Below are 72089 nucleotides of genomic sequence, written 5' to 3'. Positions count from 1 at the left end.
TTGTAAATGGACAAAATGATTGCACCTGTCTCACAGACTTGTGAGGATTGAATGAGATTGCACATGGCAGTTAGAACAAAGTATGTTCTAACAAATGTTAGCTATTGTTATTATTGGCAGAAATGGGGATTGTAGGACTTTGCTAAAGACTGGAAAATTCCATCATAAAACTGAGAGCTCTCCAGATAATCTGGGTTACAGAAAATCTTGCAGCCTGCCGAGTGGGTGCTACATTTCTACTTATTAGGGCGTGCAAGAGATTTGTGGAACACAACAAAACTGTTTAGCCAAATTGCTGAAGTCACGTTCACTGAGATGCAAAGGTTGGCTATAGGCTTAGTCCACCTCATGTAGTGTCTAAAAATATTCTTTGATGTGGTTTATGAGGGTGCTAGTTTGGTTTCAGTTCTGACCCCTGTGACTTGAAATAAAAATTTACACAAAGCACAAGGCCGGTCATTAGATCTGCTGATGGTGCTATTTTCTTAAAACTGGGAAGGAAGGATGCAGGAGTTTAGGAAAAAAGAATCGCTATCATTTCTTCCTTGACTTTGGAAGAAAGCAAAGCAACATAGAGAAATAAGCATCCAAAGATAAAGAAATCCTAAATGAAAATGAAATTAAAATAGGAAGTAAAAAAATTTTTTTTTTTTTTTTTTTTTTGGCTGGCAGTTTAAATTTTACCTCAAATGTTCTGCCCACATTCTATTCTTGGACAGTAAACTTGACAGTTGGGAAATTCACAGCTAGCCCAGTGGTTGATGTCTCAGCTGAGTGCAGTAGAAAAATTCTCTGATAACTGGATTCTCATTAGCATTTATTTCTTCTTGTGATCCTCTTTAGACAGAGTCTTTTATCTGGCAATGTTGAGACTCTCCTTAATATGATTTTCCTCACCTTGCTTTCTCATACTTTTCAGTTTTCCTCTTCCCAAGCCCTATGTGCCAGTGATTCTTCCTCAGAAATTATTGTTCCTCTTATTTACACTGAAATGTTCTACCTAGGTACTTTAAAAAAATTTTTTTTCACTGCCAGGAATATCTAGCCCTTCTGCCTCATCTTGCAACATCCAAATATAAACAGTCCCACAGATGTCACTTCCTCCCTGGAGCCTTTCACATACCACCTCCTGATCCTCCCCCAGCGGAAAGGAATAGCTGCTGTCCCCAGAACTCCTTTGAGTGATTAAACCCAACTAGTTCTATGGCATTGACCTATTTCGTATGTGTCTTAAATTCTTTAGTTTGTCTACTCTCCCTCACTACAGTATTAAGCAATCTGAGATTAAGGTTCATGCTTTATTTAAGAATATTCCATTCACCTAAGCAGCACCTAAATTATACTTACTGTGTAAGGTAGTGGGCAAAGTAAGAGAAATGAACACAGTATCATGTGTACAAAGGCTCAGGCCCCTTTAAATCCCAGATCCTTCCATTGTATACAAATGTCAAGAGCTACAGAATAACAGAGATTTTATGATTGAGGGGAAATGCATCTCTTACAGATTTTGTTAACATACATAAGGACAAACTAATATTGTATTTCGATTTCGATTTTCCATTTATAGTTTTTCTTTATTCAGAAACAGACTGGGAAGTTGTATGGCATGCTTCATAATTTCTGTCTTAATTTGTTTCATCATCTTGATAATAAGAGGTAAATCTATTCAGTACAGAAAATCCGGTCACTTCTCTCCAGCTCTGCTTGTCTGAGCCACCACCGTCTTAATGGAACACTGCAGGCATGTCCTACTGGTCTCCCAGCTTCCACCATTGCCTGCCTATGCTCTATTCTTAGCACAGCAGCTAGAGTGATTTCTGCCTCAGTGAATCAGATCATGTCACACTGCTCAGGTCCCAGCAATGGCTCTTTGTTTCACTCTAAGTAAAGCCAAAGTCCTGCTCATGCTTTCAAGGTTCTTCATGATTTCTCGGGTCCTATTTCCCCCTTTGACCTAATTTCCTGCTACTCTCCCTTCACTGCTCCATCCACATCCCCTTCCTGGGTCTTTCCCTAACATGTGATGCTCATGCCTACTTAGACATTTGGAGCTGGCTGTTCCTCTGCTTTCAAATTCTTTTCCCCAAATATACGAATGGTTTGCCTCCCTACTCCTTCAAGTCTTTGTTCTTCCCAGCAGTCTCGATGCCCCCTCCCCGGTATTATTTTATTCCATGGTGCATGTAACCTGTCACTTTTTTCATGCACTATATAATTTATTTAGTAATATTTTATTGTTTCTTGTCTCTATCTCCCCACTAATTCTAGTAAGCTCCATGAGGGCAGGAACCTTTTATATTCACTGATATATCCCAAATGTCTGCAACTGTGCTTGATACACAGGAGATCCTCTACATTGTATTCAGTGAACAGGAGAATGCTTATAATGCACCAGGCACTGCTAATCACCATAACCCCCATTTTAATTTGAGAGGCCTGAGGTTCATAGGGTTAAAATGCCCAAGGTCACATGATTAGTCAGGGGGCATAACTAGGATGCGAATCAAGATGCTGTAACTGCAGATTCTGCCCTATCACTCTTCATAGCTGGGCTGGGTCTCAGCTTCTTCCACATTTATTTTAATCGTTATTATATCGTCCCTGCTTTTAAGAGTCAAAAAGCCCTACAAAATTAGTGATGAAAAACTATTTCCTATTCCCGCACCCTCCACTTCTCCTTCCCTAGAAGAAAACACTTCAGCTGAGTTTTGGTTTTGATATTTTCCCCCATATTTCTTTCTTTCTTTTATTTTCCCAAATAAAATTATTTATTTGAGAGAGAAAGAGAGCACACATAGTGGAGAAGGGGCAGAGGGAGAGAGAGAAAGAATCTCAGGCAGACTTCCCTGCTGAGCTGGGGGCCCTGAGATCATGACCAGAGCCAAAATTAAGAGTCAGACACTTAACTGACTGAGCAACCCAGACACCCCTCCCCCATATATCTGAATAAAATGCTACTATTTTCATTCCTTGATTTCTATTCTCCAGTTTTGTACATTATCTGTTGACTTCCCACATTCGAAGGTGAGGATATTAGCCCTCTTTCTTCCCTTTCCTACACACACACGCACACACGCACACACACACACACACACACACACACACACACACTCCCTGCTGGCATCCTTCCTTCCTATCACCCTGACCTTCCAATAGTAGTTCTATTACATTTTTGGTTAGATCAATAAAAGTGTTTGTATTGTTATTATCTCTGTACTTTATTTTTTGATTTTTTAAGATTATTTATTTGAGAGAGAAAGAGAGAGAGTAAGAGAGAGCAGCAGAGAGAGAGGGAGAAGCAGGCTCCCCACTGAGCAGAGAACCCAATGCAGGGCTTGATCCCAGGACCTGGGGATCATGACTTGAGCCGAAGGCAGAGGCTTCACCGACTGAGCCCCCCAGGTTCCCCACTGTACTTTATTAATAGATGAGTGATGTGCATATGCTATTTTTTTTCTGCACTGCATACTTTCTATATTCCCTGGAGTTCTCTTGCTTTAAATTTGCTTATTTATTATAATATTTATTACTCTTGATGCCTAAGGCCTTCACTGTGTTTCTAAAATTTTTTGAGTCCTCTAATACCTGAAAAATACCTGTATTCTGCCTGACACTTGAATGATGGGTTGGCTGCTTATAGAAATTTAGGGTGGAAATAATTTTCCTTCAGAGTTTTGAAAGCATTACTCCATTAATTTCTAGTTTTCAGTTGCTTTTGTGTCGCTGGAAGCTATTTTACTTTCTGATTCCTGCTCTGCCTTTTATTTTTAATTTAATTTTATTTTTTCCTTTAAATTTTTTTATTGTTATGTTAATCACCATACATTACATCATTAGTTTTTGATGTAGTGTTCAATGGTTCATTGTTTGTGCATAACACCCAGTGCTCCATGCAGAACATGCCCTCTTTAATACCCATCACCAGGCTAACCCATCCCCCCACCCCCCTCCCCTCTAGAACCCTCAGTTTGTTTTTCAGAGTCCATCATCTCTCATGGATCGTCTCCCCCTCCGATTTACCCCCCTTCATTCTTCCCCTCCTGCTATCTTTTTTTTTCTTAACATATATTGCATTATTTGTTTCAGAGGTACATATCTGTGATTCAACAGTCTTGCACAACTCACAGCACTCACCATAGCACATACCCTCCCCAATGTCTGTCACCCAGCCACCCCATCCCTCCCACTCCGCCCCTACTCCAGCAACCCTCAGTTTGTTTCCTGAGATTAAGAATTCCTCATATCACTGATGTCATATAATACATGTCTTTCTCCGATTGACTTATTTCACTCAGCATAACATCCTCCAGTTCCATCCACGTCGTTGCAAGTGGCAAGATTGCATTCCTTTTGATGGCTGCATAATATTCTATTGTGTATATATACCACATCTTCTTTATCCATTCATCTGTTGAGGGACATCTTGGCTCTTTCCACAGTTTGGCTATTGTGGACATTGCTGCTATAAACATCAGGGTGCACGTACCCCTTCGGATCCCTACATTTGTATCTTTGTGGTAAATACCCAGTAGTGCAATTGCTGGATCGTATGGTAGCTCTATTTTCAACTTTTTGAGGAACCTCCATACTGTTTTCCAGAGTGGTTGCACCAGCTTGCATTCCCACCAACAGTGTAGGAGGGTTCCCCCTTCTCCGCATCCCCGCCAACATCTGTCATTTCCTGACTTGATAATTGTAGCCATTCTGACTGGCGTAAGGTGGTATCTCATTGAGGTTTTGATTTGGATTTCCCTGATGCCGAGCGATGTTGAGCACTTTTTCATGCATCTGTTGGCCATTTGGATGTCTCCTTTGGAAAAATGTCTGTTCATGTCTTCTGCCCATTTCTTGATTGGATTATTTGTTCTTTGGGTGTTGAGTTTGATGAGTTCTTTATAGATTTTGGATACTAGCCCTTTATCTGATATGTCATTTGCAAATATTTTCTCCCATTCTGTCGGTTGTCTTTTGGTTTTGTGGACTGTTTCTTTTGCTGTGCAAAAGCTTTTTATCTTGATGAAATCCCAATAGTTCATCTTGCCCTTGCTTCCCTTGCCTTTGGCGATGTTTCTAGGAAGAAGTTGCTGCGGCTGAGGTCGAAGAGGTTGCTGCCTGTGTTCTCCTTTAGGATTTTGATGGACTCCTGTCTCACATTTAGGTCTTTCAACCATTTGGAGTCTATTTTTGTGTGTGGTGTAAGGAAATGGTCCAGTTTCATTCTTCTGTATGTGGCTTTCCAATTTTCCCAACACCATTTGTTGAAGAGACTGTCTTTTTTCCATTGGACATTCTTTCCTGCTTTGTCAAAGATGAGTTGACCATAGAGTTAAGGGTCCATTTCTGGGCGCTCTATTCTGTTCCATTGATCTATGTGTCTGTTTTTGTGCCAGTACCATACTCTCTTGATGATAACAGCTTTGTAATAGAGCTGGAAGTTCGGAATTGTGATGCCACCAGCTTTGCTTTTCTTTTTCAACATTCCTCTGGCTATTCGGGGTCTTTTCTTGTTCCATACAAATTTTAGGATTATTTGTTCCATTTCTTTGAAAACAGTGGATGGTATTTTGATGGGGATTGCATTGAATGTGTAGATTGCTCTAGGTAGCACTGACATCTTCACAATGTTGGTTCTTCCAATCCATGAGCATGGAACGTTTTTCCATTTCTTTGTGTCTTCCTCAATTTCTTTCATGAGTATTTTATAGTTTTCTGAGTACAGATCCTTTGCCTCTTTGGTTATATTTATTCCTAGGTATCTTATGGTTTTGGGTGCAATTGTAAATGGGATCGACTCCTTAATTTCTCTCTCTTCTGTCTTGTTGTTGGTGTATAGGAATTCCACTGATTTCTGTGCATTGATTTTATATCCTGCCACTTTACTGAATTCCTGTATGAGTTCTAGCAGTTTTGGGGTGGAGTCTTTTGGGTTTTCCACATAAGGTATCATATCATCTGCAAAGAGTGAGAGTTTGACTTTCTTCTTTGCCAATTTGGATGCCTTTGATTTCTTTTTGTTGTCTGATTGCTGTGGCTAGGACTTCTAATACTATGTTGAATAGCAGTGGTGATAGTGGACATCCCTGCCGCGTTCCTGACCTTAGGGGGCAAGGTCTCAGTTTTTACCCATTGAGAATGATATTCACTGTAGATTTTTCATAGATGGCTTATGGTATTGAGGTATGTACCCTCTATCCCTGTACTCTGAAGAGTTTTGATCAAGAAAGGATGCTGTACTTTGTCAAATGCTTTTTCTGCATCTATGGAGAGGATCCTATGATTCTTGTTCTTTCTTTTGTTAATGTATTGTATCACGTTGATTGAAATGCGGATGTTGAACCAGCCTTGCAGCCCAGGGATAAATCCCACTTGGTCATGGTGAATAATCCTTTTAATGTACTGTTGGATCCTATTGGCTAGTATTTTGGTGAGAATTTTGCATCCATGTTCATCAAGGATATTGGTCTGTAATTCTCCTTTTTTGATGGGGTCTTTGTCTGGTTTTGGGATCAAGGTAATGGTGGCCTCATAAAATGAGTTTGGAAGTTTTTCTTCCATTTTTATTTTTTGGAACAGTTTCAGAAGAATAGGTATTAATTCTTCTTTAAATGTTTGGTAGAATTCCCCGGGAAGCCATCTCGCCCTGGGCTTTTGTTTGTTGGGAGATTTTTGATGACTGCTTCAATTTCCTTAGTGGTTATAGGTCTGTTCAGGTTTTCTATTTCTTCCTGGTTCAATTTTGGTAGTTGATACATCTCTAGGAATGCACCCATTTCTTCCAGGTTATCTAATTTGCTGGCATAGAGTTGCTCCTAATATGTTCTTAGAATTGTTTGTATTTCTTTGGTGTTGGTTGTGATCTCTTCTCTTTCATTCATGATTTTGTTGATTTGGGTCATTTCTCTTTTCTTTTTGATAAGTCTGGCCAGGGGTTTATCAATCTTGTTAATTCTTTCAAAGAACCAGCTCCTAGTTTCATTGATCTGTTCCTCTGTTCTTTTGGTTTCTATTCCATTGATTTCTGCTCTGATCTTTCTTATTTCTCTTCTCCTGCTGGGTTTAGGCTTTATTTGCTGTTCTTTCTCTAGCCTCTTTAGGTGTAGGGTTAGGTTGTGTAATTGAGACCTTTCTTGTTTCTTGAGAAAGGCTTGTAGTGCTATATACTTTCCTCTCAGGACTGCCTTTGCTGCATCCCAAAGATTTTGAACAGTTGTGTTTTCATTTTCATTGGTTTCCATGAATTTTTTTTAATTCTTCTTTAATTTCCTGGTTGACCCATTCATTCTTTAGTAGGATGCTCTTTAGCCTCCATGTATTTGAGTTCTTTCTGATTTCCTCTTGTGATTGAGTTCTAGTTTCAAAGCATTGTGGTCTGAAAATATGCAGGGAATAATCCCAATCTTTTGGTACCGGTTGAGACCTGATTTGTGACCTAGGATGTGATCTATTCTGGAGAATGTTCCATGGGCAGTAGAGAGGAATGTGTATTCTGTTGCTTTGGGATGGAATGTTCTGAATATGTCTGTGAAGTCCATTTGGTCCAGTGTGTCATTTAAAGTCTTTATTTCTTTGTTGATCTTTTGCTTAGATAATCTGTCCATTTCAGTCAGGGGGATGTTAAAGTCCCCCACTATTATTGTATTGTTGTCAATGTGTTTCTTCGCTTTTGTTACTAATTGCCTCTTATAATTGGCTGCTCCCATGTTAGGGGCATAGATATTTACAATTGTTAGATCTTCTTGTTGGATACACCCTTTAAGTAGGATATAGTGTCCTTCCTCATCTTTTATTACAGTCTTTGCTTTAAAATCTAATTCGTCTGATATAAGGATTGCCACCCCAGCTTTCTTTTGGTGTCCATTAGCATGGTAAATGGTTTTCCACCCCCTCACTTTCAATCTGGGGGTGTCTTTGGGTCCAAAATGAGTGTCTTGCAGACAGCATATCGTTGGATCTTGTTTTTTTTTTTAAATAGCCAAATAAGTTTATTAAAATATATTTTTTATACATAAAACTTAAAAATATTTCAGGATTATGTACCTTAAACTTACAGTTTCATCCTCCAGGTAGGAATTACAAAACAGAACAGCATGTATTAAGAATCGGTTATTTGTATTCTTGACTATATTTATGCACACTACATAAAATTCAGTTTTGTCTAAGAACTGGCAACTTACAAAATAGTAATGTCAAATCTAAAATGTGTGTATATGTTCCAATTTTTATCTATAAATGATTCTTAGACATAAATTAGTCCTAATTGAATAAAAATCTTGGCTTAAAGTTTTGGTAGCATGACAGCACGAGCTCTGAAAAGACATTGTCTCCCATATACTGGCTGTACGGCCTTGGGCAAATCACTTTTCGTTCTGTTTCCTTATCTACAGAGAGTAGAAGTTAATACCTACTTCAGAAATGTGACGTTAAGAGCTTGGCACAAATAGTTAACAAATTTCAGTGCTTACTCATATACGTATTCAAAAAGTATGTGGCATTTTTGTATTGTAACTAATAAACTTCAGTCTAAAGTTAATATGTTGTATTTATATTTCAATACCTTAATTATTTAGCTCCCCCCACCACCTCTATTAATACCCTCCAAATGTTCTTTGCCCACACGATTGTTAACTGTGCTAAATATATATTCTGATTCTGGTCATATATTTGACTTGATACAGCCAGCCATCTTTGTGGTAAGATATTCTCAGCAGATAAGCCTTTAGGAGCATTTTAGAACTACAGCCATATTATTTAATTATAATTTATATGTAGTATAGAACCAGGAGCATTCCCTAAAATGACCTGAAAAGTCTCTGAACTAGATCGGGTTCCTAGGGAATGGATCTAAGAGCAACAGCCAATTTGGAATTCTGGAAAACAAATGACCTTTTACTTAGTTTTCATGGACAAAAGGGCCAAAAGTCCTACCACAAGCACCACAATTCCAGTCCCTGTTAACAATAAGGAAACTAATCAAAGGGATTTGACTTAAGAGCTACACAGGCTCCCATTTAAGCAAAATTCAAGAAAGTTAAATTATTGGTACTTTGATAATAACCTAAGCAAATGGCAGAAAAGCCCATTTTTGAGACAAATAGAGTTAACATGATGCACCTAAATCAAATGATGGATTATAGCAACAATATACCATGCTGGTAAAATGTTTTGAATTTTTAATCCAAGAACCGATTTGACTGGCAAAACTAAAAGCACTAACCAAAAAGTCAAACTTAAACAAACTACAGAATAAAATAAGACCATTATTTGAAAAAGTCACTGGTCCCTAACAAAATATTTACAAAAGCAATAGCTTTGTCAGGAATGAATGTTGATAAACATTTTAGGGCTCTTAAATCTATCTTAAAATGTATAAATGCGTCAGGTATGTTTGATCAAAAATATCCTTAATGTAAGCAATCCCTTATCACTTTTAGACTTTGCTACTTGAATTTAAAACCTCTACTCACCATCCTTATTTGGCCAAAGGCTTTCAAGCCACATCAAAATAAAGGCCTATACACTCTCAGGATTTTGCCATCTTTTAATCTAAAAACTATACATAAAGAACTGCAACACTAACCACTGCAGTAATAGAATGCTAAAAGACAAAAAAAAAAAAATGCTAAAAGATAGTATTGGTACAGGAATGTTTCAATGCCACAGCGATAAAGTAAATGGGATAATGTATTAAATCGAGTGAACTAGACACTCTGGTTTAGACAACTTATGTATCATTTCTAACTTTGACAGACTTCCATCATCTAAGAAGCATGGATGGTTTAACATATTTCTATATATTTGTTGTAACTCTGATAGTTCAGTTGGCTATTTTGTTTATCCATTCTACCCTATTTCTCCCTTTAGCAATGGTTTAGTCTGCTGTACAGAATGCCTATTTAAACAATTCAGATTTGAATTTTCAACGAGAAACTATTTTCCACCTGAATTCCTTCAATAAATGTAAAGTGTGACAGCACATTCTTTAAATCATGCAGATTGTTAGACAAACTTTGATAAACAGATAGAGAGACTTCAGAAAAACATTGAAGTGATTTCATTTAAAAAGGTCATTATGTGTTGGTTAAAAAAGAGGATCAACATCAGTATCACTGAAATTAAAGTAACTGTAACAATGTTTAAAATCTTAAAAAATTCAACTTCTTTTTCATCTTTATCAGGCCAGGAACATGGCATCCTCTTTGAAGAAATTTTCATTTCAGGAATGAGAAGTTTCTTAACTTGTCCAATTTCTGTTCTGCTCCAATCTTCTTTCAATATTTGGCTTACTCAAGGATAAATTTCAACAGGTTGAACCTCAGGAAGGGGTCTTTGTTTCAAAATCTGCACGTGTTGGTGGATATCATCAACTTTTTCAAGAAATTTAAGTGGAGACTCTTCCTGTAAAGATGATGTCAGTGTCATTAATTCAAATTGCTGCTCTCTTATTTCTTTCATTCTTTCAATTTGTGGAGTATATTCCTGATTAATCAGATTGCTAACATCACAGAGAGCAGCTAGGAAAACTTTTTTTTTCTGTTCTAATGTATCACTAAGCTCCTTAAAATACTGTTGAACAACTTCCTTATCACTTTGGACCATTTTTTCTGAATGAGATTTCTGTTCTTCCAGCTTTTCAAGAAGACAAGTAAGATCTGTCCAGTGTGTGTCAGTTAACTGTTCAAGCAGTTTTTGAGGCGTGTCCTTTTCTTTCAGATAAGCACTTTGAAGATCATCTATGGGATGGCCATGATGTTGACCTATGGTAAGGCAGTGACCACAAACTAGTTTTTTTAATCTAGGAGACAGTAAACATTTAATGGTTGTCTGTAATGTTCAGGACAGGTGACAATATCTGGATAGTCTTCTTGCTGGTACTTTTCAAAATAGCCCTTAATGCAAAATTAACAGGTAAAGATTCAATACCAGTTGGAGCAATTTCAATAATACTTCTGCAGTTAGGGCATTTGAGTGGAATTTGTAAAGGTCTCCATATATAAAAGTTCCCAGATGCTTGAAGAACGTTTTCCAAACAATTTCTACAAAATGTATGAGAGCACGGTAGTACACAAGGATCTTCAAAAATACTGTAACAAATGGGACATGTTAACTTGTCATCAGAATTGTGCATTTCCTACTTTGCTGATCTTCTGGCTTAGTGATTGAATATACTTGATCTTCTCCAACTTTTTCAGTTTCTTTTATTCGTATTCGCGGGAAGTTGGAGACCAACCTACTCCAACAGACCAGAACAGCTCTACGGCCTCCAGACTCCACGTCCCCGAGATGCTTGGCGTCCCCGCCCTCCTCCGATGGGTCTTCTTTTTAATCCAATCTGATAGCCTATGTCTTTTGATTGGGGCATTTAGCCCATTTACATTCAGGGTAACTATTGAAAGATATGAATTTAGTGCCATTGTATTCCCTGTAAGGTGACTGTTACTGTATATTGTCTGTGTTCCTTTCTGGTCTATGCTGCTTTTAGGCTCTCTCTTTGCTTAGAGGACCCCTTTCAATATTTCTTGTAGGGCTGGTTTCGTGTTTGCAAATTCCTTTAGTTTTTGTTTGTCCTGGAAGCTTTTTATCTCTCCTTCTATTTTCAGTGACAGCCTAGCTGGATATAGTATTCTTGGCTGCATATTTTTCTCGTTTAATGCTCTGAAGATATCATGCCTGTCCTTTCTGGCCTGCCAGGTCTCTGTGGATAGGTCTGTTGCCAATCTAATGTTTCTACCATTATAGGTTACATATCTCTTCTCCCAAGCTGCTTTCAAGATTTTCTCTTTGTCTCTGAGACACGTAAGTTTTACTATTAGATGTCGGGGTGTTGACCTATTTTTATTGATTTTGAGAGGGGTTCTCTGTGCCTCCTGGATTTTGATGCCTGTTTCCTTCCCCACATTAGGGAAGTTCTCTGCTATAACTTGCTCTAATATACCTTCTGCCCCCCTCTCTCTCTTTCTTCTTCTTCTGGGATCCCAATTATTCTAATGTTGTTTTGTCTTATCGTATCGCTTATCTCTCGAATTCTGCCCTCGTGATCCTGTAGTTGTTTCTCTCTCCTTTTCTCAGCTTCTTTATTTTCCATCATTTGGTCTTCTATATTGCTGATTCTCTCTTCTGCTTCATTTATCCTAGCAGTTAGTGCCCCCATTTTTGACTGCACCTCATTAATAGCCTTTTTGACTTCAACTTGGTTAGATTTTAGTTCTTTATTTCTCCAGAAAGGGTTTCTCTAATAACTTCCATGCTTTTTTCAAGCCCAGCTAGTATCTTTAAAATCATGATTCTGAACTCTAGGTCTGACATCGCACTAATGTCTGTATTGAGTAAATCCCTGGTAGACAGTACTACCTCTTGTTCTTTTTGTTGAGGTGATGTTTTCGTCTTGTCATTTTGTCCAGAGGAGAATAGATGAATGAGAGAACAAAATGCTAACAGGTTAACAACGTCCCCAGAAAATATACTCTAAACAAATCAGAAAGACCTGAAACCAGGGGAAAAGAAAGGGAAAGAAAAAAGAAAGAGAGAGAGAAAAAAAGAAAAAGATAAAAACAACAAAAACAGAACAAAATAAAAAAACAGAGTATGATCAAATATGATCAGGCTGGTGCATAGATCAGTGCCACACACTAGATTTTGGGTGTATTTTGGTCTGTTAGAAGAAAGTGCCTCCTAAAATTTTAAAGAAAGACTTATATATATATACAAAATAAGGGTTGATACAATGAAGGGATGGAATATGACTGTAAAAATGAAAATTATAAAAAACTTTAAAAAAGGAATTGATTGGAAGGTGTGTGAAAAAATAAAGAGGATTTAAAAAAAGGAAAGAAAGAAAGAAAAAAAGGGGAGAGAATGTGATCAGGCAGGAGACTAGAACAAAGCCATACACTAGAGATTTAGGGTATATTTTGATCTGTTAGAAGAAACTGTATCTCAAAATTTTAAAGGGAGAACAACTTATATATATATGCCAAAAATAAGGGTAACTACTATTAAGGGATAGAATATGACTCTAAAAATGAAAAATAAAAATGTTTTTTTAAAAAAAGGGATTTATAAGATGTTGGTTGAAAAAGGGAAAAAGAAAAATTAAAAAAAACAGTTAAAAAAATTAACTTTGAAAGACTAATGAATCATGTTAAAAAAAAGCCATGAATCTATGTGCAGTATTCCCCTAGTCCTGGAGTTCTCCCATTCTCTTTGATTGGTAAACTTGGTCTTGGTTGACTGTTCGTGCTGATCTTCTGGGGGAGGGGCCTGTTGCCGTGGTTCCCAAATGTCTTTGCTGGAGGCGGAATTGCCCTGCCCTTGCCGGTCCGGGCTAAGTAATCTGCTCGGGTTTGCTCTTGGGAGCTCTTGTTCCCTGCAAGCTTTCCGTACAGCGTTGGAGGAGAGAGTGAAAATGGCGGCCTCCCAATCTCTGCCTGGGAGGAGCCGAGAATTCAGGGCCCCGCTCCTCAGTGCGCCCCCAGAGAAAAGCAGTCAATCACTCCTGTCTCCCGGTCTCCGGCCACACTCCATGCTCACCCAGCCTGTGACCGAGCATTTCTATCTCTGGCACCCGACCCGGTGTGGAGTCTCCAAACCCAGGAGATCCCTGCAGTGCGCTCCCGTGCTGCTCCTCCTGGGGGAGGAAGGGGAGTCTCCCCAGATTTGCCGCTTGTTGGGTCCCTGCTGGAGGAGCAGTGGCCCAACTGTCACTGATCACAGTTTATGGCAACCCTGAGCTGAGAGCTTGCTCCTCAGCTCTGTCTCTGCAGCCGGCTTCCCCACTCCGATACCTGGGAGCTCTGCTGCACTCAGGCACCCCTGGTCTTTCTGTGACCCCGAGGGTCCTGAGACCACACTGTCCCAGCGAGGGTTCCACCCCCCGCTTAGCCACTGGAGTGACGTCCCTCAGCGGAGCCGGCTTCTAAAAGTTCTGATTTTGTGCTCCGCGGCTCTATCACTTGCCAGAAGTGGCTGACGGAGTCCCCTTCCCCTGCCGTCTATCCTCTCGAATATCGCCTCAGATTGACTTCTCCACATGTCCTACCTTCCAGAAAGTGGTCGCTTTTCTGTTCAGAGTTGTTGCTATTCTTTTCTTCGATCTCCTGTTGAGTTCATAGGTGTTCAGAATGGTTTGATCCCTATCCAGCTGAATTCCTGAGACCAGACGAAATCCAGGTCTCCTACTCCTCCGCCATCTTGCTCCGCCCCCCTGCTCTCCCCTTTATACCCAGGGCTCTGAAATTTCTCAGCCACATGCTTGGGTGTGGCTCTATTTTCATCCATCATGCTGAACACTCAGACCCTTGTTATTCAGTTCTAGGACATTCTCTCAAAGTTTCAAATTGATTTCCTATTTTCTTTGTCCTTTTCTTTAGGAAACTTGGTATTTAAATTTTTAGAACTAGTACTCCAATTGTCTTTTTTCCTTGTATTTTCTGTCCTTTTTTTTCTTTCCTTTTGCTCTGCTTTCTAAAAGATTTCTCCAACACTATCGCCTAATCTTTCTTAATTAATTAATTTATTTTTTAATTTTAATTTTTAAAAAATTTATTGTCTAATCTTTAAGCTGAGCTTTTAATTTCCACTCTGGCCAGAACACATATTCTTCTACTTACCTGGGAAGGAAGTTTAGACTATTTTTCTGGAAAAAGTAGATGGTTGGCTTTCTGAAGGAAGTGCTTGGATTTTAGCTCTAATGTGGAAATGTAGCAGGTATACAATGAAATATAAGGAGAAAGCTGCCCACAACAGCAAGACCAAGGCCAAGTAAATGTAACTGGAACTATAAGTCAGAGCAGGTCTAGGAATAAGCTTACCTAGAAGGCATGTCTACTTGAGATACTCAACTGGACCTTCCTCAGTTTCTTCTGATTGATTATTACATTGGATCCAGATTCTGGGGGAAGGTTCAGCCTAGAAATAGGGTTAAGTGGCCTTAGCTTTGAGTAGAGAAAGTTGCAGGCACTGGGAGCCTGGAGGATCATTAAGATATTAAATTTCTCTGAAATGGACATAACCACTCAGAATGCTCCTCTCCGCTCCTCTCCACACCCCCCACCCAAGTCTTAGAGGCACCAGTGGAATTGCTGTTAAATAATTGTGATATATTTTTCCCAGTTGCTTCAAGTTTTGTCCCCCACCCCTCCTATATTTCTAGTAAAACATAGCAGCTCACTAAAATGATGGAGTTCAGCTGCCAATAAAATGGAACAGGTCTGTAGACCCCAAGAAAGTAGCTAGTAAATATTTACATGTGCAACTGAATCTTCTAAGTGTCATGTGCCCTTGATCTTTGTGGAATGCTAGAACTTTTTGCTAACAGTTTAGTATGTTATGTAGATGTGAAAGCAGGCAGATGTTTGGTTCCTAAGAAGGAGCCTTGCTTCTGGGCCTCCTGCCAGTTATGGCTGATGGGTTGTGTCTCAGCCCTGATTTTAGTCCCATGGCTGACTCTTTTTTGTTTTTTGGGTTTTGTTGTTGTTGTCATTGTTGTTGTTGTTGTTCTGTTTTATCTTTAAAGCTCTAGAGATTTGGATTGGTTCTTTTCCTCCTAGGACTGGCTGCTGAGTAAGATGGTATCTTCCCATCTCCCTGCGATGTTGTCAGCAAAAATAAGCACACAGGTTCTTTCTATTTAAGGGTTTTCCTGCTATCCCTTCTTGTCTTGGGGAGCAACCTACAGAGCCAGTTGGTAATAAGCTCAGTGGCTCATTTATAGTTACAACACTAATAAGCACCATGTGGATTCATGTTTGCTCAGTAAATGAAAGTATTTATAAAATTCAGAATTGTTATGATATCTAAAGATTTTCCCCAGAGGCTTCCTCCAGTTGTCTCTTTCATCTTTCCTTAAAATCTCTTTGACTTAAGCCCCTTGAAAAATGGATTTTTTCCCTGGTTTCTATCTTCTTGTCCTTTTAGGTTTGTTGGTAACACTTTCTCTAGGGCAGTGCTTCTCAGACTTGAGTGTGGAAAGAATTCCCTTGAAGAGCTGGTAGAATCGCCGCCTCCTGGGCCCCACTCCCCACTGATCCAAAGTTAGAGGGTCTGGGATGATACTGATGCTGTTGGGCCAAAGTCCACACTTTGGATTGCACTGGTCTAGAATGTTAAGAACCTGGGTTCTAATGTTGGATAGACTTGGGCTCCTTCACCAATTGTCTAAGCTACTGTTTGGGCCCAATCTTCCCAAAGTCCTTATGGTCCCAGTGCAGCCTGTTTGTGGTACAACTTTCTCTCCAACAGTACAGGCAGACCTTTGATTCCCTTAATGAAGGGAAGGGAAGAAAACTACTTGTTATGGAGGATAGAGTCTGTGCAGGCACTGAGCTAGGGACAGTCCTGCATTTACTTCACTGAACGTTTGCAACAACAATGGCAGCAGGACAGCTGGTCTCATTTCATAGAGAAGTTCAATAACTTACCCAGTGTTGTCAAGCTAGTAATCAGGGAAGCAAAATGTAAGGCGCTGTATTTATAACCACAAGGTACTACCCTCCTGCTCCAAAACCACTTGCCTTGGGATGAACCTCCCTAAAAGGTTCTCATTCAACTCAGAGGAACACCTCCCACAAGACCAATGACTGATGTGTCCTGAAAATACTGAACAACTAACTTGTTATTCAGACAGAGAGCTCTGCCTGCCTCCTAAGAGTCTCTGTGATTCACTCTGCTGTCCTTCTCCCCTCTGCCAGTGCTCTGGAGAATTATAGAGCAGCAGTGCCAGACATAGCTCATTACAAAAAAACGGTTATAGGCAATTTCCACCAACAAGATTTTCTGATAGGCCTGCAAGAGAAATTAGACTAAATCTAAGAAAAATCAGGAGATAGGTCTAATGAAATGTGCTCTAGTTTACTTTTTCCTAGTAATTTTGTCTCTATTTCCTTTATATTAGATGATCCTTCGAGGGTGAATTTGTATTCATTTATAAAATATAAGTGCATATAATTGCTGTTATTATTTTGGTAAAAGATTAATATTCAAATAAGTATAAGAGATTATTACAACTCTTTAAGTCTGGTATGAGTTATGATTCACTTTGGGCTTAGCTGTGTCCTGAAATAGTAGGCAGTGGACTGCCAGTGTCCAGGAATTGAGTGTGGGGCAGTGGGTTGGCCTTCTGTTTCCCAACTTCTTTAGCTGCCAGGACGTCTTTTTGATTCAGGTAGATAGATCATAGTCTTCACAGTATTCTCTGCTTCAGTTATTGCAAGGGGCCTGAAGAAGATGCTATTTGATCTTCTCATTTTTTTTCCATCCCTTCCAAGTCCTCTCCTTGCCCCTGAGTCAAGTGTAAATTTCATCATAAATTATTGCCTCCTCATGGAGTGAGGTGAGTGACTTCTCTTCACTAGGTCTTACTATTGTTATCTATAAGGTGAGGGAGTTGTACTGAGCTATTTCTAAGATTTAAAGTTCCCTGAAACTAAAATTGCTATAGAGAAATTTAAATTTCATTTTGAATAAGCTTTTCATTTAAACTGTAACAACTTTTTGGTAAATGCCTAAAAGAATTTTTCTTAGACTTACTGACAGCTCATCAACTTCAAAATCAACTTAAAAAAAAGAAAGCCTTTAGGTAGTTAACTGAAGCCGGTCCTTTAATTATTAAGTGTTTAGGCAGTATAATGGAATGATGGACAAATTGATTCTTATATTTCTCACTTAAAAAGCATTGCTTTTAGGATGTGAAAACTTTGCCATTTGCCAGTGGTGAGAAAAAAAAATTTCAAGCCATTTCTTCAAATCAAAATCTAAAGTGCAAGGGAGTCAGACCACAGGACAACTTAGTGGCTCAGCTGGGCCTTCAGGAACCACGTCCTGAAGAGAGAATCTACAGATGAAGACAAAAGGAGCTCCGAATTTGGGGTAGAAAAGACCGGGAAAAGGAAGAAGAAACCACATGTCTGATTTCTATCTCTCCATGAGATCCGATAAGCTCTTAGGACTTTTCCTTTTTCTAGGCCATTCCCAACATGGGCATTAAGTAAATGATTGTTATTTGGAAAGGTGCTTCCGGGGCCTACTTGAATATGGTGGGCAGATGGGGGCACCCTTGACGCTGGGGACCAGATAGCGTTACTGTGAACTTGCCAGCATTCTGTTCTGTAACCTGCATCCTGGTGGTGGACAAAGGGATCCAATCTGCAGGGAAAACCCACTAGTATCTCATTCACTTTAATGGCTGAAAAAAGGGTTAGATGCTCTCTAGTGTGAGTCTCCAAATATTTCACATATCATTTAGATACAGGTGACTGCCACAAGAGTTTCTTGAGGAGCCAGCTTGGTTTCGATCGGAGCCCCTACCTTGGTTCTAACTTAACATTTCTGGGAGAAGACTGAGGTTTGGATTAGAAACAGTGGAAACTTGGCAGAATCCGGGAATGTGCTTGTCAAGAATGGCAGAATGTGCTCAGGTGTTAGGTTTGTATGAGATCCAGAAGGCAGGGTTTTTGATCAGTGGACATTCCACAGGGAGCATTTGATGTTATTTTAAGAAGGGCCAGAAATTCAAAGCCAAGTTAGTGTACAGATGGGGAAGTACAACTCCAAGTCCATGGAATGAAAGCAGAGAAGGACACAGAAATTAGTCAAAGATCACTGACAGTAAAAGGAGGAGGAAAGCAAAGGAGATTCACCCAAAGGTTTGTGCTCTCTCAGTTGGATTATATTGACCAGCCAACGCATCTGGCAGCTCTGGAAAACTACCTCTGGGGGGGGTATTTTTTTTAAAGATTTTATTTTTTTGTTTGACAAAGAGAGAGAGAATGAGAGAGAGAGAGAGAGAGAGAGAGAAAGAGCACAAACCGAGGGAGCGGCAGGCAGAGGGAGAGGGAGAGGCAGACTCCCTGCTGAGCTGGGAGCCTGATGCGGGACTCGATCCCAGGACCCTGGGATCATGACATGAGCTGAAGGCAGACACTTAACCAACTGAGCCACCCAGGTGCCTGGGAGGGTATTTTTGAAAAAAGCTTTATGGATATAACCTGCCATACATGTCACTTATTTAAAATGTATAATTTAATGATTTTTGTTATAGTCACAGAATTGTGCAACCATCACCACAATCTAAGTTGAGAATATTTTCATCATCTGGAAAAGAAACCCCATACCCATCAGCAGTGACTTACTGCTACTCCTCCCATCCTCCATCCCCCGGCCCTTGGCAATCACTAATCTACTTTTTGTCTCTATGGATTTGCCTATCCTGAACATTTCATATAAATGGAACTATATCATCTTTTGTGACTGGCTTCTTTCACTGATAGGGTCACTGAAATTCTGTTTTCTCTGCAGAATTTACTTTGCTACTAAAACTATTGTGCATATATGTGTGTGTTTTTATTACTGAATAAAGACTACTTTTCCCACTTATACAGTATGTATATATATTGACATGTCCTGGTTAAGAAAATGTTATGGTGGATTGTTAGACTGATCTCCAGTTTAAAAGCCGTGCTCGGTGGGAGGCCTGCTTCTCCCTCTCCCACTCCCCCTGCTTGTGTTCCTGCTCTCACTCTCTCTCTGTCAAATAAATAAATAAAATCTTTAAAAAAAAATAAATAAAAATAAAAAATAAAGTTTTCAAAGAAATTACAGTGAATTTAAGTTTAGAGTGAATTTGTTCTTCCTTTAATGGTTCATGCCATGTAGAGCCTCAATATCATTATGATTGAACATACATGCCATTATTGAGTATCATAGATATATAAGAGGTATGTGATTAATCTAAGATATACTTACCCCATGACCTACTCTAAAAGATAGAAAAGCAACAACAATTAATAAGACACAACAAAAATAAAACCCCAAGTCTCTGATATGCATTTGTTTATTTATTTTGTCTCTTTCTTTACGGAGGTAAAATATAGAAAAAAAATTCCAGTTATCTGAATTTTTGGTTGTTTGAATTCTGGAGAGAGGCATTATACTAATTCAGGGAAAAGGAATCTGAAAATAATTTGTAAAAAAAAATAGATAAAAACATTGGCCTTTCTATCAGCTGGATCTTTGGGTGTGTATTTTTTAGTTGGATGAATACTATTTCCTGTTTCTTGCAGCCATCTGTCTCCTCAAGCAGAAATCATATCTGAAGTTGAATCTTTTTTTTCTTTTAGAAATGTACAGAGAAGGGACAGTCAGACTAGGAATTATGCTTCAGAAAAATTATTCAGCATGTTGAGAAACATGGCTTAACTCATGCCAATTAATATATGTTCAAGAAAACAAATATATAGTCAAACAAAATGAATCTTGTTCTGGCAAAAAATGGTTACTTTATACATTAAAGCAATTTAATGAATTTCTAGCTACAGGAAACAGTAGCATAAAAAAAGTAAAATATCAGGATAGTGATGGGCATTAACACCCAAATGATCCTGAGATGTGGCTTGGTACCAGAATGTATAAAAGAGAAGATGTAAATAGCAAGACCGTCATTGTCCCACGGCATCAATCTCATCCATATAAGCCATAACTTTCTTGGTAAGCCTTTCATGCCTTTACATCCTTGAGAGATAAATCATACCTTTGTTGTTAACAAGAGCAGCTTGAGTCCTGTGGCTAAGGGGTCAGCCTGTAGGAAACATTGTTGATATTGTTAACAAGAGCAGTTTGAGTCCTGTGACTAAGGGGTCAGCCTCTAGGACTATCATTTCCTGAAGGAGAAGAATGGTTTATGTGGTCAATCTTTTTTCCTATATATACATTTGTTAAAATGCTGCCTGTTCGTGCATTTTGCAAATCATTCCCGTGAGAATTACTTAAAGGGGCATTTTGGGTTTTTCTGCAGATTCTCACCATGAATGCTTGCATTTGATCATATTTTACTGACAAATGCCTAGGGTGAGCTGATGGACATGGAGGAAAAATAAGAACAAGTTCAGAATGGGTCAAGAATGACAACCCCATCTGGAATATAGTGTTTTTTAATCTCATTAGCTAAATTTCCTAAAAGAGTTTTTAGTTCTTTTATGAAAAATGCTTATAATCCAGCTGCCATTGTTCAGGATGGAATCTTTCCTTTTTTAATTGAAGATTTAGCTGTGTAGCATCTCTTGCAATTTCAGTGATGCTGAAACAGAAAGTGCCTTCCCTGAATCTTTTCCAATTCTTAATCAATCCACTGTTTTCTCGATCTACTTTGTTCACAGTACCATATATACAGGTCAGCTGCCAGATGCTGACTTGCCCAGGGTCCTGAGAACATACACTCTCTTGCTTTGATCGCTCTTTATTAACTGTTTGTACAACTTCAAACTTGAGTTTCATGAACCTTCTCTTTCCTGTCTCTATGATGCCCTTTTTTCCACCTCCTCCCTCGCCCACCATTCTTGTCCTTCACACTGACTGCTTATCTAGCTGGAATTTATTTCTCTTTCTCTTCCACTTGTCCTGTGGGAAAGCTCAAGGCAAGGCTCCCTTAAACATTTATGAACTTAGTTTATGCCCTTGAGTCCATATGGATAATTTGAGCTTGACCCCATCATGTGTCTTTTAAATAAGATTTGCTCTGAGTGCTTTAGTATCGAGCATGTAACATATTCTTCAGGTTGTAGGGCTATGAATTATCCTCAAGTTGCAGAACAAAGACATGACGTAAATACCACCCTTTCCATGTTCAGAGTCTTATGGGAAAAAGAGTCAGGATGTTTTAGGTGAAGCCTATATCCCAAATTTTACAGTGAATGTGATTTTGATTATAATCCACATCATCATTACTATTACTATTCTCACCACTCCTCACTCTTCAACCCAGAGAATAGGAAGGGAGAAAAAAGTGAAAGAAAAGGAAAAGCAAGGGGAAATAGTTTGGGGTGTTTGCTACTGAAATACTATATGAACTCTAGTTTGGGGTTTAATCAATAACTCTTAAGACACCTGTGCCTTTAGTATTGTACGTCTGATTCTATATTTCTAGGGATACACTATGTTTACTTGGTCACACGTCTTGGTTTTCTCTACAACTGCTGATACTTATTTTCTTGGAATATGTACTGATTTTTGTGACTGATCACAGTGTATCTTGGCAGTGGTAGAAAGCTCTTTGTTATGGACTTACTATTTTTTTTTTTAACAGTTCAGGCAATGAAGAATGAGTCTTTAATACTGCTAAGCACTTTAGGGGTGGGGTGGGAAGTAAAGAGGGTGGTTAATAAAAGGCCAGCTATCTCTAGCCTTGCAGAGCGCAGAGGCGAGAAAGGGGAAAAGTTTCCTATTTCATAGAGAAATTTTGGACAGAGTTTGAACAGGGAATAAGCAAAAATACCCAAAAGTAATTTTATAGCCAACTTCCCATGTCTTCATGTCTGCAGGATAACTTAAAATCTTTTCATTATATTTCCCTTGCAATTTAATTTGCTGATGTTCCAAGAGAAATAAGAGGAGGGGTGGGAAAATTCCTTTTTATGGTTGGAATACACAGAGTTTATTGTGCCTTTTAAAATTGCAGTCCATTTACACAATAGCGATACCTATTACGATATTGTTTGATGTCTTTATCTGGGTGAATGAAACATGAATGTCACAAGCAGAATTTCTGGGTGTGCATGTGATGGTGCATCCAGCAAAGAATTCTGCCCTCAGTACACTGCCAGAAAGGCATAGTCCAGTGGCATAACTCCCCAAGTCAGGCTTACGTTTCCTGCCACTTCACCGCCCCAAGACACAGAGTAAGATAGCAGCGGGCAGAGAGAATTGAAAGTCAGTTGTCCGGGCTTTTGGAAGTGAGTGCATAGGGACAGCCTAAAAGCTGCAAAGTGGCACCTTCTCATCTGCATGCCACCCTCATCTCCTGTTGTCCCTATATTCTGGCATCTCTTCTGCTCCCCCCAAATAGGATTGTAATGGACAGGATGCCCTTGGGTATGTTTTCCCCTGCATCCTAGGATGAGACTCCCAGGTCTGCCCTAACACCCAGAATCCACACTGATGGTGACCATGTTTTTCTAAGGACAAATCAGTACTCAAACTGTGACAGATGAAAATGTGCTTGTTGGCAGCCAAAGATGGGAACGAGGCCATATAGAAACAGGATTAAATGAAAATCTACCTTTTGACTGTGAGATTCCCCTGACTTCATTCCCTGGCCTGTTCCCAGGACACTGACAGGAAAGTAGGCGGAATAGCTGTTGGCACTGGATGGCCCAGGTGTCCACCAGGCAGCCTACAGTGGAGCCCATCACTTAACAAACCAAGCACTGGAGCTTCCAATAAGGATTTGGTGACTGGCCTTTAAATACAAAATGTTAACCAAAAGGAGAGATTGTAATTTGAAAACAGGAACCAAAACAAACAAACAGGAAAAAATCAAGGAAGAAGTTCACTGCAGGGATCACAAACAAATGTAAAAGAGAATTAATATCCTCAGAAAAGGAAGACAACTTATATACATAGAACAAAAATAAGAGTCTTTAAGAAAACACTTCTTATGGAACGAAAAACAATTATTAAGGAATCAAAGCTCCTGGAAAATAACATAGCTGATAAAAGCAATTCAAGAGAAGACTTAGAGGATAAGTTACAGGACTTCTGGAAGGTGGGACAAAGGTCGGGAGTGAAAAATGGGAGAGAAAGGTAAAAAAATTAGGAGGTAATGGGAATCTAACATCTAAATAATAGGCATTCCAGAAAAAGAGAACAAGAAAATGGAGGGGTAATATTATCAAAGATTTATACAAAAATTTTTGGAATTGAAAGACATGAATTTCTATATGCAAAAGGCCACTGAATACCTAATATGATGATTGGAAAAAAAGAACTATTCAGGGGCATATGATCATGAGATTTCAGAAATCTGGATATATAAAGAGCACGTTCTAAAAGCTTCCAGAGAGGAAAAACAACAGAGACAAGTCACATACGAGGATCTGAACCAAAAGTGGCATGCCAGTCTTTTAATGGCAATACAGGAATCTAGAAGGCACTGGTGCAATGTTTCAAATTTCTGAAAAGAATGACTTCCAGCCTAGAAATCTATACTTCATGAAATGACCAATCCAGTGTGGATCCAGGTAACCTAAAGGCATTTTCAAATAGGGGAGGTTTTTTTGTTGTTTTTTGGTTGTTTTTTTAGATCTGCCACATACTTTCTCCGCAAGCTATAGAAGGATGTTTTCGTATAAAACAAGGGATTAAATCAAGAAACGGGAAGAGCTGGTGTCCAGGACATAAGGGTCCAGCACGGGGAAGAGAAAAAGGGAAATCCCACAGGTCTGGAGCATTTTGTACAGGATGCTGGAAGGCTTGGGGAGGAATATTCCAACCCCCCCCCCCCAAAATGGGAACTGATAGACATATAGGATAGGTTCAACCACATAGAAAATTGAATGCAGAGTTATTGAAGAATATGCGAAGATTTAGTCAGAGCCTCAAAAAGAGACATGTAAGTGATAAAGAAGCAACTTATTCCAAGAATAACATACAATTATTCAAGAGAAGGAGATACAGTCATAATACACTACTTGACTCAGTGATGAATAATGGTTGTAGAGTCATAATAACATGAAGTATTGATTTGTCCAGAAGTAATAAAAACGTATTCTGGAAATAGGAAGGAAAATATCTGTATGAGGTATGGTCTAAAGAGTTAAAGTCACAGTACCTACACTAGGAACAAAATATCTAAAACAGAAAAAAAAAGGAAGTACAATATTATCATGTTATTTAGATATATAAAAGCAAATAACCCTAAGAAGTAGTTAATGTAGTAAAATGTGGCTGCTTCACAGGAGTGGAAGAGATGGGGCAGGAGGCTAATAACTTGTCATTGTGAACCTTGCATTCCTGCAGCAAGCATGAGGCAGAGACTGCTGAGAGAGCTCCTCTGGGAGGGGAGAGGGTTCTCTGGGACCACCTTAGCCCATTGACATTTTCTGGCTGCCTAGAGTATTGCAAGCCCTACTGTCAAAGGATAGGTGGTGTTTGTGGTCACATGCAGGAATCTGGGAGAGGTCATTGGACTAGGAGATGAGCAGGAAGGGAGCAATACAAAAATGCCCTTCTAGAGGCTGGACCCTGAAGACGGACATCCTTGGCAGGTGGCAGTGTGGTAAACGGTACTTGCCACTCACAACCAGGCAAGGGGCAGGGAGGATTCTGAATTCTTTCTTTCCCTTCCTCCCACCCTCCCTCTCTTCTTCTCTCCCTTTCTTTTTGTCCTTTCTCCCTGCTCTTTCTTTTCTTCTCTCCCTCTCTTTTTTTCTCCAGTGAGTGTTCCTCCTATCTCTCTCTGGATCTAATCTATCATATGTCTCTACTAGTCATAGTTTTCCCAAGAAACAGACAAATAGGATACATGTATGTGTATATATGAGGGGATTTATTATAGGAATTGGCTCACTCAGTTATGGAGGCTGAGAAGTTCCATGACCTGCTGTCAGCAAGCTGGAAAACCAAGGAAACTGGTAGTGTAAATTCAGTTGGAGTCTTAAAGCCCAAGAATTGGGAGAAGGGAAAGGGTGGGGTCCTGATGATGTAAATCCCAGTCTGAGTCTGAAGGCCCAAGAACCAAGAGAACATCACATTGGTAAGGGCAATCTTCTTTACTCAGTCTACCAATTCAAATGCTAACATCCTCACAGACACACCCATAATAATATTTATAAAAAGATTTTATTTATGAGAACAGCTCAAAATGGAAAAGATTAAGAGAATGAAGGACAAGATAGGAAAACCTTGGCATAGGCCAGGATTCAGACAATGGGTTCTAAAAAGTTTTAGAGACAGAAGGAAGCCTGTGGGACAGTTACTCTCCCTGGTGTTGTGGATTATTGAGAGCAAGAAGCGGTTTTGAAGTAGATTAAAGATGAGGTATCCTAGTGGCATTTTGTGAATGTCCACCATAAAGATTTCAATTGTTTTCCAATTCTGCTTTTAGGTGGTGTTGGATGGATATTCATATGAATGTGAAAACATGTCAAGAATGGCTTCCAGGTGCTTCTTTGTGGGACCTGTGAGGAACTAGGCACCAACATTTGCCTGTTTCATATGATTTAATGGTGGTTCTTTTGATTTACCTGTTTTTTTTTGTATGTTTTGATTTTCTTGGTTATGGTTACTGGACAGATCAGTGGAAAGATTGCTCTTTGATTAGATTATTACATTAAATGGACAGTGCAGGACACAGCTAGCTCTTTGTGTCATCCTGGTCATTGCTGACTCAAAGGTCACAGGATTATTAATACATACTGTTTTTCATTTCTCATTGAGCATGGTTCCTCAACATCCCTCCCGATTTTCACTATCTATCTTTTTTGTTGTTGGTGGTGGTGATGCTGCCCTCTCACATAGATATGCCTTGGGCCTTGTCAACTCTAGAAATTTTATCACCTATGAAATCTCAAATTTACATAGTTTCAAAAGGTATTCCTGGCTCATTTGCTTAAGAGCCCCCTCTACAGGACATCAGTTTGATAAGCAAAGCCTGCTGGTTCTTCAAGTCAAGTCCCCAACCTGACAATTGTTCACTGTCTTCACTGCTAACACATGCAATAAAGCCACCCTTTACTCTATTTATACTAACTGGCTTCCCAACTTCTACTCTTACTTCCCTAGGGCTTATTGCCTATAGCAGCCAGGATCATCCTTTGCAATGTAAATCAGATCATTTTACATCCCTGTTTAAAAATCTTCCCACAGTTTTCTCAAGCCGTTGGAATTAATCCAAACCTTTCAGTAAGCATAGCCTATAAACCTCTGTCTGGTCTAACAGTCAGTTTCCTGCCCCAATTCACTATCCTCTGCTAGCTGCCTTGCCCACTATCCAAACTTCTGAGAAGAAATTTGCTTTCCTTGCTTTTCCTTCGACTGGAGGATGACAAATTATGGCCCATGGCCAAATCTGGCCCGTCGCTTGTTTTTGTAGATAAAGTTTTATTGGATGATAGCCGCACATGTTCATTTATATGTTATATATGGCTAGTTTTATAATATAATGGTAGAGTTGAGTAGTCGTAACAGAGATCTAATGATTCTTAAAGCCTAAATATTGACCATAAAACCCTTTACACAAAAAGTTTACCAACTCCTGCCTTAAACACATCAAACATATGTCTACCTCAGGGTCTTGCAGTTGCTGTTTTTTCTGCTTCAAACACAACTTCCCCAGATAACTCAAATATCTTCCTCTTCTCACTTCATGCCTTTATTTAAATTTTACCTCCACCAACACCCTCACTTATTATCCTGTTTAAAGCGCAGTCCCTATCACTCTTTAGTTTTTCATACTGATTTACTTTATAACTTATTTTTTTTTAAGATTTTATTTATTTATTTGACAGAGAGATAGAGAGAGCCAGAGAGCACAAGTGGAGGGAGAGGGAGAAGCAGGCTCTCCACTGAGCAGGGAGCCTGATCCGGGGCTTGATCCCAGGACCCCAGGACCATGACCTGAGCTGAAGGCAGATGCTTAACCATCTGAGCCACCCAGGCACCCCATACTGATTTATTTTTAATCCATCTGAAATTTTGTGTCTCTTTTTTTTGTAGATGTGTTGGAGACAGCTAGTGAACCACTGAAGATTCATGCTTCTCTTCCATAGTGTAGCATTGTTTCTGGAAGCAGCTGCTCAGCTCAGGATCATATTTCCCAGCTCCCTTATTTCCAGGTGGAATCATTTGACTATTTCTGACCAATGGAGTATGAGCACAAGTGGTGTATATCCCTTCCAGGCAGAGATGGTAAAACATCTGGGACACCAACTGCCCACTCTCTCTTCCTCAGGAATCTTGGAGGTCATATGTTGATGATGACATCACAAGATAGAAGGAGTCTGGATCCTTGAGTTCCTCCCTGGAGGAAAGCTGCCAGACCAGAAACATTTACATTCGATTTTAGAATTTTTTTGTAGTGTGAGTCTGTTGCTAACAAATTTGTGACTGGGTAGATTGGCTCTCACCCAAATTAATGGTCTTAGACTAGCTAAGCTACAAAATATCCCACTGCTTTTGTCTATTAGGTGCATGCTCGGCCCAAGATGCTGCAAGTGCTGCAGTCTTGTTACTACAGCATGAGAGCTGGAAGCTGCAAGGTCTTTTAAGGCCCAGACTAGCAAATCACATACCATCACTTCTATTGGTCCAAGCTGCTCACAGGGCCAGCCCAGATTCAAAGGAAGGAGAAATGTACTCCACCTCTTAATGAGAAAATAGCAGAGTTACATTGCAAAGTATTAGCATGCAGGGTTGGGAGGAATTGCTGTGGCCGTCACTGGCCATAGTCTACTCAAGCCCATTACACTGTCCCTTTAGAGAAGCACTTTCTCTGAGTTACTTCGTGTGTGTGTGTGTGTGTGTGTGTGTGTGTGTGTGTGTGTGTCTTAGATCAGGCTGCCATAAGAAAATACCATAAACTGGGTGGCTTATAAACAACAGAAACGTATTTCTCACAAATCTAAGGATGGAAGGCTGAGATCAGGGTGCCAGTATGGTTGGGTTCTGGTAAGAGCTCTTTTCTGGTTTGCAGATGGCTAACTTCTCTTTGTACCCTCCTGTGGTGGGAAGAGAGCAAGAGAACTCTCAGGAGTCTCTGTCATAAGGGCACTGATCTAATTTCTGAGGGCCCCACCCCATGACCTAATCACATCCCAAAGGCCCCCTCCTAATACCATCACTTTGGGGGGGTAGGATTTCAACATATGAATTTTGAGGGGGCACAAACATTTAGTTTATTGCAATATATGTGAATATGTGTGTGTGTGTGTGTATATATATGTGTGTATATATATGTATATATATATGCTACATATATATATATATATATATATATATGCTACAGCTCAGAAATGTACATGTATGTATGTATGGCATATTTACAGTGCACACAGAAATAATTTACTAATATATTGGTACATACAGTAGTCTTCCCTTACCTGAGGTTTTGCTTTCTGCAGTTTCCATCACCCCTGGTCAATCATAGTCCAGAAGCACATGATCCTCCTTCTGACATATCATCATAAGGTCCTTAGTAGCCTAACGCTACATCACAATGCCTACATCATCCACCTCACTTCATCTCATCATGTAGGAGATTTATCATCTCACATCATCATGAGAAGAAGGATGAGTACAGTACAATAAGATATTTTGAGAAAAAGAAATGCCACATTCACACAATGTTTATTATAGTGTTTTGTTATAATTGTTCTAGTTTATTAAGTCGAGATTATTAATATTTATTATTGTTCATCTCTTTCTGTGCCTAATTTAAAAATTAAATTTTATGATAGGTATGTATGTATAGGAAAAAACATAGTATATATAGCGTTCACTATCTGCAGTTTCAGGCATCCACTGGGGGTCTTGGAATGTATCCCTTGTAGATAAGTGGGGACGACTTGAACATATAAACAACATCTGGGTAGGAGTTACTTGTGGATTGTCTATTATGTTGTCTAAAGTCATTTGTAGAAGGATCTATGCAAACAATCTTGCTTAGAAGATGTGCAACTCCTAAATAAACAATATATATTTTTTGTTCACATAAGAAATGTAATTCATCATTGGCCTTTGTTAAGTTTGGCTTCTAGAAAGCTCAGAGTTGAACCTAATGTCATTGCCTATTTTTGATATTGGTATAATTGTTTTCCACTTCTTAGAATTAGTTTTCTCTTTCATTTTTGACTCAATTAGGAGTCGGACATCTCTTTTTAGACCAAGAGAAAAATTAAAGAAATAACAATTGTCAGGTGCACATCTAAATCTCTTCAGCTTCATGTTTACTCCCTACCTCATAGAGTTGAAAACAAAAAATTTCATAGTCACAGATTTTTTTTTGCTCTCCATTTTATGGTGTCAAATACTGGCCTCCACAGAATGGGGAGTGGAGCCCTACAATGTAGTAGGGCTGGTTATTTAATCCCTTGATTGACAGCCTCCTCATGAAGAGTAACGCCTTTCTCCAGTTATACTGGGGGACTCGATTCCTTCATTCAGTTATTCATTCAATGTATATTTATTACGCATAGGTAAAATAAAAGTAAAAGTAAGTAGCAGGCATTAGACCAGGCTCTGGGAGGAGAACAAAGGATAAAACAATGTGTACTGCCCTCATGAAGATTACAATCCAGTGGGGTATAGGACATTCAATGATTATATAGTTATTTATGATACCGTGTCTGAAGGAGAAATAAAGGATGCCAGCGTGAAGTAAAAAATGAATTCGTTCAAGTGACTTTTTTTTTCCCTGAAGATTTTACTAATTTATTTGACAGAGAGAGCGGGAATACAAGCAGGGGCAGAAGGAGAACGGGAAGCAGGCTTCCCGCTGAACAGGGAGCCCAATGCGGGGCTTGATCTCAGGACACTAGGATCATGACCTGAGCCGAAGGCAGATGCTTAACCAACTGAGCCACACAGGCGCCCCCACCCCCCTTCAAGTGACTTTTAAAGTGCCACCTGGAGGATAGGTAGGTGCTAATCAAATGGAGAGAGGAAAAGGTAGAGAGGCCCCGCAAAGATTCCAAGTTAGGAGATAGACAGCATTTGATAAACATATCAAAGTTCAGGATGGCATTTTGTAGGTTTGTTATTCATATATCCCTAATACCTCTGTTATGTTTCACAGATTATGACTTTTTTTTCCTTTTAAATGGTAGAGCACACAAAAGAGTTTTTTCCCTTTCCCTCCCCCCCTTTTTTAAATTGAGGTATAACTGACTTCACATTTGATCCTTGCCATTACTTTTGTCAAAGTATCCTTTTGACAAGATATTCATTATTTAGAAACAAACTGAGGCAAACTCAAATTAGCTGAAATTGAGTTTATTCGGGAATAGCAGAGGAGTTGCAGTTGGGGAATCGCACGCTGTGGCAAGCATAGACGAGGCCTTTGAGCGTTTTGGGTGGGTTCTATTTATGTGCAAGGAGTGCAAAGAAGGGGAGGTCCAGCCAGAGCCCAGGCATTAAATTCATTGGCTTGTGCAGGAGAGGGATTCTTGGCGATGTTCATTGGTCAGGAGATGAGTCTCCTTTCTCAAGTTCCGTTCTTCTCGGCGAGCATGCGTGAGATGCCCCGTTTCACAGCCTCCAGTTTCATTTTAGATCGAGATCTTTTCACGCTTTCAGGTATGTTTTTTTGAATTATTAACTCCCAATTCATACTCCTGGTGCATAATATTTTTCTTTGATTTCCTTTCCTTTCCAAAAGAATCCGAATATATTTCTCTATGTAACATTTGCATTTGTATTTAAACTTGCATTTGTCTTGCCTGTTTTAGAATGGAAGTGCAAACAATTCAAGTGGGTATGGGGTGTGGTACTCTGATTTATAATAAGAAATATATATTTGGTCTGACTGGCTTACGGCTCCTAAAACCATTGTAATTTCCTAAGTGATAAGAGCGTGGGCGCTCTTTTTTGCTTGAATATTTGGTCTCTGTCCTCCAATCCTGAGATAGCCCCAGAGAAATAAAGGTGAAATGAGTCTCTTGTTTCTCACCACAAGCTCCCTTCAGCCTGCGTTTATGTTAATGAGGTGATTTTTGGAAAGCCCTTTAATAACTGTGGAACAGGGGTTGGTTGTCAGGGAACCCAACAAGGTGATTAGAGGGTTGGAACTTGACCCCTGGGGAGGTGGGAAGGACTGGAGGTTGAATTAATCATCAGTGGCCAATGATTTAATCAATCATGCCTAAATGAAGAAGTCTCTGTAAAAAATCCCTAAAAATATGGGGTTCTGGGAGCTTCCAGGATGGTGAACAGTCGAGATGCAGGGAGAGTGGTGTGCTTGGAGTGGACTTAGCTCCGTGCCCCTTCCCACAAACCTGCCCTATGCATCTCTTCCTTATGGCTGTTTTGAGAGGTGTCCTTTCATAATAAACTGGTAATTTAGTAGGTTTATGGTTTTCCTGAGTTCTGTAGCCATTCTAGTGAAATATTGAACCTGAGGAAGGGGTCGTGGGAACCTCTAATTTATAGCTGGCAGGTCAGAAGCACAGGTGACAACTGGACTTGTGATTGACATATGAAATGGGGGGCAGTCTTGTGGGACAGAGCCCTTAGCCTGTGGGATCTGATGCTATTTCTAGATAGATGGTGTCAGAATTGAATTGAATTGTAGGACACCTAGTTGGTGTCAGCAGAGAATTAGAGAATTGCTTGGTGAGGAGAAACCCTCACACATTTGGTGGCCAGGAGTATTGAGATTATTTTCAGGGGGCTACAGCATTTTAGCCATTTAATAATCAAGCACACTTCACTTATTCAGGGATGGCTCACCTGGTTTACCTTCCATCCAGATCACGGTTACCAACATGTAAGTAAGTGAAGATTGTCTTGAGTGGCTAAAATAGGTTCCCATCCTACTCACTGGATCAGCTAACAGACATTTGAGGATCTTGTCTACCATTAGTTTGCATACATCTCTTGGTGACTGTTATCTACTTTCTAGCCCATGAAGAGATTAAAGTAGCAAAGTAGAGGGAGATTGTGCGTTGCTTAAGGAAGGTTCTTTGAGAAGTTCAAGAAGATGGCTTGACAGCCTGACAATGACAGAAGCGGAAAAACCGAGGAAAACAGACATAAAAACTCAATAATTATAACAATCTCAGGTACGTGAGCATAATCAGAAATAACTGATATGTATCAATAATCTCCAAGAACAGCGTTCTATGGCTATAAGACATAATATATACTGTTCATTATTATAGCCCTGAGTTGCCAGAAAAATGTTATATTACGTTCAAGTAGTCCATATACAAAGACATGGAAAAATTCTCACCAAAACTGTTATTACTATTGTTATTATTACTTTCTGTGCTTTAAAGCCTTAAGTTCAATTAATGAGTTAATGGGAAGATTAACTGTGTTGCATGACTTACCATCCTTTGCTCACATTTTTCTGGGGCATCTACTATAAGCTAGGTACTGAACAAGGAGCTGGATCCATAGTGGTGGACAAATTAAGCATCATTGCTATCCTGATGGAGGTTGCAGGATTGTACGGGAGATAGGCAGTTATTAAACAGGCAAAAAAAAAAAAAAGGAAATAGCGTAACTCAATTTGTATAAAAGTCTACAAGAGAAAAGAATATGGAGTGTGATAGAGAACTCAAGGGTCAGGGTGAGGAGGTATAGAACATGATATCTTAATCATCAGGGAGGGCCAGAGAACCCCTAAATTGGCATGGAACCAGCAATGAGATAAGGGAGAGCAAGAGAGGCTCAGGAGCAGAAACAGTAGGGAAAGGATTTGAGATAGGAGGTTGACAGTGTAGAGGAGCTGCAAGGACCACGGTGTGACTGGAGGTCATACAGGGGGGTCAGAGGGAGAGTGGAGTAACATGGAATTGAAGACTAAGGAGCCAGATCATGGAGGCCTTTGCAAACCACTGGAGTTTGGATTTTATTCAAAGTGTCATGGGAAACCTTTGAAGGGTTTCAAGCAGAGCCGCTGGGTAACCAGCTCTAAGTGTCATTAAATGCTTTAGTTATTTTTGTTTCTCTTTGCTTTTGCTTATATTTGTAGAAATGATGAAGGGATACTTCTGAAAATGTGTGGTACAGAAAGGAATCCAAATTTTAAGGGCCCTAAATCTTAAACAATTTGGGAGGTCCCCTTTAGGGAAAAGAACTCAAAATTACAAATATAATATTAGGAACAGAGATATTCCTGGAAGGGCCCCATGCAAGTGAGGGACACCAGAGCTTAAGCTTCATTGTGTCTCATTATATCCACTCACTGCCTATATTGTGGAAAGGAATTTATAGATACTCCTGGCTTTAGTGGGAACCAAAGTTGATTTTCAAGTTTAATTGTTCGGAGCATTTTTTTTTCCTTTTTTTCTTCCTTTTTTCCCCATTCTTGGATCTCTCCACCCAATGCCCCCGACTGAAACAGCTCAAGTTAAAAACTCATTTTTGTGATTGTCTTATAACTGATTCGCAGTTTTTCTGTTGGACTAGTTCATGCTTCCACATAAGTGTATCAGTCCTTTGTAGCAATATCTCTCTGAGGGTTAGCATGAGTGTATCTGAAATGGAATGGGAGAGGGAAATGGGATGGAAAACAGTTGATATGATTTATGTATGTTAGCATTTTGGAGATTCCATTTTCTGAGGAAAAAATACACTGGAAATATTCCAGGAGGCTGTTATAGTGATGTTCCAAAGTTTTACTTTTCTTAAGATCAAAGACCTTGGGAATTTCAAGGTGCTTTATTGGGTCAGAGCGCCTGCCTCTGTTTGTCCGACATTCTTATCTCCTTTGAAATCTTACTGAACACTCTTACAATCCCTTACCCTGTTTGTCAAGCTGTTTTACTATAAGAAATGGTGTCTATTCCATGAAATGCTTTCTCTAAAGAAATAGTGCTCTGTGCTTTTATAAAATAGAAGGAAAAGATGAGCTGGCTAATTTATTCCATTCCTAACACTTTGTAACAAAAGTTGAAATGAATGAAAACGATTGAGTTTGTAGGCCTGGTCTGCAGATACAAAAAACTGCTGGAAACCGTTGAGTGTGGAATGGCTTTAATTTACTGCATGGATCTCAGCCCAAGATATGCTGCTTTTTGTTAACTTTCATAAAAGAGAAAGAAATATAGAGAGCAAGAGGTTTCAGAAGGGCTGTAGTTGAAAAGAAGCAGTACATGAAGCTCTAAGATTGTGATTTACATTAAACAACGGGGTATTATTCTGATAAGGGGGAAGATGATGGGGACAGGTCTGTGGGAGATGTGGAGGGTGAGGTTGACAGACTCCTCCGTGGGAACTGGGGCAGATTACATCCTGGCTTTCCCCATTGGCAGGAAGGCTTGGAGATGCGTGGGGCAACCTAACCTAGGACTTGCATGATGAATAAGGAGGTCGTGAGGATACAGTTTCACTCTCTACACCAAGAATACTGTCCCTGTATTTTCTGTATGTGACTTCGGTATCAATGTGTTTGATATCGCCTGGACTAAAAAATGGTAAATGTTCCTTTTTCTACTCCAATACAGGTGGTTCATTAAGATGGATATGATGGGGGGGGTGCCTGGGGGCTCAGCTGGTTAGGATGGATATGATGGGGTCCTGTGTTGATACCACATAGGTGTAGGTGGAGAACATCCTGCAGTACACCTATTCTTTGCTCCTCAGTTTTCACATTTTGATTTAATTGCACAATATTGTGCTGCTGAGAACTGTAACTCCAGCCTCCCACAAAGTACTTGAGTTGGGCATCCTGGGTGATTTATAGCAACATTTAGTCATCGGGCCTTTGGTTTCCATGTCTTGTAAATACAAAGAAAGCAATCCCTGTCCCCATCCCATACAGAGGACACAATGGTTATTCATGTCTTATTATCACATCCTTAATCTTTTCCTTCTTCTTCTTTTTCTTCTTCTTCTTTTTTTTGGGGGGGGTAGTATTGAAACCATCTGGGCTGCTTTGAAGTCAGTTTATTTTACTAAATTAAACTTTTTCAGATTGTTCTCTTTTTCTTTACACGATGCCATGCAGCATTTGATTAATTCTGGCACAAGTACACCTGTGTTTATAAATCTGACAATTTATTCTTTAGATGAAGGAAGCTGGAGTCCGAAATTCGTGCCAAATTAAATCTATTGGTAGGCTTTGGGGTTTTTTTCCTTCTTGATATTATTTTAGATTAAATGTTTCCCTGTGTGGTTAAATATCTTTGGCTTTAAGTATCAGTTTACTTAAAGAGACAGTGACTAAAGACATAGGACTTATAGTCAGAGAGAACCAAGTTCAACTTACTGTGTGACCTTAGGAAAGTCATTTTACCTTTATGGGCTAGCCTCATGTGTAAAAATGGGGATTGTGGCAGCCAGCCTCCAAGATGGCCCCAGTGATCCCTGCCTCCTAGTATTCATGCTGCATGTAATCTCTTCCTATGTTGAATAAGGTTGACTTGTCAACAAATAAAATATCGTGGAAATGATGGTGTGTGACTTCTGAGGCTGGGTAAGCAAAGACGTTGTGGCTTTTGCCTTGCCCTTTCTCTTGAATTGCTCAGTCTGGGGAAAGCTAGCAGCCGTGTTGTGAGGATAGTCAGGCAGTCCTAGGCACAGCCCACATGGCAGGAACTGAGGTTTCCTGCCAGCAGTGAGCACCATGTAAGTGAGCTATCTTGGAAGCACATACTCTAGTCTTGGTGAAGCCTTCAGATGTCTGCAAACTTGGCCAATGTCTTGACTGTAACCTCATGAGAGAGTCTCAGCTAGAAACATCCAGTCAAGTCATTCCCCAATTTCTGATGTACAGGAACTGAGAGAGATAATAAATGTTGATTTTTTTGAGCTACTGAACGTGGGATAATTTGCTCCACAGCAGTAGATGGATGATACATTTATAATGACGGTACCCCCTAGTAGGATTGTTGAGAGGATTAAATGTGACATTGCAGAGGCTTTGCACAGAGTCTGGCACATAGTGTCATTCAGAAAGATAAAAGTGTTAGTTATGGATGGAACTTGACACTCGAGGACCAGTTCTTCTCTCTACGACCTGTATTCCAAAAGCTTTATGGGGGCTCTGCATTTAGATAATAAATCATTCCAGATTTATAGCCAGCTCTTGAGTGAATGGTAAATTGGGTGACATATCTGATCCTTACGTCCTGCCTCACATGTTCTCATCTCACTTTTTAATTTCAGCCTTGTGTTGCAGTCAGCTACAGGGCACTGTTAGCCTGATGGCCCGCTTCAGCTGCACAAATGCCTCTTGCTCAGTCCTGGGGCAACTTAGTGCACATTAGCATGTATGCTTTTAACTGTTTAGATGCATGTGAGAATCTGAACCTACTGGAAATGGGAGGTGGTGGGTAAATAACTCCCTCTTTCCGCCCTTTAGCTAGATCATTCTAAAGCACCTTCTATATGACTTCTTGGAGTTGTCCCTTGTGGAATGGAGATCTGCTGCCCACAGTGGAGGTCTGCTCAGTAGTGCTCAGTAGTGCACCTTTGGATTGATTGGCTTTCTCTCCTTCATCTCACTCCTTCCAGTCCCCCACTCCTGTTCCTTGGGCTCACTGCCTAAAATCAACTATCTGCTTGCCAGGCTGTATGTCTCTGGTTCTTCCCCTTGGAGGTTACCTTAGGCTGCAACAGATGGCTCTAGTAAGAGTTGCTGAGTGTTGTTTGCTTTATATGTGTTCATGAAACCATTACCATGATACCTGCTTTTACTCCCTTCAGTGGTTTTCTACTGTCCTCAGGAATAAGTCTTAAACATCTCACACAGTGGCAGGGACCTCCACAAACTGAATCCTAACCATACCCTTCAGTCTCCACCCCCAACCTCTCCCTCCTCTCCCATCTCTTCTCTACGTTGGTCTTGCTGGGCTTTGTTCGGTTCCTTTTATGTAACAGTCTTTCTGTTGTCTCTGAACCAAGAGCGTGCTATTTCTTCTTACCGCTTGGCCAACTGTCACTCATTGTTCAGAACTCAGCCTAAATGCGGTATCCCCAGGAAGGCCTTGAAGATGTCATATCATTTTATTTTTAAAATATGGAATGCTTCGTGAATTTGCATGTCATCCTTGTGTAGGGGTCATGCTAATCTTCTCTGTATCATTCCAATTTTAGTATATGTTCTGCCAAAGCGAGCACTTGAAGATGTCATTTTAAATATCCCCATATCAATCTGAATTTCTTTCTTAACACCTATTGTACTTGTATTTTCTTAATGTTCACATTTCCTTCTTGAATGTCAACTTTATGAGGCCAGGGGCTATGACTATCCAGTTCTCTATTGCTTAATGTTTGGCTTAGAGAACATTTCAATAAATGTCTGTTCAGCGGAAGAAAGAATTTAGGCAAAATTCACTTGGCTGATAAAATATCTGTGTAGGGGGCGCCTGGGTGGCTCAGTCGTTAAGCATCTGCCTTCGGCTCACGTCGTGGTCCCCGGGTCCTGGGATCGAGCCCCGCATCGGGCTCCCTGCTCGGCGGGAAGCCTGCTTCTCCCTCTCCCACTCCCCCTGCTTGTGGTCCCTCTCTTGCTGTCTCTCTCTGTCAAATAAATAAATTAAATCTTTAAAAAAAATGTGTGTTTTTTTTTGTTTTGTTTTGTTTTTGCCTTAGTCTCTCCCTTTAAAACACGAATCCTATCCAAAAGGGTCTCCTCAAGGTGCTGAAACAAAATATTACTTTAATAGCAAAAATGACAAATTTGTTGGTAGTAAAAGGATTTACTTTTACAATTACCTTTCTTTTTTTGTCATTACAAAAGGAAGTATCTTCAGCTGGCATCAGCTGACTGACAAGCTCCCCAGTACTTTTTGTTTTTTTAACAGGGGGAGGGGCAGAGGGAGAGGAAGAGAGAGAATCTTAAGCAGGCTCCACACCCAGCACGGAGCCGAATGCAGGGCTTGATCTCACAAACCTGAGATCAGACCTGAGCTGAAATCAAGAGTTGGACGCTTAACTGACTGAGCCACTCAGGTACCCCACCCCCAGTACTTTAGAATATAATTCAGTTTACAAAATTGGATTGACAGACAACTTCTAGAGATCATCTTTATTGGATAGAGTCTACCTCTGCATAAGTAAAACTTGTAGTTTTAATTCACGTAATCTAAGCTCTATTTAAATAGAGCAGGCTTTTTGCTTCTAATGTATGTAGAAAGAGCACTCAGTTGATGGGTCAGTATGAAATCGGAGGTGCCCATCCTGGGAAATGTAGACTTTTCAGAAACAGCAACACAATTCAGATGGCAGAGGGTTGCATCAGGATTCTGCTTGTGTATTTAAGGATAGAGTCTTTTGTGAATATGATCATGCTTGAAAATATATTAGGGTAAAGTCCCATCTTGTATTAGCAGGCATCAGATGGTCTAAATTTGTAAACAAATACTAAAAATCTGATACCATATCAGAATTGACTTATGGTACAGGTAAGAAACCTGAACAATGCTGTATTTAAGACAAGTTTCATTGATGAATATGTTTATAAAATGGAAGTCAGCTCTGTGGTAGCTCAGTAATGCACAAAGATAGCTCCTTTGATATTTTGCAAAGGGCTGTGTACTGAATTTATTATGTCCTTGGCAGTGATAAAGATCACAGAGTTCATGTGGCAGGAAACCATTCATTCATTTAACAGATATTTATTGTGTGCCTACTATGTTCCAGGCACTTCTCCGGGCATATGAGATACCACAGGAGCAAAATATATCTTAGCAAGTTCCCTTCAAGAACAGATTTTGCCATGACAAAGGGCTTTGCAAAACCACATGGAGAGGAAATGGTTGACATCATTGGGAATTAGTGTTGGTCAGGCTGCAGGAAATTGTCAGCAGATTTCCCACGGTATTTTCTGAAGAATGAGGACCTTCCAGAGCGGAAGCAGTGTCATGCATTTCATCTAGATCCAGCTGTTACAGCAGTTTATTTGAAGACTTGAAGTGTTCTTTTTCTCCAAGGAAATTGAGATATCATTGAACTAAGTTAATTGAATTCAGGTCTCCCTCAGCCACAGGGTTTCCCCCTGGTAGAGCTGACCCCTCTTTCCTGTCCCTAGGGTCAGGGGAGACTTAACCAGACAGTGAGTTGTTGCTGGAAAGCAGAGAGCAATTGATCATGGACAAAGAAGAAAAAGGCAATAGGGAGTCATAGAAATTGAGGACAACCCCCATTTCAATCTAGAGCTGATAAGATGAAGTACATTAGAAGGTAATTCCTAGAACAAAATGAAAGCCATCTTGAATGTCCAATCTAGATCAGAGGTTTGGAAGCGTGGGTGGGTATCTGAATCACCTGCGGTAAAATTAGAGATTCCTCACCCTAACCACAGCAACTTTGACACATACTGAAATTTGAGAACCACTCACCTGGATGTTAAAATCCGTTTGGTGATGAATTCTCCAGTACACTTCCCCAAAGATTTCCAGAGTCTTTGGGCAAGATACTGACACTCTGTGCTGCCTGAGATGGACTCCTCCTTTTATTTCTACAAAAACCCTGCATAATAAATAAATTTTAAAAATTCTGAAAATTACAATGTAAATTCTTGCTGGTTAGTAAGATTTAGTTAACTAAGGAAATTGTACATGACTATGGGTGCTGTGGTTCAATCTTAGATCAAGTATTCCTTTGATTAATTGGGAAACTATAAATATTTCCATTTGCGTTAGCCAGACACTACAGTTAGTGTCTGAGTTTGGACCACTATGTGACTAGAGATCTTTAAACCTTAAAAGAGCTTTTATTTACAATGCATGCCAAAAGTATATGGAATCAAGAAAATCACTTAACAGTGGGAAGATTGGAACTGTGTTAATGGGGTTGTTATTGCTATTTGGTAAAAGTCAGTGCTTTGGATGTCTTAAATCCAAAGAGAATCTTGTGGGTTTTGTTTTCTCTCCTTTGTTACTCAATTTAATGTATTTCTTAACTAAGAAACAAATACCTTTAACAATACTAGATTATAGGGGCGCCTGGGTGGCTCAGTCAGTTAAGTGTTTGCCTGCAGCTCAGGTCATGGTCCCAGGGTCCTGGGATCGAGCCCCGCATCGGGCTACCTGCTCAGCGGGGAACCTGCTTCTCCCTCTCCCACTCCCCCTGCTTGTGTTCCCTCTCTCACTGCCTCTCTCTCTGTCAAATAAATAAAAAAAATCTTTAAAAAAAAGAATGCTAGATTATATAGATCCTTGGTAGCCATGTCTGCAAAGATTTCTTCCAGAAAGATGGTGGGAACAATTTTTCCTTTGATTCTGCCTCCCAGCATTCAGAACTTGATGTGTGTATTTTCTCTTTTGCAGCACATCATTTCTTTTGCTAAAATTCTTTGAGTTTTTCTTTGCAAAAAGCCATGGAAATTTACCAGAGTAAATCATAGATCATTGCTGTAATTGACTCCAACAAACTGAAATTGCACAAGAAAATGAATGTACAAATTAAAAAAAATTGGCAGGTCTAGTAATTATTTTAAGTATTGTTTAGTCCCAAGGAGCAATGAGAAATAAGTTATGATTTGTGTTTTATATAGTATAAGAAAATGAGGCTTTGAAGTACTAACAGTTCAGAAACTCTCACAATCCCTGTCTAAAACAAAGATCTCTGTCTTCTGCAGTGTTTTCTCGAATTAGAAACCTATGTTTACCAGCTGCTGTAAATCACTTTTTCCTTTATTATAGCATTTGACACTATGATACCTTCAAGTGGGTGTTGCTTATCTTGGGAGGGGTGGGGAATGTTGAATGAATATGAGAGGGATTATAGCTATTTAACAACGGTTTGCAAAGGTTCCAGGGTTCTAGGGAGGGAGCAGGAAGTATTAATTTAAAAACAGTTTGCAAAGCGAAAAAGAAGACAGAAGAAAAAAGCATTTTATTTCCTAATCTGTTTGGATTACCTCTAAGGAGATGAGTAATGAATGAAATTTGGGGTTAGTACACAGGAAGGGCTCTTAAGAGGCAGTCTAGACTTTAGGCTATCTTTTTCTTTTACAAAACTCCTCCTGAATTTTTTTTTTTTAGAGAAAGTTCTCTGCCATATTCTTACACACTTTGAAGGAAAAGGAATTAAGAAACTCTAACAGTCTCATGTCTAATAAACTTCATCAAAATTGTTTTCTTTGAAATATGTTTTTTTTTAACTTCTCAGATTGCAATTTGTGTTTCATAGGATTTGTAGTCATTTTACATCTTGGATTTGTACAGTTTACTTTTCTGTGTGTTTTAAAAAAATTGGTCCAAGTCACTTTAAATTCTAAAATACTTTGCAAAGTCACTACCCTTTACTTTAAAATTTCAAGTTGTGTGTTAAGTTAGCCATATTTCTCTAAGCTTTCGACATAGGTATCACTCTGTTGTCATTGGTACATTTTAAACTACTATTGGGAAAGATTTTCTGATAATGTTAGGTCTTCCATATATCTTTCAGGGTAGTTATGAAAGTTTAAATGTAGGATTCACTTAAGATGGGTCTATCAAGGAAGGATGAATCCTCTGTATATCTCCTTAACTCCAGTGTTATATAAAAGAAGGAAAACAGTTTTAAAAAAAGAAATTTGTTTGGGATGCCTGGGTGGCTCATTTGTTAAGCGTCTGCCTTCAGTTCAGATCATGATCTCAGGGTCCTGGGATCAAGTCCTGGATCAGACTCCCTGCTCAGCGGGGAGCCTGTTTCTCCCTCTGCCTCTCCCGCTCCCCCCCCCCCCCCCGCTCCCTCTCTGTCTCTGTCTCTCTGACAAATAAATAAATAAATCTTAAATAAAAAAAAGAAATTTGTTTATGTAATTCCTGTGAATAATATACACGAATACATTGCAGACCCTGGTGAGCAATTACAAAAATTTCCTTACTGATCCCCTGAGCTTGAAAGCCAACTGCATTTCCTTTTCCTTAACAACTTCCACACTCCAGGGGATGGCTCTCACCTTACTGTCTTCCAAGCACTTTAGACAACAGAATTTGTCACCTGCACTTGGCCTTTTACCTCAAGCTACGTTGGAGGCTATTTTCTGCTGCTGTAGAAAATCAGATTGTCCTTGATGAGCATTTTTGCCTGGCTGTGGAATGGGTGGGACTTCTCCCAGAAATGAGTATTTATTCTAACTTAGTTACCAGGAGGCCCAGTTTCCTTGACTACCATGTCTCCATGGAGGCCGTGTGCAAGGCCTTTCCCTGGATTCCTTAGTTGCCTCTATTCCAAAGAGCTAGTTACCTAGTAGTTGGAAGGTTCTGGGCTGCTGCTTCTCTTTGTTCCTATCCCATTCCCACGGATTGCAATTTATCCCCTTGATGAAAGTTTTACATACTTACACACAAATAATAAACTTGTGTACCAGCTTACTACTTAAAAAAAGCTCCTCCATCGAGGAATGGCTCTATAAATTTTGGTGTGTGTGTTTGCTGAATAGTATGCAACCCATGAAAATCCAGAGTTTCTAGTAACTCAGAAAAATGGTTGTGTTAACCTAAGTGAGGAAAGCAGGATGCAAAATCATATGTACATTATGACCACAGCCATGTTACAAAAGAACTCTGCTGCCTTCTAAAAAGTTTATGCCTAGAGAAAGTCTGAAAGAAAATTTAGTAAAAGCAAATTCACCTCTTTTCATTAATTGTTTTCAAAATTTTTGTAATGGATGTATCACTCTAAAAGGTAAATAAAAATTCAGTATTTTCCCCTTTAAACAGAGCTTACTAATCATTATTAGATTCCCTTTTGCTTTTCCATAACTTGAAGGAGAAATTCCTCATTCTATAAGTGATGTAGATAGGTGTGAGAAGTAGAGAGGAAAAGGTATATAAATAAAAGTAATGTTTTAGTTCACCAAATTTCGTAAGAAGTGTATAGACTAATACTTATTTAATGAATATCTCAGTGATTGAAATGATTCAGTAGAAAGCTGCTTATAACTTCTTACTTTAAGTAATTTTACTTTCCAGTCTTGGTTCTGACAAGAGACGGTCTAGTTTCAAATAAAGCACTTTTTTTTTATTAGTTTCAGAGGTAGAATTCAGTGATTCATCAGTTGCATATAATACCCAGTTCTCATTACATCACGTGCCCTCCTTAATGTCCATCACCCAGTTACACCCTGTCCCCCGCACCTCTCTCCCCTCTAGCAACCCTCAGTTTGTTTCCTATGATTAAGAGTCTCTTATGGTTTGCCTCCCTCTCAATTTTCATCTTATTTTTACTCCATTCCTCTATGTTCATCTGTCTTGTTTCTTGAATTCCACATATGAGTGAAATCATATGGTATTTGTCTTTCTCTGACTGACTTATTTCACTGACCATAATACCCTCTAGTTCCATCCACATCATTGCAAAAGATAAGATTTCATTATTTTTGATGGCTGGGTAATATTCCTGTGTGTGTTTGTGTGTGTGTGTGTGTGTGTGTGTGTGTGTGTGTACTTCATCTTCTTTATCCATTTATCTGTTGATGGACATCTGGGCTCTTTCCATAGTTTGGCTATTGTGGACATTGCTGCTATAAACATTGGGATGCATGTGCACCTCCGAATCACTATATTTGTATCCTTTGGATAAATACCTAGTAGTGTAACTGCTGGGTCATAGGGTAGCTCTATTTTTAACTTTATTCATGTAAATATAGAAAAATTGTTGAAGACTTTAATCTGATATGCTCTGTTTTATTTGTGATCATCAAATCTTAATCTAGGATAAATTCTCCAATTCAGAAATGTAGAAATTGAAACGCTGAGAGCAGAGGGATTTGCCACAGTGAGTGGCAGTGCTGAGCCTAGAATGCACATCTCCAGACTGCCATTGGAGTGCCTTTCCCAGCATGACTCTGTGTCTCCTAGAAGCCAAACAAAATTCAGAGTCTTCTTTGGTCTGGAACAATTTTAGTTTTGCATTGCTGTTTCATCTGACATACAAAGTATCAGAGCCAACGAATATGAGAAGATCAGTTTTCCATATGTCTGCTCTTCCAAAACTAACATGCACTGGCAGCTGAAGCACCAGAACAATTCAGTGCTCAGTACTGGGGCAAGACCCTCTTTCTAACATGAATCACCTGAGCAGCATGCTTGCAGACAATGACCACATGCTGTTTGTACCAGGGAATGGGAAGTGAACTTGGGAAAGTTTATTTCCAAAAATGCAGATCTCTACAGACAGTTAATAAAGAGACCTTGTGGGAAATAATTCCCTCTCTAGCCTTTGTGCTTCTTTCCAATGTAGAGCTAAGGAAGGGGATGGGCACGTATTCTGGCTTCCATTTTTTGTGTGTGTGTGTTATAACACTGCTTTGGGTGCTGCCCTGTCTATTACTGCTTCAAAAAAACACAATTCCTAATGGAAAAACAATTATTTTGACTGGTTGGGAAGAAGTTTGCATTTTCTGTCTCTTTAGAAGATGGGGAATAAGAAGAGCATTTATTGAGGGAAACGTGACATGCCTCACATTGCTCTGTGTTTGGCAGTTTCTTGATAAAACTATGCAGCCTTGGGATCTGTGCACTTGATGCCAAGATTATATCAGTAATTTCAAAGGTGTATATTTCTATGTTATCATTTTAAACAGGGCTCTCTGCATTTCTGCCCTTATGGAAGCTTCATAAATTAAAGTGGAGTGGGTTTTTTTTTTCATATCACCTTTAAGAACATTTGAAAACTTACAAAAACGCTTTTCAGATATGTTGTATTGTGTATTTCTTATAACACTCCTCTGGGAGTATGTATCATTATTTGTAGAGAAAAGATGCAGGAAAACTAAATTGCAGCTAAAAATTGGCAGTACAACGTGGTCTTCCCATGGCCTCTGATCTCAAATTCCTTGTCCTTTCCCTATCTCCTATGATTTATGGCCCCTCTGCTGGAGGGTCCCCATTCCATTTACAGCATAAAAATTCACTAAAACTTTTACACTTTGTGTAACAAAGCTCTTCTGAAATTGTACTTTATTGCTTGTGTGAGTCTGTATAATCTGCATCTTTCACTGTGAGGGAAGGAGTAATGGAGCAATAATAACTTTAGAAGTTTCTCCTGCGGTAATTTTTTTTGTGTAAGATTTGATTCATTTTGCTATGTTTAAGCCCTGCAAATATTTATAAAATGGTGGTTGAATAATGGCTTTTGTTAGAAATATCTGTTCATTCTGATTCAATTCATATTTTTTTTAATGTGTGGTAAGCACAGACTTAATAAGACAGAATAGTGGTATTTTAAACTTATTTTTTTAAATGTGTCGTAAGCACAGACTTAATAAGACAGAATAGTGGTATTTTAAACTTAGGTTTTCTGTTTCCTTGCTCAGGTAATTATTTGGCCATCAGGAAGAAGGGCGCTATCATTTGTTTTTGTGGAACAGTCCATTGTTTCTGTTCTTGATAATGTACTTTAGACTATGATCTGAGTCGGTAATTGCTGGATACATGTGTGTGTGTATAAACATTTATTATATATATGTATATATATATATTTTCTCTCTAACTCTGTGAACCTGGCATAAATGAAAAATTATGATGCTACTTGTCTACCTTCTACCATACTGCTCTTCAATACCATTTTTCTTTTTGTACCCCTTTTCTCATTCAAAAAATCTTTATGGAGAATCAACTGTGAAACCTGGACATGGAAGAGAGAGTGACTTGCCCAAGATCTCATGGCTAATAAGTGGCATGGTCAGAACTTGAATAAAGCCTGTCTGGTTAAAAGCCACAGTCTTAACTGCTAAGAGTGACATGTGACATTATGACATGTGCTGTGTGTGTGTGTGTGTGTGTGTGTGTGTGTGTGAGGAAGGGAAGGAGGGAAGGAGAGAGGGAGAAGAGAGAGAGAGAGTGTGTTGAAAAGAACACATAAAACACAGTCTTCCCTCTCCTAGTCCTTTCAAAGGGCAACAAGTTAGGAGTCATGCAGTGTTGCCTAGACATATATAATGTCAAGAAAATAGGGCTTGGTAGCATTTCAGTGGGAGAACATGGATACATCTAAGTGAGATGAATCACTTTTAGTGAAAAAGAGACATTTTCTTAGTGACCTTTATTTTCTAACATTTCTTTTTAAGATTTTATTTATTTATTTGACAGAGAGAGAGACAGGAGAGAGGGAACACAAGCAGGGGCAGTGGGAGAGGGAGAAGCAGGTTTCCCGCGGAGCAGGGAGCCCGATGCGGGGCTCAATCCCAGGACCCTGGGATCATGACCTGAGCCGGAGGCAGACACTTAACGACTGAGCCACCCAGGCGCCCCTATTTTCTAACTTTTGACAAATTTTTAATCCTTAGTATTTCAAAAACTTGAAGCATACAGTGATTGAAAATGACTTCATAATTTTATGCTGGAAAAATATTGGGAACACAGAGGGATCTTTCCCCTCTGCAAAGATCTCAGTGCTAAGTGTTATGGAGAGAATATAATACAAAATGTGAACATACTCTGACTTATTTGCCCTACATCAGGGCAAAAGGAGGAAGACTGGCCCTAACTCAGTGTACCCCTTAATGTGATCTACAGATTGGTGCTGCTGACCCGACTGATTGTAAACCGCTTGTGACCAGACAGATACAAACATTGAGAGTGCTTAGAAACATTGGGGTAATTGGAAGAAATTTGAAAGTGTAATTTTATGCCTGTTGAATCTAGTGATAGAAACAATGGCATTTTCTGTGCCTTTTGTTTTTATTTTCTTGTTTTCTCTAATTCATTGAGGTATAATTGACAGATGAAATTGTATATATTTAAAGTGTACAACCTGATGATTTGACATATGTATATGTTGTGAAGTGATTACCATGATCAAGTTAATTAACATGTCCATCACCTCACACAGTTATCATTTTTTTTTTTTTTTCAGTGAGAGACTTAAGATTTACTCTCTTAGCAAAGTATACAATATGGTATTATTTATTTATTTTTATTATATTTGTATTACTATTTTTAGAGAGGGAGAGAGAGAGTGTGGTGGGGAGGGGCAGACGGAGAGAGAGAATCCCAAACAGACTCCATGCCCGGCACAGAGCCCCATGGTGGGCTTGATTTCACAACCCTGAGATCATGACTGAAATCAAGAGTCTGGTGCTTAACTGACTGAGCCACCCAGGCACTCCATGAGATAGTATTATTAACTGTAACTGCTACGCTGTACATTAGATTCCCCAGAATTTATTCATTTTATAACTGAAGCCTAGTACTCTTTGGCTAGCATCTCCATGTCTCCTCTACCCCTCAGCCCCTGGTAACCACTATTCTATTCTCTGTTTCTGTGAGGGTTTTTTGGTTTTTGTTTTTTTTAAGATTTCATTTGTAAGTGAGATCATATAGTATTTGTCTTTTCTCTTGCTTATTTCACTTAGCATAATGTCTTCTAAGTTCATCCATGTTGTTGCAAATGGCAGGATTTCCTTCTTTCTCGTGGCTGAATAATATTCTATTATATATATTTGTATGTATGTGTATAGATATCAACATAGCATATACATATAATGCACATATATCACATTTATGTCTATCATATTTTCTTTATCCATTCATCTGCTAATGAATACTTGGCTATTTCCATATCTTGGCTATTTTGGATAGTGCTGCAGTGAACATGGATGTTTTTATTTACTTTTTCTGGTAATTCATCTCTTTTATTTTGCAAAAATGTCTGCTTATTTTGGATTGAAAATTTAAAAAAAGCAAACTAGTTTTCTACTACAGATAGTTTGAGAACACTACACTAAACCACAATCAAGTTTGTTATTGAACCGAAAATAATGTGTTTTAAAAACACACTGACTATAAAATACCAGATTAAAATATGTAAATTGCAGCATTAGATATTTTTCAAAACTTGGCCAACTAGGTGAATAAGATCCAAAGGATTCTGGGGTTTGCAACCACATGGAGGCAATTTTTGCTTAATTCTCATGAGAAATTTTGACAAAAACTTAGGAGAGGCCAAGCCTTACTAACTAGCCTACCAATTGAGTGTTTTCACAAAGATATCATGAGGATATCTTTGCTTAGTTTCTCACCCAAGGAACTGTTGTATAAATATCCATTTATTCATCCATTCATTTGTTCATTCATTCATTCATTCATTCAATGACTGTTGGGCACCTTGTAATGCCCAGCACCACTCTCTGTGTATTAGAATGTGCTAAGGGAATAATATGAGGGGTTGTCTGTATACATACAAACATTTTTAGAGAGGATTTAAATGTAACCTCTTTGAGTTCCTTGAGTGGCCCTCGAAGATCTCAGTCCGACTAAGCACATTTACAGAATGTTCTTAGCTGACTGAACTTCAACCATGCTTTTCCTATTCCCCTGGCCCCATTATCTGTCACCCCAGTTTTTTCAGCTTCTGCCTTAGGAATGGACCCAGAAGATAGCAAATGGGGCAGGACAATGGGAATCAAAGAAGAATGCAAAAGCTAAAGCTGAGCCACGGTAGCAGAAGCAACCTTCTCTGCAAAAGTTGTTGGCTTTGGCAAGTAGGTGTGGGAGGTGTGAGACCCCTGAGGACAAAGCAGCCTACGTGCACACCAGGTCATTTTAACATAAAGTTAGCAACATATGTGTAACATAGAAATTAAACAGGACCTTATTGCTGAATCAGCCAGTTTGATTCTCCATCAGGCAGAGAAAGCAAGATCACAGTGCAATTCCTGCTAGAATCCCATTTGGTAAAATGTAACCTCTAACATTCTGCTGAGTGATCTTTTGGGAGCTCTAAAGACATAACATGCCTTTAGAAAATAACACAATCTTTCCCTTTCGTTTTGACTTCCTTTTATTTTATTTATCTTGATTTATCACTGATAGGTTTGTTGTTATCATAAAAGAGAAAGTTTCCATCATAGATGGCATTCATGATGCTAAGTTGTAAAATAGCATGTTCTACTGATGGATGTCCAGATAGCATTGAGTGGGGGAGGCTTAATCATTCAGTCTCTGTCAGCAGTTAGGCTGGATTCATAAACAAGAACACATGTGGAGACTGTGGTATTGACTAGAACAGCTAGGTACTTTTTAGCAAGGTTTACAAGGTCTTGATTTTTCTCCACGTGATGTGTATGGGAGAAGTTGGGGAGGTCAAGAGGAAATAAGCATAAGTCAAAGGGAGACTTGTAAAATAAACAGCAACATCTGGCAAATGACTTCCTCCCATGCACATAGGAAAGACTCTTATTCGGGGCAGTGACTGAGAAATGTTTTTCTTGGCAACATGTTAGCTTAATGTCCATCCGATTTAGGAATGAGGTTTGCTTAGGGTTGTAATACTTCTCTTGCCAATGGTGTGGACTCTAAGGCTTGATGCTCATAATAGCAGCCATCCATTTGGCCATTCTTAAGAATCATTAGGTTTACTCTGAAGTGTTTTCAAAAGATATTTAAACATCAAAGCCTCATAATTCTTCCTTATCTAAACTTTTATTTATATCTTCTTAGTGCACTACATTATTTACACTGGAGAGGTCTGGTGCTGCATTTCTCTTTGCTCAATTAACAAAAAGAACATTAAATTCTAACGATTCCATATATCACCTCAGACATACCAATACGTACAATCCCTTTGTAATTTCTTGATGTGTAACTATTCACATTAAATGATCAAGAATAAATTTAATACGCAATAATTTGATATTTTATATCTCAACACTGGCTTTACAAAGGGTGCTTTCAAGGCCTTTTCTTACCAAAATAGACAGATTTTTATTGTTTTTGCAGACTAAAAAAATAAAAAGTAAAACATGCATATATTAGGAAAATAAAACAGAAGCTTATAGAATAAAAAACTTTGAGATCTTTCATCTAGATCATATCAAATACAATTCCATGTTGAGTTTGTGCAAACTCAGATATGAAGTATTAAAAATTTATTATTTTCCTGTGGTATTCACTATCTTTAGGTTAATATAAAGATAGGACAACTTTATAATTCAGTTATGGGACTTGTGTAGTTTGCTTCTCCATGCCGTGGTGACTGAGAGGTGTTTTCTCAGTTCTGGGGAAGGGCGCATTCCTCTGAGGGGCTCAGTGGGATAGAATGTCCACCAAATTCCACATCTCGTTGCTCTTCCCTTCCTCCCATTTATGTCACTGCCATTTATGAAAAGCAGATGGAAACAATGTGATTTACACATAGAATAATTCTATTTAATGTTATGGGAAATGTAGATGTCTTAGTTTTGGGGGTGTTATGACGATGTTGTTTTTTTAGGTGCAAGTCTTTCACATAGTGAAACCATCTGCTCTTCTGAAGCCATGTAATTCTTAATGCAGGACTCTTTGACAGGCTCGTGGACTTCAGGTGGGAATCTATCCATGACCTACAAGGGGGAGAGAAAAGTCCTGGGATTTCCAGTGGTGGAATTTATCAGGGTAGCCGTTATCTGAATAGCAGGCCTACCGGGAACTAAGTAGGATTGCTCAGCAATCCTACATGAGTGAGAAAAACTGTCAGCGTCATACATGTAAGTTGGCCATCCCCACCCACTGTTAGAAAAAACAGTGTAAAGAGTATAATTTACCTTCTTTTTAAAAAAATATTTTATTTATTTATTTGAGAGAGAGAGAGAGAGCACGAGTGGGGGTGGGAGGGGCAGAGGGAGAAGCTGGCTCTGAACAGGGAACCGATGCGGGGCTTGATCCCAGGACCCTGAGATCATGACCTGAGCCTAAGGCAGATGCTTAACCAACTGAGCCACCCAGGTGCCCATTTTTATAAATTTTTTAAATGAATTTCTTTCTTCTTCTTTTTTTTTCTTTAATTAGAGAGAGAAAGCAGAAGCGGGAGGAGAGGAGGGTAAGAAGGAGAAGCAGACTCCCTGCCGATGCAGGGCTCGATCCCAGGATGCTGGGATCATGACCTGAGCCAAAGGCGGACACTTAACTGACTGAGCCACCCAGGTGCCCTATAATTTACCTTCTTGAAGAGACTAGGGTGGAATTTAGAGGAGGGAGAGACTATCTCTACCTGGTGACATTTGACACAAGGAGTAGCTTTTGAGTGAGTGAGTGAGGGGTTGGTGGAGGAATTTAGAAGAGCATCCCATGAAGAGGAAATCACATTCAGTGGTCACTTATTTTTTTAAATGACAGGAGGCCCTGTGCTCCTGAGTATCTCCCTCCGGAATTCCAGACCCATGTGGTCGACAGGCCACTGCGGTCCTTCCTGGGGTATATCACAAGTAACGTATATTGGTTATGGCACATGAGAACAGAAATAGACTTGAGTAAAGTTTTTATAGGGATCCAGGGCTCATTAACCTGAAGGGGGAGGAATGCAGCTATAAGAAGGCAAGGGAAGCAAGGTTTGGTTGGTGGTCTGGGTCTTTTTGGCTTGCCTCTGCTCCTTACTTACACTGGTAGATTGACTTTCTCTGCGCTGCTGTGAAGGGGGCAGGCAGTTTATGGCTTCCCCATTGCTCATGGGTTTACATATACCAGCTACGTGAAGAGATTGAGTAAATTCTCTCTTGGACTTTATTCCTCCTAACAAAGGCTAGCAAAGAGTCAAAATAGTCTACATCATTATCTCAACCACTAACCTATAACACGGAACAAAGTCATCAGCGAAAAAATATGTAGATGGTAGGTCAAATTTTGGGGCCATTGACAAAGAGGTAGGAGGAAGTTGCATTTTGTCTGAAAGATCAGCATGTACTCTGGGCAGTGGTTTAATTCTTGCCTAATGAATATAGGTGAGCAGCCTGGGGGTGTGGCTTCCTGTGACATGACGTGTTCTAGGAAGGTTAGCTGCAGGGGAATAGGGAAGAATGGAACTGGGCATGCACCCTGGGGGCAGGATTGGCAAATGTAAGATTGTTTCCTAGTTCTAGAAGATATGCATTCTGGCCCTTTTGCTAAGCCACAGGTAGAAAGGACAAGGCAGACAATTAGGCACCATAGAGATTGTGCAAAATGAGGACTTAGTTTTAGCAAATGGCTGTCAAAGTGAACTAAAGTATGATGTTTAAGGAATGATGGGTCCCAGATCCTGAGACATAACTCACCCCACAAGCTCATGTGAAGAGAAGAGGGCTTGGGGATCTGGGAACAAGAGTGGGGTGGGGGTGTTTGGGAGGGTGGGAGAGGGGTCAGTGTGGGGGGATCTGAGGAGTGTCCTGTAAATGGATAATAAAGGCTTCTGACTTTATTCACAAGAGCATTTCTTGGTGAGCTGAGAAAAATATGGGAGATTTTTGTATTTCTATGCTTCACTAGTCAAGATCAAGGGAGACACAATCTGAAAAGTTACTTCCGTATCAATTTACACATAACTTGTCAAAAACACAAACAGTGAGTTGACTCTTACCTTGTCATTGACATACATAATAACCCAGAGACAGTTTCTTCTACATAAAATGCAAAACTGCAACCAGAAAACTGATAATCATCAGTAAATGGTAGAGAGAAAAAGCCTTATTTCAGTGGAGAATTCCCAAATTGATATTTTCACTTTTGAAAAAACTACGACCAAAGACACCTGTTTTGAGTAACTGTTTCCCCTTCCCTCCCTTGTGCCCACAGTTTGATTTTTTTCTTTTTCTGAAGGAGATGGTAATGGACAGACATGTTGAAATGGAATCTGTATGTTTACATTTCCTATTTCTTTAACAGTTTCCTCTGTTATTTCTTTCTTGGACTCCATATTCCTTGTTAATGCTGAATACCAGAATATCTGCCTTTCCTCTAAGCCTTGAAGGCTCCCAGTTAGATCCCATAACCTTCATGAAGCCTTTTTTTAGCTATTCTACCTTCCATCAGAATTTTCCAGAATGCTTTTTTTTCTTCATAGTCATTACTACACATCTTAGTACTTGATTTTATGTATTTTATGTAAGCCGTTCTTCTTCCCCCCCTGAGACTGTCAGATTCCAAATCTTTGTTCTATGCTGATCTCTGTCTTTTAATGGAGAATGTCTACTTTTCTCTTGTCTCAGATGAATGTCCCACTTCCCCTTGAATCTTGCATTAGTGTTCCAGAACCCAGTTCCCTATACTTGAGTCCCTTCCAGAAGAGCCCATAGGGCCTAACAGTGCATTTCTAATGCCAGTCTCATGGAATCTTGCCTAAATTTACATAATATATTTTTTTCACCTTCCTGCCCCTTCTCAGTCTCTTTACCACTCATTCCACCTATTTGAACATGTGACTTTTTAGAGCCTGAGTTAGGAGAAAGTCACCCTCCTTCCTGCTCTTTCACTCTCTCACCACCACACTTACAACACTCTGACACCAGATGTGTGGGGGTTTTCTCACACCAAGCAGTTCCCTCTAACATCAGTTGGGTGTCCTAAAATTTAACTCAATTCTGACACTGTCTACCTGGAGAAGGCATCAGTTCCCACAGGTTAAGGGCTCAGTCCTGCAAGAATGCCCCCCACTTCACACTCTGATCACAAGTACTAGGTTCCTAGGTTACCCACAACTTTTGTCCAGCTTGGCTCTGTATCAGAGGTTCCCATGACCTCCTCCCCCTCGGATTCGATTGTTTGCTAGAACAGCTTGCAGAACTCAGGGAAACACTTACTTATACTTACCAGTTTATTATATAATAATAGATATGATAAAAGATACAGATCAACAGCCAGATGAAGAGATATGTAGGGCAAGATGTGTGGGAAGGGGCACGGAGCTTCCATGACTTCTCTGGGTATGCCACTTTCCCAACACCCAGAAGCTCTATGAACCTTGTCCTTTTGGGATTTTTATGAAGGCTTCATCACATAAGCTTGATCGAGCCTTAACTCCATTTCCAGTCCTTGTTCCCTCTGGAGAATGGGTGGTAGGGCCAGAAGTTCTGAGCTTCTAATCATGGGTTGGTTTTTCTGGTGACCAGTCTCCACCCAGGAGCCCACCAAAAGTCAGTTCACTAGAACAAAAGATACCGACTATCACCCAGGAAACTTCAAGGAATTTAGGAACTCTGTGTCAGGGACTGGGGTCAAAGACCAAATATGAGAACAAAAGGTACTTCTAGTGTTCTTAACACTTGGGAAATTACATGGGTTTTAGGAGCCCGGTGCCAGGAACCAGGGGCTAATACACATATTTTCTCTTTCACAGAACTCAGATTATCCCCCCAAGGCAAGTTTTCTAGACTCTTGACTATAGTCCTCCTTGATCTGATGCTTCGTGCCACCTATATTTTGTCTTTTAATGATCTTTTAATATTTTCCCCTATATTGTTGCTATTTGGGTCTATGCCTCTTCTCTGCTACAATATTTAATCTCCTATTTATGGCCACTATGTGAGAAAAACACTGTTTTTTCTCCATTTTACAAATGCCAGAACAGAAGCTTTAATAAATGGCATCATGCCCGGTGCCAACCCCCTCATAGATGGTAGAGAAATGATTCAAATCTAGGTCCTCTTTCCCCTGTATCACAGAGAAAGGGATCAGAGAAGCTCCACAGGTCAGACATGGATCTCCTCACTGAGAAAATGCAGCTGTGGAGAAGCCTTTCTTGCTGTGTGGATAATCCTCATAGTTGATAGATACTTAAGAGTGGCCTTGACAGTGATGTTCAACTTTTTAAAGTAATGGATTTCATTGTGTTACTAAGATGAAAATATAATTCTAGTTAACATTTGGATACTTGTGGGAACTTAGCTTTCTGAATGTGTAATTTTGGAAGGAAACTGATCTGAAATAGGGATCTCAGCTTGCTTTATTTACGTTCTTTCCTATTGGTTATTTGAAGGGACATAAACTACCTGAATTTCAGATTGTCCCCAGGAGAATATTTGTTATAAAAATGTTGTGGGAAAAGGTCACTCTGACTTAGAGAACCCACATTTTGGGCGGGGGAGAGTATTTAGAGCTAATTTCCTAAGGAATTATTGTTTCCCATTGAAAGGAAAGTTCAAAAGTGTCTCATTATTTTTCATTTAATCTTACCCAGAATGTCCAATATCCAGTTCCCTGTCATCTGCAGTTATCACAGTATGTCATTTTAATTTAAGGGGGAGGATATATACATAGTATATGCAAATGATCTCTCTATAGCATCATTGTGGCTCTATATGCACTTAGGAAATTTGTTTTAGTTGTTAAATCTTTGACTAATCAGTATGTCTGTGTTCAAAACACAAAACTGCAAACTTATGCTACAGGGTGATAAAAGGGGCATCCTGAATTTGGATTTGTTGAGGGGAATTAAAATTAGATTTGTCAAGGGGGAATTTATAGATTTCATAACATGCTGAAGATTATCATGTAGTAAGAATTGAACATGACTGTAAGACAATCCAAATGATATTAATTTATGTTTAAGTGTAGAGTTAATATTAAAACAGACATAAATATAAAAGATATTGTATATTTACAATCTCTTTCAGCTCTAAAAATGTCAGTAACAATAACTGATATTTGTGCAAAGAAGATGGAGAAGGAATAGCCAGAGAGAGAGAAGGAAAACCAGAAGAGTGAACATCAATAGAGCCAAGGGGAAAGGGTGTTTTAAGGAGAAGAATTTCCTAGCAGTCTTGAATATAATGTACAATATAATGTAACAAAGAACTCTTAGAACTGTAAGACATCAAAGTACTTAATGAGTATAGTTGCATTGGAGTGTTAAGGGACAAAGTCACATCAGATGGACTGAGGAATGTGTAAGTGGCAAATGATGGAATCAATGAGTAAGAAATATTTTGAGAATGTTTTTGTAAAGAATAAAAGATATCTTGAAAGGAGTCTAGAGAACATGTAGATTAATGAAAGTTTATTTATTAGTTTTAATTTTTGTTTTTTTACTTATTTTTTTTTGTTTTTGTTTTAAAGTGCTTCTTTTTTAATGAAACAAATCCAAAAGTTGTACAATCAGGCTCAAGTTGTGCAGTTCACAAGCATGGAGAAAACAAACAAACAAAACGACAGAGTTCAAGAGAATCGGAGCTAACCCAGGACGAGGCTGGACTTGCCACCAGGGGGGTTTCTTCAGGATGGCACCGGGGCTGGAGCCACTGGGCTGGGCACAGGGGCAGCGGGCACGGGCTTCTCCTCACTCTGCCCCAGGCTGGCCTGCAAGTCTGTGTCCACGTTTTCATGAATGTCACCTTCAGATCTAAGAAGTCTCCAGCATTTGCTTCAGAAGAGTTCCTTCTCTGGGGTCCAGATGACTCAGAATCTTCTCTGCCACCACTAGAGTTGGCACCTGCTGACTTGGCCCATGAAGGAGGATTTTCCTCAGGTGTCCCAAAGATGCTAGACGCCATTTTGTGTCTCCTCACAGGCTGTTCTGCTGGTTCATCAAAGCCTAATGAAAAATTGGATCCACCGCCTGGAGGCCCCAAAACCCGGGAGCTATTCCTGCTGTTGGGATCGACTCCCTTGAAGGTGGTGGTGGTGGTCATGGTGCCGAAGAGCGAGGTAGGCTGGAGCGGGAGCAGAGTGCTGAAAGGGTCAGGTCCGAGGGGCACACAGGTGCTCCCCACCCGACTGCCAGCGACTGCTGCAGGAGCCTCTGCCCTATTTACTTTTTTAAGATTTTATTTTTATTTACTTGAGAGAGCGGGGGTTGGCACTGGGCATGACACCATTTATTAAAGCTTCTGTTCTGGCATTGTAAAACGGAGACAACAGTGTTTTTCTCACATAGTGGCCATAAATAGGAGTATGCATGAGCAGGGGGAGGGGCAGACAGAGAGGGAGAAGCAGACTCTGGGCTGATCATGGACCCTGATATGGGGCTCCATCCCAAACCCTGAGATCATGACCTGAGCCAAAGTCAGCCACTTAGCCAACTGAGGCACCCAGGCACCCCTAATTTTTATTTTTTAATTGAAGTATAGTTGACAAGTTTTGTTTATTTTTTAACGGAAAAGACTTGAAATATTTAAAAGCCAATGTCAAGGATCCATTTGTTGGGGGGAGTTGAATATTAAGGAGAGAAAAAGATAATCCATGGTTCCTGAGGTGCCTGAGTGGGTGAATGAGGAGAGCATTGAAAGCAAAGTGAAAGCTTTGGCCTTATGGAATGCCAAAGTCAACTTCTTCACTGTCTGAGGAAGGAAGGGTAAGAATAGTTGCAGGGAGATTTGTATACTGGTACTGCGTAGCTAGGGAATCGGCAATAATGTAACTGGAACGTGTAGACCACAGAATCTAAACCTGAAAAGCAGACAGTTTAGAAAGATCAATGAAGTTGTGGAAGAACGGTCACAGCAAGCAAACTAGATGAAAAAGAGGTTATGACCAGAGTGGGGTGTCAAACTAGTGCTTTTGGGACCAGAGCAATTCTGGATGATGACAAGGTTGCAGGTATTGGAAAGTGGCCAAGATGCCATTGTCCGTATGGCTTTTGAGGTCCTCCACGGAGATGAGAATGGTGGCAAAGCCTGGTGGATGAAAGTGAATGGATGAAAGAGCTGAAGCCAGGAGGGGCAGGGAGTAGGAGAAAGTTGTGAAGTCAACAGGTGTGGGCCCCCACAGAGCAGGATGTTTTACTAGAAAGGAGGACAGCAACTGGGAAGAAGGAAGGCAGCAAGTTCACTTCTCAACTCTGTGTCCTTGGGGTGTGTGAGAATAAGGAGTCATCACTGCAGAAGTTTGCAGAGAAAGTTGTATTTTAGGGAAATGTTTGGGTTCAGGTATGGTAAAGAGATGGGGAAACACTTAGAGAAGGTTGTAGAGAGTTTGTTGATTTTGGAACAAGAATTCTAGATGACATAGTGGGTAGATGTAGGGGAGGGCAATTCTGAGGCCTAAGGAAGTATAGTTATTATGGGCAGATGGTGTGTTAGAGCGGTGGCTCCCAAATTATAATGTGTATCCAAATGGCCTTGTTCAAATGCAGATTGTTCTTCAGTTAATGGGGGCGGTGAGAATTGAGATTCTGCTTTGCTTAGCTAGCTTCCTTCCTTCCTTCCTTCCTTCCTTCCTCTTTTTCTCTTCCTTTTTTCTCTTTTCTTTCTTTCTTTTTGAGATTCTGCATTTCTAACAAGCTCCTAGGGGATGTCAATGCTATTGGTCTCAGATAAGTACTTTCTCAAGCAATTAAAGAACACTTTTTTTTACAGGTTTCCTGTGCTGTCCACAAGTAGAGCATCCCTATGAAATCTTTTGTAAACCAAAATGCTTAAAGTGAAGAAGCAATTAACATTAATTTATATGGAAAAGTTTTGAGCATTCCCAGACCCCCAAAATAACCTCTCACGCTTTTCTGATACCTTGGAACACATCTTGCTAACGGATGCAGAAAATAAATCTAGATAAAGCACAGATACTCAGCGACACAGTTCAAGGCTTTGGTGGCTGGACGCTGAGATGCTGAGTGTAGTTCCTGGGGAAGGATGTTGGCAGGGCGGCTATGGCTGTGGGGGTTTGTGCTGCCGCCATAGTGGCTTGCTGCAAAACAAATGCTGAATGCTGTTTTTACTTTTCACTTTTTTTCGTAAAAGCAAAATTAACGCTTCAGATTTATTTTGTTATTGAAAACAGGCACTTATCTAGGTCTTTCATAAAAGCAAAGTGGTGTAATGTGAATTTTCAACAAGTGGGGGATACCTGTATTTGGGGGAGAGGGAAGGGAATACACTTTTGATGTTGACTGGTGAAATTAGGGATCATATAAATTAACATTTATTATAGTTATTGTATCTCAGAGGCTCTTTATATGCATTATATATATAAACTCATATAAATCCTCCCAGTAACCCTTTGAAATAAGTGCTGTTATTACTCCCTTTTACAGATGGGTAAACAAGGCACTTGTTCAAGGCTGTCCAGCTGGTAGTGGTAGAGCCCAGGCCATGTTGACCAGAGTTGCCCTGTTTTGCTATTTACAAGAGGCATGGAAGTTGTTTCAAGAGTCTGTATGAGAAGAGTGAACATTGGGGCTAGTGGTTAGAGGTTTTTTTCTCTCTTGGTAGATGCTTTAGAAATTTTTGAATAAAAGAATACAGTACTTCATTGTTACAAAAATTCGGTGGAGTGTACAGGGTGTAACTTCTTAGATAGGAATTTGCAGTGATTTTCCCCCCACTTTTTGTTAACTTCTATTGTCACAAACATGTGAATATAGTTCTAAATTTAAATTAGTAGCTGTAATTATTTATGTACTCACTAAATGCAGTCATGTGTTTATTGATTCTCCCAGATCTTGCTTGTGGGTTGGAAGCAGGATGGGGGCAAAGAACCTTAGTGCTCCTCTGTTCCACCATTTTACACTTGGTTAAATAAAGATAAAGATTCTTATGTATTGTCTGGCCAACCTTAGTGCCTATTTGTGGGTGAACACTTTGATACTTGTAAAAGCTCCCATGTAGCCTTCTTGAAGAGCTTGTGGGTACACAGAAAAATTCTAGAAACTGAAATCATACTCAGGACAGCTGGAACGTACTATCTCCCTCTCCATCAAGTTGGCAAGCTAGTCCTATTCTTTTGGCAGACTGATCACATTCTTTCCAGTTTGGCTTTCACTAGATATCTTCCTAAGGGAATCTACGAAGAAAGTAAGGAATAGAAAGATTCTTAATCTTTCATGAAGAAAAATTCAAGTATCTTCTTTTTTTTTCAAGACCTTAACTCATTTATAAAGGTGGTATTGCCTAAAGAAGGAAATTCAAGTGAGGATTGAAACTCACTGTAGTGAAAGAGACCATGCTTGAATTCAGATAATATTTAGCTAGAAATTTCTTATTGTTGGTCTTATACCTTAAAGGCAAAGGACTTATAGGGGTTTCAAAGCCCATATTTCATTATTAAATAATCTGGTCTCAGGTCTCTGCTAGAAAGCAGTTCATAGATTAAAAGAACGGTGACCCAAGAATTGTTTAATAATAAAGATGTTGGTGTCAATATTCAGTTTTAGATCAGTCACATTTCTAAAATCAAACTCTGGAAAGACTAAGTGGAATGAAACGTGTGGACATTAGGTAGACAATTTCCTTTGGAAAGTACCCTCTGGCTCCTCTTTGGTCACTTTCTACCTGGAGCAGTATATCAAACACCTCTGCACATTGTCTTTATGAATGGCAACTTCAACCTTTAGAATTGTTTACTGCAATAAACAAGTTTTAAGGGGAATGATATACATACCTTTGATCACTAGTGATACTATGTGAAGAGTGTGTAATTTCGTTAATGTTGATACTCAAACTAATGCTCTGTTTATTTAAAGGATATCTTGTTGTTTTTATTGGGCACCGTTATCTTCTGCTTAGAACAGTCCAAAGCCTCTTAACTCACTTCCCATTTTCCGCTCTTATTCTCTACAATCCATTCTCCATACAGCAACCATAGAACTTTAAAAAACAAACGCCCCCCCCATACATCACATCCCATTCTTGCTTATCCTAAAACTTTATAATATTTTATCTTTGCAGTTAGAACAAAATCCAAACTCCTTATGTGATGTGATCCCTAATTAATTCTCCAACTTTTCTTATACCCGTCTCCCTTTGGTCTCATTATGGCAGCCCCGACGACTGGCTTTGGCTTGTTCCTGCACTGGGGTCATTGCATTTGCTCCCTCCTACCTGGAATCCTCCTTTCCAGATCTTCATGCATTTCACCCTAAGTATTTTTGGAATCCTCATATTGTTAGATTTTAGACAATACCTCAATGTAATACAAACTAAGTGCCATGATTATTTAGTTTTTGTTTTGTTGTTACAGTATCTACTTTGTAACAATGTTTAGTATTTTTGAGGAGTCATAAAACGTCCTAAAACTTTAAAATTTTTATCCCTTTTGGTAGTATATTTTTAAAATAATATATAGTATGCACATCTACATGTTTTTTAGATTTGGATATATGCATATCTACATCTTAGGGAATAGAATTTATTATAATAAATGAACCATTTCTTGATGACTCAGGGTCATTACTATATAAAATTGTTATTATGGTCTAATATAAGAATGTTCTCTGGGACTGCCGAGGATCTCTGCCCTTCCACTAAATTACCCCATGCTGCATTTTGAGTTCTAAGATCTGTTTGTTTATAGTTCTATTAAAAAACAAATTTATTCCTCCCTTTTTAGCTATGTCAGCTAATATTTTTATTTTCTTCCCATAACTCTCCCCAGCTCTACTCCCCCTTTCTAGTATTTTGCTTTTATTATATTATGTCTTAGAGAAACAGATTACCGTGCCAAATAAAATTGTGCCCAAAATAAGGGAAAGTGGCTCGAAGTCACTTAAGTTCATTTTTACAAGTGAAGTACACACAGATCAGTGCAAGGAGTTGCTTATATGCAGTTTGGCTTTTGCAGGTATTTTTCATTTTATTTTAGATTTTTGACTATGTGACTATTTCATTGTTATGTGAGAGCTGATAAGAGCCATGTGACTATTCTTATTTTCATTTTTTTTAAAGTTCCATATGATTTTGGTCCTGTAATTATCTTGTGCTTTTGATCAAAATTGGCTGTGAATTTTAAAAACTCATTTATTTTTCCAGCTTTATTGAAATATAATGGACATATTACATATAAGTTTAAGGTGTACAGTGTGATGATTTGACATATATAAATATTGCAAAATGTTTAGCACAATAAGGAAAGTTAACACATCCTTCACATAACTGCCATATTGTTGTTATGGTGAGAACATTAAACTTTTACTCTCATAGTAACTTTAAAATGTACAATACAGTATTGTTAATTACCATGCTGTGTATTATATCCTGGGAACTTATTCATCTTATTCATCTTATATCAGAAATTTTGTACCCTTTGATCAACATGTCTCATTTGCCCCAATCCTCAGCCCCTGGCAACCGCCATTCTACAATCTATTTTTGTGAGTTTGATGTTTTTAGACTCTACATAGGAGTGAGATCATGCAATATTTGTCTTTTCTGTCTGCCTTATTTCATTAGCCTAATGCCCTCAAAGTCCATCCATGTTGTTACAAATGGAAGGATTCCCTCTTTCTCATGACTGAATAATACTCCATTATTTCACATCTTCTCTATCCATTCATCTGTTGTTGATGAACATTTAGGTTATTTCAATATCTTGGCTATTGTGAACAATGCAACAATGAACATGGACATGCAGACAGCTCTTTGAGATCCTGATTTCATTTTCTTTGGGTATATATACCCAGAAATAGGATTGCTGGATCATATGGTAGCTCTATTTTTAATGTTTTAAGGATCCTCCATGCTGTTTTCCACAGTGGCTGCACCAGTTTGCATTCCCACCAACAGTGCACCAGGGTTCCCTTTTCTCCACATCCTTGGTGGTATTTATTTTTCTCCCTTTTTTTAAATAGCATTTTAACGGATGTGGGATTATAGTTCATTGTGGCTTTGATTTGCATTTCCTTGATGATTAATTGAGCATCTTTTCATGGACTTGTTGGCCATTTGTATGTCTTCTTTGGAAAAATATCTATTTGCATTTTCTGCCCATTTTTAAATCAGATTTTTCTTTTGCTGTTGAGTTGTAGGAGTTGCTTATATATTTTAAATGTTAACCCCTTATCAGATGTATACTTTGCAAATATTTTCTTCCATTCTGTAGGTTGTCTTTTCATTTTGTTGATGGTTTCTTTTGCTGTGCAGAAGCTTTTTAGTTTGATGTAGTCCTACTTGTTTAGTTTTGTTTTTGTTGCTTGTGTTTTTGGTGTCATATCCAAAAAAGTCATTGCCAAGATCAATGTCAAGGAGATTTCTTCCTGTTTTCTTCTAGGAGTGTTATGATTCAGGTCTTACATTTAAGTCCCTGACCCATTTTGAGTTGATTTTTTGGGATTGGGCTAAGATAGGGGTCCAGTTTCATTCTTTTGCATGTGGATATCTGGTTTTCCCAGCATCGTTTACTGAAAAGACTATTATTTCTCTATTGCGTATTGTTAGCTTCCTTGTCAAGATTAGTTGAGCATATATCTATGAGCTCATTTCTGGGCTCTTGATTCTGTTCCATTGGTCTGTGTGTCTTAGTTTATGCCAGTACTATACTTGTTTGATTACTATAGCTTTGTAATATAGTTTGAAATCAGGAGGCATGATGTCTCCAGCTTTGTTCTTTCTCAAGATGACTTTAGCTATTTGTGGTCTTCTGTGGTTCCATACAAATTTTAGAATTGTTTTTTTCTATTTCTTTGAAAAATGCCCTTGGAATTTTGGTAGGGATTGCACTGAATCTCTAGATGGCTTTGGGTAGTATGGACATTTTAACAATATCAAGTTCTTTGATCCATGAACACATAGCTTTCCATTTATTTGTGTCTTCTTCAGTTTCTTTCATCAGTGTCTTATGGTGTTCAGTGTATAAATATTTCACTTCCTTGGTTAAATTTATTCCTAAGAATTTTATTGCTTTTAATGCCATTGTAAGTGGGATTGTTTTCCTTAATTCTCTTTCAGATAGTCCATTGTTAGTGTATAGAAATGCAACACATTTTTGAATTTGATCATATAATACAATCTCATTTCAAAAAAGTACAGATTTGACCACAGTAATTAGTCCTCCTAGAGAGAATATCTATAAAAAAGCATCAGTGAAATCTCTTGGATCTTCAAATACACATGTCTTATAAATTAATCAATATTATTTGTGAAGCATACATCAGGTAATCAACTATTGCCCAACATCATATTCCACAGGGTAAAATTTAAACACTGTCTTAGAATCTGGGCTACAGACATAGTTTAAGCTATTGCTCTAAAATATGTAGGCCAATTTGGTGCTTCATTTTGAATTCATATAGCATTTTTTTTTTTTACTGAAGACATTCTTTACTTATCTTAATTTACCTGTAATACACTAAGAGATAAAGCAGGTGGTAATACATCTGATTTCATAGAAAAGTAAAGTGGACTTAATATCAAATGGTGGAGAAGCACCACAGAAATTTTGTAGATATAACGGAAGAAAAAGAACTTTTAAAAACCACATTTTAAAATAATTCTCTTAAATATAAATCAGTAGGCTTGTATGTTCACTTCTTGGTTTAAATTCTTCATTAAAGTTGCACTCAGTCATAGTTGAAGGCAGTACCTTAATGCTCATTCCAGAGTCACGGAAAAGTCATTCCCTCAAAAAAAAAAAAAAAATCACTAACGGGTCATAAACATAGTAAGACAGTCTTTGGAAGTTAAAGACAGAAGAAATAAATGCAGCTTCAAACTTTATTTAATTGTTTAGTCATGTATATTAAAATAATTCTTTATCAGCTCTCAGCGTTCATAAGTATTCTCTCAAGCAGTATGCTTCAGTCGTAAGAACATCTAATTCCTTGCTTCTGCAAAGGTAAAATTATTCTTGGAAACTTTCCTGAAGAGTGTTTTTTTAAGAACTGTTCACATTTCTTTCCGTTTGCATTTACTTAAGGTAGGGAGTGGTGGATGAGGAGAAAATAAAGATCAAGTGTTGGATGAATCTCAGCTTAACATTGTTATATATAAGGTGGAGGAGACGGGTCTCCACTGCATTTCCTGTTCTCAATGACCTGGAGGCATTTCTCTGTCTAGTTATCATCCTGTAACAGCTCCTTTCTTGCCAGGTCATTAAGTTCCCCTACAAGCCTCTGTGACAAGCTCTGCCTTTCAGGAACTCAAGATTAATACTTTAGGGAGAGTTTGGGAATTCCTTGTTATCAAATTGATCTATGAGAGTTTTTCTTTATCCACTGGTGTCAGGAATGCAGGGTTGCTGTAGAGTAAGTCAAGCTAACATAAACACGCACATACACACTTTTAAAATTCATTCTCTCTAGCGTTTTTCTTTTCTTATTTACATAAATGGTTAATTGTTTCCTTATGAGATTAGTTTGTGTTAAAGAAAAATGAAATGCAACTCTGTGTTAGACTAGGACTGATACTGTAGGTTGAAGTAATATTTCAGTTTGATTTAGATAATGTTGATGTTACCCTAAGGTGATTTTTCTATCAAATCTCCAGAAATCTTCTTAATTGACTGGAGGTGTCTTTAAATCAAGTATTTTTCTTTTCTACACCTCGCTTTTATTAGTGGAGAGAACCATGAAAGGGTAGACATGATCTTTGAGAAAGCCACTTCACCTTGCTGGGCTTTGGTTACTCTCTCCTAAGGGAAAATTTTGGCTTAGATGATTGCTAAGGTAATTCCAGCAGTCTGGGCTTCATAAATTGCCATAAGATGCACTGCAAGCAGCATTTACGTTCATTATTAGGTTTTTCAACATGATGTATAGGCTGGCCATGCCCTTAAGCTCACAGAACAGTCCCAACACCTAAAAATAAGTAAGGATGACCGCTGAGACATTAGTTTGGGAAAGATCAGGTGATTTACTAACTGCAAGAGTTCCTTGGGATTTTCTCCCTTCTGTGTAACATTGATGTTGGTATTTATGATGAAAGAAGGGGAGAGGATGTTTATCAAGGGTATGATTGTTCCAAGTTAATTGACCCTGTTAGGCTAAAATTGTAATGATTTTTATGATAATCATTATGATTAAAAAAAGATTGGTAAGTAGAGGCTAGAACCTTGGTGACTTAGCCAGCATCTTGGTGGCTTCTGTGCTAGTCTGTGGGAAGGTTTGTTGAAATTCAGCAAAGGGAGCAGAAAGCATGCTGTGTTGACCAAAATGCAAAAGGTACTGGAGAGGAGCTGAGGAGGAAGAGGGAGATTTTTTAAAAAGTATGGCACCTGAAGAGAACAGACTTACTCTGTGCACTGGGAAAAAATTATCTCGACAGTGAGATAGGAAATTGTACCAATTATAAACTGTCACATTGTAATCATTATTAGTTTGCGGCTGCTCCCACCAATGAGTCAAGCAAGAGCAGATATTCAAGTAGAAGGTATTATTCCAACAGTGCTTTCAAATCCTTTATATTCTATTAAGTAAATTGGAGGAAGCATATGGGGCCCAGTAGACCTGTAAGAAGGGTACAGTTATTGTACACTAATAATAGTAGATAGGAGCCCTGTGTGGGAAGGCTGGGGGTTGGAGGGTAAATTAGTCACCTTTTGGAGATGGATTAACTCCTTTAGGCCCCTAGGGTGCTTTTCAGTACACACATTTTTGCACTAATTAGCACCCTTGGGTCCAAGTATTAATGCAGGCCAAGAGGGGAATCGTGTGCTCCCCAGGCATCAGTAGCATACGGCCCATTATTACTGTTTATAATAAAATATTGTACTTACCGCACATCTTCGATCAAAGACTTTTTTTTCTTTTCTTTCTAAAACCCTCTCATTAATCTTAGCACCATTACTGGGATTAAGTGGCTAAAACACTGTATCATTATCTCCATTTTGAGAGGAAAGAACTAGCCCAGGAAAGTGGCAACTTGCTCAGGCCACCGTGAATCAGAAGTGGAAAAGGGATAAGAAATCAGGATTCCCTGCTTTTCTTCTTAGGCTAAAAATATCTTAGCTGATGAAAAGATGTTAGGCACTGACTCTAGAAATCAGCAAATGCTTTTATTTCTCCCACTCATCTTCTTGCCCACAGTACTTTCATTTGTTGGAAGTGCTATGGGGAGTTTCTCCTTTCCCCAAGATGATTGAAGAGGGTCATCAGTCCACGGGGCACCAGCATGGTTTTTGTTTTTTTTTTTTAAGTATTGTAAACCTAGTCCTCCCATGACATTTAAACATTTAAAAAAGTGATGTGACAATACATTCTATAGGAAAATCTAGAATTAAAAGATAGAATTAAAAGATACATAGAATTAAAAAAGGAATCTATTCTCTAAATATTGAGTAAGACAAGGGTCCAGTTCAATGGTAGTTTAAAATAGAAGACTCTAGCTTCCATGACAAATTGGTCTATTGCAGGCTCCCAAGATAGGTGGGATTCACTGAAAAATGTTTAGGTTTCCTGTACTTGCAGAAGGATTGCAACTTCAGCAATAGGGACTCATTCATCAGAGCTTGGCTAATCCAGTATGATCAGAGAATCATTTTTTTGGATAGAAATAAATATATTCCTCTTTTTTCTCTCTGTGTGACTACAGGTTGATGACTGGATCTTTATTTAAATCTATGGTATTATCAACCGGATTAAGAACATATACTTGGAAGTTCTTAAAACCTTGTGTTGTAACCATGGATATTTAACTTCATCACATCCCAGTTTTCTATTCTATTAAATGAGCTAATAATTGTACTTACTACATAGCAATGGATGAGGTAATGTATTTAAAGTGATTCACACTGTGTCTGACACATAGTAAGAGGTCAACCGATATTGGATGTTATTATTAACCACTGGTACTCTTGATTTATAAATAAAATAATTAAGGTTTAAAAATATTGAATAATACTTGACTGTGGCCACAAATTACAAAGCCTCCCCCAACTCCTTTATCCACTTCGAAGGAGCAAGAGGGGTTCTAATAGATAAAACAGATAAAAATGACATATCTGTTAGAAATGTGAAATCCCTATTTCTCTGGTTTATCTTCAGGGATTATAAAGTCTACAACTTGACTGTTCAGTTCTCTCTTTTTGTCTGCAATAATTAAATCACAACTCAGACAGTTTATTTGAGCTACTTTATGTCCCATATCCTTGGGTTGCCCCATAAAATCGGAATAATTTCAACTTCTTAGCGGTGTCTTAGAAATAAGTCACAGAAATTTGCCTGTTTGATAATAGCTATTTTCTGATTCATGTTTTATTTCTGCATGAGTGGGAGGAAAAGACTATTACTGGGAAGAGACTCTCCTACAGTAATTCTTAACTTTGCATCAAAGGATGATTCTTAAAATTCTCAATGTCAGGCTTTATCCCAAATAATTCAACAGAATTTCTGGGTATGGGACCAGGCTTTACTTTTAAAGCTCCTTGTGTGTTCCCATATGCAGTTAAAGTTGGGACCCACTCTCCTGTTGGCCTTACACTTTAGTAAGCATCAAGATTATGGGAAACCTTAGGTCCCTACCCTCAGAGATTCTATATTCAGTAGGTCTAGGCTAGGGCCTGGGGGAATTTTCATTTTTAACCAGAACTCCCACCTGTCCTCCTCCTCTTGGTGATTCTGGCTGAGTAGTCTTAGGACCATATATTGGGAAACCCTGGTGTTGACCAGTAATCTATTTAATGATCCCATTTTAAGTTCATAAGGTATCTAAACCAGAGTAAAAGCCTCATCAGCAATACACATTATTCAGTCTCATCCAAGTCGCCATACAGAACTTCAGTTTGCTCTCAGAAGTATAGTAAAATTTAAAATTAGCACCTCACAGTTTTGGAGTTGGTTTTTTGTACATCACTGTGAAGCTGTCTTAATTGACCAGGCAAGGGCAAAGAATTGCTTTTGACTTGCAGAGATGAATCCAGGAAGGTTTCCAGAGACTGTGTTTGCTCTCATTGCTGGATTTGCCCCCCGGGTTTCAGCCCATTGTTTTAGATAAATTCATTAAACTTTAAAAACAAGCTTTTATTAGAATTATCTTTTTCTTTTAGGTTTTTAGCCATTGACTGAGATTTCTATAACTTTACTGTAGTTGCATTAAATGAAAGCCTTTCTAATGAGCTTCATATGAGGCTGTTACATTTAATGTCAGACTTCTTGTTTGCTTTGTAATTAAATACAACTAAAATTTGCACATGTTTAATTTTTCTCAAGTTCCTTTCAGCTTCTTGGACTTGACATTCCTTGGAGACCCACCATGTGTTCCCCTTCTTGTGAAATCTGAGCTTTACGTAAGCAGACTCTGTGTTTAACCCCTGCCATAGACACCAGGATAAATTGTTCTTGGGAAAGGCCAATGAGGAATAACTTTTATAAATCTTTCTTTCATTTTCATTGAGGTTTAAGCCAACTGTACTAAGTACCCACCCCCGTACACCCTCCCCAAGAGAAAAAAAAACAAGAGAGAAAAAGAAAAAAACCCAACATTATTAGAGCTCTTAGGTTTTTAGGGCAAAATAATTATGTTCACTAAACAGCACCAAATATATAGTAATGTAAATTGGCTTTTAAAAGAATTAGGGTATTTACTATTTAGCATGGCAATGTGATGATATCATGGGCCCTTCTGAAGTAGCCAGCCTTATAATTTATGGCCTGTGGGACTAACATTTTGTAATTTGAAAATGATAAGGTTGATTGAGAATAGCCATTTCAGCTCTTTATCCTTGATAGTTGACTTTAAGCTCTGGTTACTTAAACAGCTTCTTTCATCTCTACATTCACAGTATGAGTGTTGTGAGCATTATTCTTGTCCTGAACATTACTCTCAGTGTCTAGGGCAGAGGTGTCCTGGTAAGAACCAGCTTGTAGACCAGGGTTGACATATAACTCTGGAACAGAAATCTTCCTGGTGATCCACTGGCCTAGGACCAAAGAAAAGATGCCCCACTGAACTGAGGTTGGTGTTCTGCCATTGCAAGGAAAACCTGGCTGTGCCCAGAATATATAGACATACCTCGGAGATTTTGCAGGTTTGTTTCCAGGTCACTGCAAAAAGCAGATAATCATAGTAGAGCAAGTCAAATAAATTTTTTGATTTCCCAGTGCATATGAAAGTTATGTTTGCACTAAACTTTAGCCTACTAAGTGTATAGTAGAATTGTCTAAAACAACAGTATATATACATTAATTTAAAAATATTTTATTGTCAGGGTACTTGGGTGGCTCAGTGGGTTAAGTGTCTGACTCTTGGTTTCAGTTCAGGTTGTGATCTCAGGGTTGTGAGACTGAGCCCCATGTCAGGCTCTGTGCTGGGTGTGGTGCCTGCTTAAGATTCTCTCTCCCTCTTCTGCTCCACCCTCCCCAACTCATGCTCTCTCTTTCTCTCTGAAAAAAAAAATTTTTTTTTATTGTTAAAAAACAGTAAGCATCAGTTGAGCTTTCGGTGTGTCATAATCTTCTTGCAGGGGGAAGGTCTGGCCTCAGTGCTGATGGCTGCTGACTGACCAGGGTGATGGTTGCTGAAGGCTGGGGTGGCTGTGAGGATTTCTTACAATAGGACAAGAGTGAAGTTTGCTGCATTGATTGATTCTTCCTTTCATGAATGATTTCTCTGTAACACGTGATGTGATTTGATACCATTTTACCCACAGTAGAATTTCTTTCAAAATGGGAGTTAGTCCTCTCAAACCCTGCTGCTGCTATATCAACTAAGTTTATGGAATATTCTAATCCTTTGTTGTCATTTCAACAATCTTCACAGCATCTTCATCAGGAGTAGATTCTCTCTCAAGAAACCACTTTCTTTGCTCATCCATAAGAAACAACTCCTCATCTGTTAAGGTTTTATCATGAGATTGCTGCAATTCTGTAACATCTTCAGCTCCACATCTCATTCTAGTTCTCTTGCTATTTCCACACATCTGCTGTTACTTCCATTGAAGTCTTGAACCAAACCTTCAAAGTCATCCACAAGGGTTGGAATCAACTTCTTCCAAACTTGTATTCCTGTTGATATTTCCACTTCTTTGCATGAATCTCCAGTGTTCTTAATGACATCAGGAATGGTGAATCCTTTCCAGAAGGTTTTCAATTGACTTTGCACAGATCCATCAAAGATTTCACTACCTATGGCAGCTACAGTCTTACAAAATGGTTTTTCTAAATAATAAGACTTGAAATTTGAAATTCTTCATTGACCCATGGACTGCAGAATGGATATTGTGTTAGCAGACATGACAACAACATTCCTCTTGTTGTCCGTCTCTGTGAGGGCCCTTGGGTGACCAGGTACACTGTCAATGAGCAGTAGTCATATTTTGAAAGGAATCTTTTTTTTTTTCCGAGCATTAGTTCTCCACAGTGGGCTTAAAGTATTCAGTAAACCATGTTGTAAACAGATGTGCTGGTATCCAGGCTTTGTTGTTTCATTAAACAGCACAGGCAGAGTGGATTTAACATAATTCTTAAGAGCCCTAGGATTTTTAGCTTCAACTTAAAGTCACCAGCTGTATTTGCCCCTAACACGAGAGTCAGTCTGTGCTTTGAAGCTTGAAGCCATTGACTTTGCCTCTCTAGCTATGAAAGTCTTAGATGGCATCTTCTTCCAGTACAGAGCTATTAGTTATTCAGTGTAACTGCCTTCATGAATTATCTTAGCTGGATCTTTCAGATAACTTGCTGTAGCTTCTCCATTAGCACTTGCTGCTTCATCTTGCACTTTGATGTTATGGAGATGGCTTCTCTCCTTAAACTTAATGAACCAACCTTGGTTTTCAATTTTTCTTCCCCAGCTTCCTCATCTCTCTCAACCTTCACGGAATTGAAGAGCGTTAGAGCCTTGCTCTGAATTAGGCTTTGGCTTAAGGGAATGTTGTGGTTGGTTTGATCTTCTAGCCAGACAATTCCGACTTTCTCCATATCAGCAATAAGGCTGTTTCACTTTCTTGTTGTTCCTGTGTTCCCTGGAGTAGCACTTGTAATTTCCTTCAAGAACTTTTTCCTTTGCACTCAAAATTCGGCTAACTCCTTGGTGCAAGAAGCCTAGCTTTTAGCTGATCTTGGCTTTTGACACACCTTCCTTACTAAGCTTAATAATGTATTGCTTTTGATTTAAAGGGACATCCGTTTGAAGAATGTGTGATGCTTCCTTTCATTCAAACACCTAGAGGCCTTTATAGGGTTACTCATTGGCCCAATTTTAAGATTGTTGTGTCTCAGGGAATAGGGAAGCCCGAGGAGAGAGAAAGAAATGGGGAACAGCTTGTTTGTGGAGTAGTCAGAGCACACACAACATTCTTGATTAAGTTTGCTGTCTTCTATGGGAGTGGTTTGTGGTTCCTCCAATTACAATAGTAACAAAGATCACTGATCACAGATCATTTTGACAAATATAACAATGAGAAAGTTTAAAATACCAAAAT

General features: G+C 39.0%; 1 protein-coding gene, 1 non-coding gene and 1 pseudogene across 2 annotated transcripts; all 3 read right to left on the bottom strand.

Annotated features, from left to right (window-relative positions):
* Positions 1 to 9916: 9916 nt before the first annotated feature.
* On the bottom strand, positions 9917 to 11125 carry LOC113924360 (annotated as a pseudogene).
* A 26316-nt stretch (positions 11126 to 37441) lies between these two features.
* LOC113926038 lies at positions 37442 to 37548 on the bottom strand. Its single transcript, XR_003521124.1, has one exon. It is a non-coding gene; the product is annotated as a U6 spliceosomal RNA (small nuclear RNA).
* An 18613-nt stretch (positions 37549 to 56161) lies between these two features.
* Positions 56162 to 56817, bottom strand: LOC113924363 (jupiter microtubule associated homolog 1-like). Its single transcript, XM_035726047.1, has one exon. It carries the CDS (start codon positions 56717 to 56719, stop codon positions 56207 to 56209), a length of 513 nt encoding a protein of 170 aa, XP_035581940.1. The 5' UTR covers positions 56720 to 56817; the 3' UTR covers positions 56162 to 56206.
* Between the last annotated feature and the right edge of the window lie 15272 nt (positions 56818 to 72089).

The sequence above is a fragment of the Zalophus californianus genome, chromosome 2 (genome assembly GCF_009762305.2).
Source record: "Zalophus californianus isolate mZalCal1 chromosome 2, mZalCal1.pri.v2, whole genome shotgun sequence".
Classification (NCBI taxonomy): Eukaryota; Metazoa; Chordata; class Mammalia; order Carnivora; family Otariidae; genus Zalophus; species Zalophus californianus.
This window is presented reverse-complemented; position numbering and strand designations above follow the sequence as displayed.

Excerpts from the sequence above, each read along its gene's own strand:
- LOC113924363 (XM_035726047.1), bottom strand. The coding sequence starts at position 56,719 with ATGACCACCACCACCACCTTCAAGGGAGTCGATCCCAACAGCAGGAAT.